Source organism: Coenobita brevimanus, chromosome 47 (genome assembly GCF_032717465.1).
Source record: "Coenobita brevimanus isolate Jiangsu-jjx chromosome 47, ASM3271746v2, whole genome shotgun sequence".
Taxonomy (NCBI): Eukaryota; Metazoa; Arthropoda; class Malacostraca; order Decapoda; family Coenobitidae; genus Coenobita; species Coenobita brevimanus.
Window position 1 is genome coordinate 1468499 of NC_137000.1, and position 54002 is coordinate 1522500.

The following is a 54002-nucleotide window of genomic DNA, read 5'->3' on the forward strand; positions in this document are numbered from 1 at the left end:
TGTGATTCATGAAAGATGTGGAGTGAGGAAGTCTGTGGACACCAGAATCAAAGAGAGTGTACTGAGATGGTATGGTCATGTGGAGAGAATGGATAACAATCGAGTGGTGAAAAAGAGCGAATCTGAATAAGGGAGAAGGCAAGGTAGGCCAAGGAGAAGGTGGAGAGATATGGTGGATGAATGTGTAGGGAAGAGAGGTTTGGAAGTCAGTGAGGCTAGGGAACTGACAAGAAATCAAGCTGGCTGGATGAATGTTGTGAGAAGAAGTGCATGATCAGGGACTTGGCACTCCTTTTTAACGTGGCAGCGTTTGGACTGACTCAATCGGATAGGTTTATGTGAAGCTACAGATCGTGATGAATGTTTTTGGCGTATCTGATAGAGCAAGGATTCTGGGGGCTTGAATGATGAGTGAGTGGAAGCATGGCCCATTGGATTCGACAAATTTGGGCTGTCTGGACATTGCTACTCCCCACCCTGCCCTAGGGTGGGAAAGGAGGTTTAGATGATGATGATGATGATGATGATGATGATCATGATGATGGTGATGGTGATGATGATGATAATTGTAGACAGTTGCAGGAAGATTTAGATCAACTACATACAGTAAATGGAGCCAGTTAGGGAAAACTGATTTTAACAATGGTAAGTGTAAAGTAATCAAGATGGGCACACACAACAGAAGACCAAATTGGAACCGAAAAATGGGAAATGAAGACATCAACAGAGCTACTCAGGAGAAAGAGGGTATAATAATGCAAATAAGGAAATAAAGGAGCACTGTGGTCTTCATGTGGATGTGATTGAAAGTGTTAAAGAAATACTTTGAGATGGTCTGGCCATATGGAGAGGATGGAAAATGAAAGACTGATAACAAGAGTGTATGTGAGACGGAAAGGAGCAAAGGAGAGGGAAACCAAGGACGAGATGGTGGAATGAAGTGAAAAGATATATGAGAGAAGAAGGTGTGTGTTTGAGGAAGAGCAGCCAAATGGCAGAGGACAGAGCAACATGGAGGCAAGTTGCTGGTGGCCAACCCTGAGAGGCATTTGATAAATGACAGACAGACAAATTAATATATGAAGAAGGTTGAAGTGTCATGGGAGAATATGTCATTACTACCGAAAGACAAGACATGCCAAAGGAGCACTTGCTCAAAACCACAGGACTGACAGAAAAAATAAAAATTATAGCTGACAGTATAAATAATTTCCATAACTGCAAATTCTTCATAAAGAAAATGCATCCCTACTGTACAGTACATAGCTACCTATTAGTTTGCCACCACAGTAAAGGCTTCATGTTCTATCACTGGGGTATAAATTACTGAGTTTGTGTTTTGTTGGCACTCTCCTCCACATACAACTGCATCCGGCACAACTCTGTTCTTAAGGTCTTCAGTGGAACGATGTGGGGTGACTCCACCTCCACTTGTTCTCTCTCTGCCTCCACCCATGCAAAGTCCTGAGAAAGAAAAATTTATAAGGATAATTCAGACTACCATGCATGAAAAGAAAAATGGTTGTCAGTTAATTCTACTCAAGTAACACACAGCTGTCAAATTATTTACATACTGGCCCTCTCCACTATAGCAAACACACATGGCTAACACAGTAAATTTGCTGAGGGCCCAGAATCAAACCCTTCTACTTACGAATTTCTTTTTTTCTTCCTGATGGTCTTATGGCTATATCACTCCACAAAGATAGGCTTGCACTGGATTGATCTCCAAGATACAAATGGAACCTTTTCTGTACGTAATGCCATCAGAGGAAGTAGATCTGTTACTACTATTAATGTACTGGACTAGAGTACCCTACCCTCAGCCCCCTATGCCTCAAAGAGATTAGTTTTATATATATATGCACCTTCCGGTGGTGAGGTGTATCACCCAGCTCAGACACGGGACCCAACTGGTGCTCAGGCAGACCCTGCAATGCGTCAGCCAATCACAATGCATTGCAAAAGCAACCCACCCAATGTGCCAAGCCTGCCATTGCTCTCTCTATCTCTCCTGTGGATGCCATATAACTAGGAAGAATTCTGACAGCCTCACATGTTGCAGGTTTTCTCACTGGCTGGCGCACTGCAGGGTTTTCCAGGACGCCAGCTGGCTACTGAGTACAGTAAAGCCCCAAATTCCGTGAAAAGTACCACAAACCACGAAACCACTAAAGTTGAAGCATTGATCCTATGGGAAATAGGCTAATTGCTTCTGGGACCCATGCCAACTCCCCCTAAAACCCATTTATAAAATAGAAAATTTACTGATCACACCTGAAAAGAAACTAGTATCAATACAAAGTACATAATAGGCAAGGAAACTACTTGGAAGGCTGGAGTGAGGTGCTTAATGGAAGTGATGGGGATGTAATTTCTGAGGTAAGTGAAGAGGCTACTGTGCCCCGCCACCTCTGGCACCTCCACCCTCCACTGCCTCTGCACCTTTCTGTGCAACACATACATGCTGTGCTACATCTCTTCTGTCTGCTGCTCCTGCACAAATGCACAAAGCTCCTCATCCTCGAGCAGGTTTTATGTTTTTCTTGGCATGAATAAGGGGGTTTTCGCATGAAAACCGGTGTTTAGGAATATTTGCAGGCCACCGCTAACCGTGATACCACGAACAAAGATGTCGCTAAACTTGGTGCTCCACTGTACAAGCTGGCTGATATGCCTCACATCCTGATAGTCCTGTTTCAGTGCCAGATGTTGCATATTTTTGCTGGATATTGCTTTAAGAGCCTAACCAACAGTGCCGGATATTGCGACACTGGATAAGTGAGAGTTTAACTACAGCTTCTCACTACATCAAAAAGTAGCTCCGTTTTGTTGCATCACTATCTGTGGTGCCACTATTCCCAACACTGTGCATACCTGGGAACCCCTGGACAACTGATGGCCATGACAGGATGAGCTGGACACACACAACAAATTTATACAGGTCAGAGAAGAATCTCCCACACTCAGGGAGATATGAATGACTGCCTTTAAGTTTATCACTATTATAGGTCTCCTTTAAGCTAAATAAGACTGTCTCACAGGACAAGATGAAAATAAGACACATAATCAAGTCCACAGGATTAACCCCCTTGAATGGACAACATACTGTATATATACTGTATTTTAGTAATTCTTGCTATCTTCAGATAACTTTATTTTATTTTAAACATATGATAACAAAGAGTTATTGAGGGTTATACAAAAACTAATCCCAGCATTCTAAAAAGGTAAAAAGTGGTAACTACAAAACCCATTTTATCTCTTTCCAGGTGTAGGCATCCATGGCTAATCAACATTTAAGGGCATATTTAAGGGTTTATGATCAGCCTACTTCTTTTGATGGCATCATGTATTAAAAATAAATAATAAATAAATAAGTAAATAAAATCCAGTAACCCCATGGGGATCAAACCAGTGCAGCGTCATAACTACACCTTTGGCATTTTACTGGTAGAATGAATACTACCAGTATATTCTATCATCCAATCCTACGTTGCCCCATGAGGAGTGTAGAAGGCCGGGCCTAGGCAGTTGGTCCTGACATTTAAGATGAGAGTGAACTCCAGTATATAATACAAAATATGTCATGGCTGGAGGGATTAACTGACCTTATGCTGTGGTCCAGCACTAAGTGTGGGTGGAACATGCTCAGGAACATGGATCTGGACGGCAAATGAGCAGCCTGGTGGAAGAGGCTGCAGGAGGGAATCACTGATGCTGAGCTTAAGACAAAAGGCTCTCAGGGCTTCCTCTAATCGTGACAACTGGGGGTCTTGCCTGTTACACAATTTACAAATGCAGTTAATATCACCTTATTCTTTAACTCCTGCAATCAGATGTATTTTTCTTTCTATGTACATTTCTTTCTATACTTATTATATACAGAGAATGAATGTACAGTAACCTTTCACAAGTTGAACTACTGTATATGGGGCTCTAGGATAGTCTGACTTACCAAATTTTCCAACTATCTAGAAATAACGGGAAAAAAAAAATTATATTACACCCCCAAACAGTCACAAATTATTGTAAAAGCTCGATTAACTGGACTGCATGGGGATTCTTCTATTCCGGATATGGAATTTTCTGGATGACTGCATGTTAAGCTTAGAAATTATCTGGGAGGTCAAACAAATGAAATAGGACCAAACTTGGGGCTGAACACAAACCAGCAAACATTACCAAAAATTATCTTTTTAAAATTTAGCATATGTTACAGGCCAAAATAATTTTGAAAACCTAGCTGCATACACTACTTTATCCTGTACTGTACAGAACTAATCAAGAATTATAGGGGGATCAACAGGATCATGAGATGAGGACACAGACAGTGGAGATGGAGAAGTGGAAGGAACAAGGTCAGGAGTCGAAGAAGTGGAAGGAAGGACGATCTGAATCGGTGACGACTGGTATCTGGAATATTTTCGACCTGGTGCCGGATCGAATTTGCGTTCTGGTTATACCGATGTGCCGATGCATCGAATGCCGGTTAATTGAACTTTTCGACCCCATGCCGGATCAAATTTGCGTTCTGGTTATACCGATGTGCCGATGCATCGAATGCCGGAGAAGCGTGTACCTGGCAGCAAGCTCTCCAAGCAACGGATATCTGCTTTGTGTTGTGCCAATGCTAACGGCATGCACCGGCTTAAGCCCGTTATTGTTGGCTGTGCAAAGCAGCCTCGGTGTCTTCGTGGGATGATGGATGTCCTTCTTGTCATCCGGTACCATTCTTTGAAGGCATGGTTTACAGCCCAGATCTTCAAAGACTGGTTCCACCGCCACTTCGTCAAGGAGGTCATACATTATGAGACGAAAACACTGGGAATCCCACGCGACCAGGTAAAGGCCCTCCTTCTCCTCGACAATGCACCTGCCCACTCGTGCGACAAGGACTTGGCGGCTGAGAATGGCCACATTAGGTGCACGTTTCTGCCACCTAATACTACTGCTCTCATCCAACCAATGGACCAAGGAGTGATCATGGCAACGAAGCACCTATACCGCCGGAAGTTCCTGGACGAGGTGATGGTTGTTCTCGAGGACAAGGACGAGAGCAGGAAGGGATGGGACACGCAAGGGCAGCGGACTTTGGAAAACCTTCGCCGCTACAACATCAAGTCTGCAATCTACAATTGGGCCAGTGCATCGAAGGAAATCCCTGTCAAGACTCTAGAAAATGGTTGGTCTCGTCTGCTTCTCGGAACGGATGCGGTGTACGATTTCCTAGGTTTTGAAGTGGATGACTTCCATGCACATCTACGTACACACGGCGACGATGTTGATGTGGACGACGTGCGTGAGTGGTTGGATGACGACGATCCTGGGTATCAGACCCTGTCTGATATCGAGATTGCATCTTCAGTTGCAGGTGTCAGTACCCAGCTTGAAGATTCCGACGAGGACGGCAACGATGATGCGGACTCCTCTCAGCATGACACAACTCCAGCCATCCCAAAACTGAGCGCACTCCCGGAACACCTAGGGTTCGTTCTGGACTACCTGGAACACCCGGACAGCGACAGGGAGATGGGGCCCTTGGGACTTGTGGAGGAAGTGCGTGCTTTCAGGCAGCGCATCATAAATCGTCAGAATCATCTTTCCTTGCGTCAATCAACGATTGACAGCTTTTTCAGGCCCGTGACCCCTGCTGTGCTCAGCCCTGGCTCCACTCCGTTGCCTCCCAAGACAGGCCCTCATGCTCCGAGCCACAGCCCAGCACATCAGCCATGGTGGAGTCACCGCTCGATGTGAGTTTGCGTCCGTCTTCAGAGTCGTCTGCAGTAGCTAAGCCATCACCACGACCCAGCGACGCACCCCTATGTCACCTCCCTGTGCTACTCTCAGATTCTGACAGTGATTAGACGCCAAGAACTTCTCCACTAGACTACACGGGAATTTACAGTGTTGTGCAATGAAAAAAAAAACAGTGCATTGTGTTAAGGATTTACAGTTGTGAGTGAAAAGACAAAAATTTAATGGACTGTAACTAACATAAATTAACTTGAGTGTTTTTGGTCTAGAAAATGGTTTTAAGAGTGGAAGGACTTAAAGTGCAGAGTGCAACACTTATTTCATTAAGGCACAATGAAGCGCAAGTAAGACAAGGGTGCGCACTGTGAAGAGAATGGACTTCTGAGTGCGAATGACTAAGTTCAGTGCAAGACTTCACAAACAGTGTACTGCAAGTGCTTCAGGAAATCCTTCTTACTGTCAGAGTCTGAGAGGAGGCGGTTATTCATCGAGATGGCCATGGACTTGCTGTAAGTAGGCAGAATGTTTCAAACTGTACTCTACTGTATTTTCCATACTATACTTACCTCCAACACCTCATTTCACTCTTTTATGTCCCTTATTGGTGTGAATACGCTGTGTCTTAGGCGCTATGCATGTGCAGTAGGGAGGTGTTTTTCTGAGTTAGGCTAGGTTAGGGTCCATAACTACCAGTCCAGGAGCCAGGGACTTGTAAGTACCCAGAATGTTTAATATTGTATGAACCTACCTCAAAAACCTCATTTTATGCTTCTTTTGCATTTATTTCAGTCTTTTATGTCCCTTATTGGTGTGATTTGGGTCTTAAATAGGTGCTATGCATGTCCAGAGGGAGTTGTATAGGTGTTTTTCTGAGTTAGGGTCCATAAGTACAAGTCCAGAAGCTAGGGCCAAATATCCGGACAGGACCACTATCCGGACCTGCCTATGGCTCTATTACGTCGGATATTGGAGGGATTACTGTATATGGATGGAGTTATAAAAGAGATACAAGGTAGGGCAGTTGATGTGGGAGTGGCTCTGGTGAGAGAGGGCATTGTTTGGAAACTCCCTGTACTGTTTTTTGCAGATGATGCTGTGTTGTTAAGTGAAGATGAAGGGGAGCTGCAAGGCATGGTGAATGAGTTTGGGAAAGCGTCTAAGAAACAAAATCTAAAGGTGAATGTAGGGAAGAGTAAAGTTATGGTCTTCGAGAAAAGTGAAGTCAGTGAATGTACAGTGAGGTTAGATGAGGAGGAAATGGAAAAAGTGCGTTCAAGTACTTGGGTAGTGTGATGAGTAAGGATGGAAGTTTTGAGGGTGAAGTGCTTTAAATGGTACAACAAGGAAGAAAATGTAAGTGTGTTCAAGTACTTGGGTAGTGTGATGAGTAAGGATGGAATTTAGAGGGTGAAGTGCTTGAGTGGGTACAGCGAGAAAGAAAGGTTACTGGTTCCTTGAAAGCAGTGATAAGAAACAGGGAAGTGAGCATGGAAGTGAAAAAGTTACTACATGACAGTATTGTGATACCAACTCTAACGTATGGAAGTGAAGCTTGGACGTTGTTGGAAGGACACAAGTCAAGAGTGAGAGCAGTGGAAATGAGTTATTTAAGAGCAGCCTGTGGAGTCACATGGAGAGACAGGCTGACGAATGAGGATGTAAAGGAGCATTGTGGCGTGGATGTGGATGTGATAGGAAGAGTTATGAGGAACACATTGAGGTGGTTTGGCCATGTGGAGAGGATGGAGGGTGAAAGACTGACGAAGAGAGTGTATGTGAGTGAGGCAGAGGGGGGAAGAGGGAGGGGGAGGCTGAGGATGAGATGGAGGGATGGGGTGGAGAGGTATATGAGAGAGGGGGGTGTGAGTTGGGAGCAGGGCAGTGAAATGGCGGGGGACAGGGCGACGTGGAGGCGATTTGTTTGTGGCCACCCCAAACAGGATTGAGGCGTCTGGCAATAGACAGATAAATAGAAAATTGAGGAGTTTGGTAATGTGGCTGTTGCGATCTGGCAACTCTGTTTCCCTGTCACCAACAGTTACTGCCTAACCTCGACCGCGAGTAAATGCTTATCGTAGTGGATGCCACACGTGCTCGTTTTTTGTGAATAAACAGTGAATAAACTGTAATACCTCGCCATTAGACCACATGGGAATTTACGTTGTTGTGCAGTGTTAAGAAATTAGAATTTAGAGTGCAAAGGATTAACTGTGGAGTGCAAACTGGCGGTTGAAACTGGCATGGTGCAGTTAAGAACAATGTGCATTGATAAACAATTATAACTCACCGTGCAAAGAATTAAGTGCAAACCAACACTGGATTACTGTACGTGCTTCAAGAGCATTTTCACCACGGCCAAAGCCTTGGAGAATGTGGCCACAGACGAGCCGTAAGTACCCTAGATGAGGTACAGTCACTTTTAATTCCTCATTTTTTGGTTCCTTTTCATTTATTTCATGCTTTATGTCCATTAATGGTGTGAAAAGGGTCTTAAATAGGTTTAAATAGGTGCTATGCATGTCCAGTAGGGAGCTGTATAGGTGTTATTCTAAGTCAGGCTGGGTTAGGGTCCATAAGTACAAATCCAAGATGCTGGGGCCCACTTTCCAGATGGGACCACTTTCCAGACATGCCTTTGGCTCTATTACATCGGATAGTGGAGGGATTACTGTACGTGAATCGCATAGTACACGAGGACCTATTTTTTATAGAATTTTAGAGTATTTTTTTAATAGTATGCAAACTGAACTCGTAATAGGCGAGATGGCAGTGAAGAGTGGCCCAAATCCGGGGTTATCCCAAGATGCACCAATGGTTGCCTACGTTCCTCCCACCTTGTGACGTCAATGATGTGCACTCGTGACGTGACGCTCAATGTGCCGCTTGGAGGGTGGAGAGAGAAGCCCAGCAAAGGAAACGCACACGCATAGTGGGTACACTCGCTGTTCCAGCTACGTTCTCGTCTACTCTGAGGCTATTATTTTGTGTACTACAATCTGTTCCGGTGATTGTCGTACTACGCCATGATGTCTGCTGCATCATCCAGAAGGAAGAAATGCATCAGACATGCCCTGAAGATGGAAGTCATCAAAAAAAAGGAGCAGGGCAAGGGTAACACTGCCACTGGAAAGGAACTCGGCTTGGCGGAATCGACGATACAGACAGAATGGACGAACAGGCAGGCCATAAAGAAGACTGTTAAGACATATGGGACAGCAGCAATTGACGGAAGAAGCAGGCCGACCAACTGGGCAATAATTTTCATGGAGTGGTACCTGCCAACATACATCCTGAGGAAACAGAAGGAGGGCGTGCCACTGAACAGGTGCTACATCAGCGACCAGGCACAGCTATTCTACATGGCTGCAGCTCAGAAGCTTGGTGTCGAGAAACCATTCCAAGCCTCCATGGGATGGCTAGGCCGGTTTCTGAAGAGGAAAGAGCTACATCACGTTTGCCTCAGCGGCGAGTGTGCATCAGCGGATGAAATGGCAGCCAAGGACTACCCAGCCATCCTAAAGCAGATAATCAATGAGGGTGGCTACAGCAGGGACCAAATCTACAATACTGATGAAACAGCCCTAATCAACAAGGCTATGCCAAAGTCCAAATACAGTATATCAGTAAACATCAGATGCAGGCCCAGGGGAGAAAAATGGACAAGAGCAGGAAAACGGTCATGTTCGCCGTAAACTTATCAGGCTCACACAAGATGTGGCCTGTTGTGGTTCATACCACAGCACACCACAGATGTTACAAGAATTGTCGATGCATGGATGATAGAGGGGTGTACTGGTACAGCAACTCCAACGGTTGGATGACGAGAAGCATCATGTCGGAGTGGCTGCTAATGCACTTCATCCATGATGCCAAGGCGAAGTCCCGGGAACTTGGCATCCCCTTCAAGCTGCTCCTCATCCTCCACAATGCCCTAAGTCATCCAACCTGCCTAGCAGACCTCAGTAGGGACTGCAAGATCGTTTTTTTGCCACCCAGAACAACCTCTCTCATCCAACCACTAGACCAGGAGTTGATTGCAAGAGTGAAGCAGCTATACCACCATCGCCTCCACGACCATCTCCACAGAAAGACCGACAATCCAGAGGAACTGCAGGCAATCCTTACCTTGGACACCGCTGGGAGTGACATCATGGACGCCAAGGATGGTTGGGACTTGCCACCCGTTCCGCCTGCTCCACACACAGCACCCTCACTACTGACCGCTTCAACTCCTGAGAAGAGTGTAATGGCTTTTTGGTGGTCATTCAACCTCAAGGATGCCATCAACTTCCTGTTGTCATCTTGGGCAGATATCACCGATGCAACAGTCAACCATGCCTGGCGCCTTCTCGTCCCACACCTGTGCGACATCACACTGGCTGCCTCGGAAGCTTTCAGTCTCTGGCTGCAACTGAGGCAGCCACTCTCACAACTGCACAAGCTATGCCTGGGTTTCAGGCCATCGTGCTGGAGGAGATCAGGGACATACTTTTGACAGCAGTGGACCAGGATCCCCAGGAAGTCGTGCAACAAGTGGACAAGGCCAAAGCAGAGCAGGAGACCGCAGCAGAAGAGCCAGCAGCACCAGTGATGGAGAGTGGAGACTTGTCGATGATGGGGATCAGCCAGGTACTGTGTGCCCTGGATATATTCAAAAAAGAATTCAAGGACACTGAATACTGTCAGTTGCGAGTGGAAGAAGTGATGACTTCACTGGACAGAAACTTCCCCCACTACACAGACAGACACGACCAGGAGGTTAACAGAAGGAAGCAAACCCTCATCATCCGTTACCTACGGCCTCAAAAAAGCGAGGAATCACTCCTTTCAACATCAGAAGAGCCATTTCCTGGGGAGGATCAAGAGGATGATGCAATGTCTGAGGTGTCAGAAATACACTTTGAAGGGTTTATGAATAAAGTGAGTGCTTTAGCTAGTGAAAGTGTCGAACGTGCTGGTGACAAGAGTGGTGAGGAAGGTGATGTGTCGGGTGGTGTGGCGGGTGGTGTAGGAGGTGTGCGCTAGGTGCCTCACCCCGCCTCGGATCCCCTTCTTACGTCCATCAAGCCTGTTGTCCCCTTGGTTAAGGTGAGCAGCCATATTCTTGTTGGTTTAGTTAAGCCATATCCTTGTTGATTTAGTAAAGTCATAATCTTGTTGGTTTACAATATCATAGGTAATATGTCTTAGACAGTTTCCCTGTACAGTACAATACTTAGGTCTGAAAGGGTTACAGATGAAGAGGGGTGCCGCCCATATGTAATTTTTCCCATATCATCCACCCACACCCACACACTAAATACAGTGGGACTTGGAGAAAGGCTGGGACAACAGCAAAGTTTATTCAGTTTTGACATAAAGATATTAATGATGTCTGGAACAACTGTCTGCAAAATGGAGACTGCCTAGACTGGTAACCAGGTACAGAAGTCAAAGCATAAATTATTGGCATGACACATCCAGCAAGTATGGGAGGATGTTGAAGAGGGCTGGGGAAGCCCTCAGCATCAAATCTAATCTCACCAATTCACACAAACCACATACTTCTCTCAGCATCCTTGGTTTGACTGAGTTAGTATGCTGTGTGAAAGACAATAAAAATTACTTGACTTACTTTATGTTCTGGGGTTTGGCTGGGTGCTGAGTGATCTCAAAAACAAACTTCTCAACTGGAGTACCCTCAGAGTTAAGCACAACCACTACCACTTGTTCTACCTCTCCCTTCTCTAGCACAGGACGCAGTGACCCCACACACTCACTGATGTAGGACCGAAGCCCCGGGTGGACACACATCTATATAAACAGGGAAAATCATTGGGTGGTAATATGCATACAATTGTGGAAATGGTGTCACTCCAATAACTACACTGAGGAACAATACCAGAGGAGGTAAGAAGAAATAAAACCTTAATGGTTGGGAAACTGGATAAACTGGACAGGGAGTCTGCAGAATTAGGCTAGTCTAAGTGAAAATTACAATAATTCAGGTCTGTTTTTAATCAAGAATCCATATTCAATTCTCCTCCTTTGATGCATTGTAATTCAAGTCATTTTCATCAGGAGTCCATAATGGATTCTCCTTAGAAACAAAGTGACTTGTGAAGGTAATTTGTGCATAAAGCATTTTGCTGCATGAGACATACCTGGCATATATCGGCCAGCAATGTTCACTGCCAAATCACTTGTATCAAGCATGCCTACGGAGAGGCTCATACTAAATATCAGGACAAATGAAAGCTCTTACACATTATATGGCAAACATATCTCACTTTAAATGGTCTGCTAAACCAATAGCTATAAAACTAAAAATATGTCAGAGGATTACGAAAGACATGACTGAAAAGAAGTCTATCTTTAAAAATTAATCCATTCATTCCAGTGATGCAACTTTTTTTTTATTCTGGCTAACTCAAAATGGCAGTTGCAAATCAGAGGAGGAGGGAAAATGGGGATATCACAGAAAAGAAGTGTGTGAAGAATGCTGAAGGAAAAGTAGTGGTGAACAGTGAGGGTAATATGGATGCCTGGAGAGAACATTATACTGTAACCAGTTGCTGAATGAGGAGTTTGACTGGAACAGGGAAGCTTTGGAGTCAGCAGATCCAGTGTTTGGCCCTTGGCCTTTGACTGATGCTGCTACTACGAGCAGGACAATTGGTAGGATGCAGATGGCGAAGGCATCAGGTACGTCTGGGTTGACTGCTGAAATGCTGAAGGCCTAAAGAGATCTTGGAGTGGAGTTGGTAACTGATTTGATAAATACGATTATATATGAGTGTGTTGTCCCAGATAACTGGATGAAATGAGATTATAACTGTGTACAAGGGGAAGTGTGATGCCCTGGAAAGAGGAAATCATAGAGGCATAAGACTTTTGGACCAGATAATGAAAATAATGGAGAGAGGTCTAGAAGGTATGAGTAGATAAAGAATGAATACTGATGAGATGTAGTTTGGGTATATGCCAGGCAGAGGGACCATTGATACCAAATTCACTGTTTTACGTCTTTAGGAAAACTATACAGTATTGTATATGAAAAAAAAGGAACCTGTATTTTGTTTTTGCTGATTTGGAAAAAGCATTTGACAGAGTCCCTAGGGAAGTGGTGAAGTGGGCAATGAGAAAGCTTGGGATGAATGAGTGGCTGGTTAGACTGGTTATGGCTATGTTTGTGCATGCTTGCACCAAGATGAGGAGTAGACTGTAGCACCAGTCGAGCAGGGCAGTACTTCCGAGGTGGATGGAAAGCTGACAACAGGGAGAGCTGGAGCTCCCATTTCATCAGCCCTCAGGATTAGTTCCTGACCATCCCCCTTTGCTGAACTTTTTCAGTGTCTTAGTAACACAGAGTAGGACAGCATGCTCTCCAATACGAGCTTCTCTATCAACATCATATTACATGCACAATACACACTACACTTCCTTTTCCAAAATTCAAAAATAAATCATGGCATCAGAACACACAGCCTCGGATTCCTGAGGGGGGGGGACCATAAATTCTTCCGCCCCTCTCCCAGTGATGACCCGAGCTGCCTGGAACCACTGTCTGACTCACTTCATTTCTGCAACATCCGCGGTGCGGCCTTTCCTCTAACTTTCACTCTGTTCAACACCACCTCTCCTCCTCCAAACCTCACCTTCTTTTCCTAAGTGAGATTCAGCTGCCTGAGGCAACTGACAGCAAACGTTTTTCTGTATCCTCCTATTTTCTCTATACTCATTTCAGAGCTACAGGTGGCTGTTGTGTATATATACACAATGACTTATCTTGCTCTCATGTTCCTGAACTCGATTCTTCTGAATTCTCTACACTCTGGCTTCAGCTTTCCTGTCATTCTCTGACTAAATATATCTGTGCTGTTTACTTATCCCCTGATTCTGCTGACTATCAAAAATTCTTAGACTATCTTATGTCTACGATGGAACACATTCTATCCATTTCTCCTTTCTCTGAAATCTCCATTCTAGGAGATTTCAATGTTCATCACCACCTTTGGTTCTCCTCTCCTTTCACTGATCCACCTGATGAACAAGCCTACATCTTTTCCATCCTTAATGACCTAGAGCAGCTTGTATAGCACCCTACCCATATCCCTGACCGCCTTGGAGAGATCTCCAATATACTTGACCTCTTCCTTACAACTAATCCTTCTGCTTACACTGTTAATCTTTTCTCTCCACTGGGATCCTCCGATCACAACCTTGTTACCTTAACCTGTCCTATCACTCCGGTAAGGCCTGTGGACCCTCCAAAAGAAACGTCGTCTGTGGCACTTTGGAGCTGCATTTTGGGAGGCCCTCAGGCAGTACTTCTTTGATTTTCCCTGGAATGAGTATTGTTTCCATGGCCAGGAGCCATCCAAGTGTGCTTTGTGCATTACGGAGGTTATTCTCTCGGGCATGGAAGCATACATTACTTTCTCATATCCTTTGACTAATGTGAGAAAGCCTTGGTTTAATTACGCTTGTTCTAATGCTGTCCCTAACAAAGAGAGGGCCTATAAAAGGTACCAGAACCAACCCACCCCTGAATCACATCTTTTTTACGTTTCTGCCCAGAATCGTGCTAAGTCTGTTCTTCGCTCTGCTAAAAATAATTTCATCTGTACTAAATGCTCTCAACTCTCCAACTCGAATTCTTCCCGCTTCTTCTGGCACCTTGCCAAAAACCTTTCTAACAACTTTACCTCATCACCTTTCCCTCCTCTTTTCTGCTGTACCCCTGTGCAAAAATAAAGGTGAACGAAGTGAGTGCAAGAATTATCGTGGCATAAGTTCATTAAGTGTGGTAGGGAAAGTATATGGAAGAATTATTATAGAGAAAGTAAGAGAGATATCAGAATTCCTAGTAAGTGATAAACAGGGTGGCTTTAGCAATGGCAGACAATGTATGGATCAAATATTTGCAGTGAGACAGTTAACAAAGAATGCTTAAGAGAAGGACCATCAGGTGTTCATGACATTCATGGATCTGGAAAAAGCATACGACAAAGTGGATAGAGAAGGACTGTGGAAAGTTTTGCGCATGTACAGTGTAGATGGTAAGCTGCTAGGTGTTGTCAAGAGTTTTTATGATGGTAGTGAAGCATGTGTAAGGGTTAATGGGCATCTAAGTGAATGGTTCACGATTGGTGTGGGTGTTCGACAGGGTTGTGTGATGTCCCCTTGGTTGTTCAATATATATATATATATATATATATATATATATATATATATATATATATATATATATATATATATATATATATATATATATATATATATATATATATATATATATATATATATATATATATATATATATATATATATATATATATATATATATATATATATATATATATATATATATATATATATATATATATATATATATATATATATATATATATATATATATATATATATATATATATATATATATATATATATATATATATATATATATATATATATATATATATATATATATATATGTATATATATATATTATCATGGCCCTCGCCTCATTCACCACTTCTCGGGAAATCATCGACGATCGAGGCTCCAACACAGTCGAACACAGGTGCCAATGCTCCGAGCCTCCCTTTCTGACTGAGTTAGACGAGGTGTTGTGGGACCTTCTCATTCACTCTAGAGTCAGTCTCAACCAAGCAGCCAAGGCTCAACACTCTCCTGAGGGACTCTGGGTGCAAGGTCTCGTGAGTACTTAGAACTATCAACGAGGGAGTGAACACAATATTAAACCACCTTTTTCACCTACACCTACCTATACATTTAAAGTTTACACTTTCTTTTTTTTGTTGTGACTGATACTCGCTGGTTATTATTGGTGTCATTTACGCTATTTACAAGTGGGTTCACTGACGGAAGTGTTTAATCAATGCTCACTTCGGGTGACTGGAAAGCTACTTTGTTTTTTTTATACATTAATTTGTGTTAACGGTTTGTCCTCTGGGTGGTCGACCTTGTTTATCAAAGACGACCTCCCTGGGCGAACCGTGTTAACTAGTGTTAAGTTTTTGTGTAAATATGTGTTAAGTTATTAATAAGACCTAAAGTTTCTTAGAGTTTTCTATCATCCTGTGTAGTGATCGGGTAGTCCACCTAATATCTCTTGCCCTTAGACCTTTCACTATCCGGCTCATTACATAATTGGGGGCCTGTCCGGGATCAATTATTTACACAGCCAGTTATCTTGTCGCACGCACTCATTACACACACGTTACATATACAGGGATTTTATTTTTTTTTCTCTCCCACTCGTTGAGTGTTCTAGTCCTCGCTTGAACTCTGCTGGATGAATGTGCAGGTGACTAGCCTTTAAAACTCCTACACGAAGGCCTGGTGTAGAGGCATACGGTTATTTTGTGTTCTTCCAGTCAGTTAGAGCGTTGTTACTGAGCGGAATTATTCCCTAGTGATTTGCGCCTTCTCCCCTCATTCTAGCTGTACAGAGACTCGTCTTTACTCATCAGAACCAGTGATGTTCTAAGTCAATTCTTAAAGTCGCTCGAGGGTAACTTGACCAGTCTAAACTCAAAAGAGTGCTTTCATGTCGGCTCCTGTTTGTTTAACGGGGGGTGAAACATTCGCTGGCATCTCGTGGCTCGTTACCTTCTCTGAAGAGATTACTCATCAGGGGTCGCTCCCCTCACTCACCAGGACTTCATAATCCTCTTATCTTATGTCGGTACTTAATCTCTAGTAAAAGTCAGGAGATAACTTGCGGTTATGTGTTGTCATCTTCTCTCACATTTTTCCTTAATTAGTTTAACGTAAATTTTACAATGGCTGCAGAATTCGATCCGACAGAGTTTGTCAGCAATCCCTCGGTAGAGGAGCTTAAGACCTCTAGAGCAACTAAAGACCAACTTAAGTACATAGCTAAAGAATTTGGACTCTCATTCGCTAGCGATATCCTTAAGGAAGAGCTTATGGCACTGATTCTAGTCCATCTTCGGGATTTACCTCGCAGTGATACTAGTGAAGAAAACAAAGGCCAGGATCCAATGCTTCTTTTAGAAATAGAAAAAGTTAAATTGGAGGCTTTGCAGATAAAACTAGCATACGAAAAAGAAAGGGATGAGAAAGAAAAAGAAAGAGAAAGAGCATACGAAAAAGAAAGGGAAGAGAAAGAAAGAGAAGAAAAAGAAAGGGAACGAAAACTCCAATTAGCAATGCTACAGAGACAGTCTACTAATCCACCCCAAAACAAGGTCGGACTCACTAAATACTTGTCTTTCTTGCCTCAGTTCTCTGACAAAGACCCAGAAACTTTTTTTCAAGGAATTCGAGTCCTCTGCTGAGCACTTTGAAGTTGCTAAAGAGTATTGGACATGGCTCTTAAAGCCAAAACTATCTGAAAAGGCCTTAACTATCCTAGCGGGACTAGAGAACACAGATTATGATTCGGTAAAAAAGGGGATTCTAGCCGCATAGTGCATCACTACTGAAGGGTACAGACAGACTTTTCGGAACTTAAACAAGTCTCTGCACCAGACTTATCTGGAGTTCCCATCAGACAAGCTTAGATCGCTGAAAAAGTGGCTCGGATCAGCCGCAGTTACTACCTTTGATCAACTTGTGAACTTAATAGCTTTAGAGGAGTTTAAAAGTAAAGTTCCCTATTCTGTAGTCTTGCACATCACCAGCAGAGACGAAACTGACTTGCTTAAAGCTGCTCAGATTGCAGATGTATTTTCACTAGTGCACCGTCAGGGTCCTTCAGGGGACCGGAAACTAGAGAACAATGTGAAATCCGGTGCAGGTGAAAAAGGGTATGGTAAGCCAGTTGATAGTGATGCCAAGTCAACTCTGTTCTGTTCTTTTTGTAAAAAGCCTGGCCATCTCATAAGGAATTGTACAAATCCCAAATGCAAGGTAGCAAAGGCCTTCTCAAAACCTGTAGCTTCCTTTAACACTGTAAAAGAATCTACCTCCACTGACCTTTTTACACCTTTTATGTCCCAAGGGTCAGTTTCATTTGCTACAAGGAGGCATCCTGTTAGAATTATAAGAGACACTGCCGGAGGACAATCCCTAATCTTAAAATCAGCAGTCCCCGGTATTGAGCAATGCTACACAGGTGAAAAGGTTTACTTGAAAGATTTTCATGATCCCTTCCCTATTCCTCTTACTCGGGTATACCTTGATAGTCCTCTTGTTAAGGGACAGGTACTTGTAGGTGTTAGTAGTGATCAGTCCTTACCAGTGCCTGATGCTGAGTTTTTGTTGGCTAATGATTTGGCAGGTGGTTCGGTGTTCCCTCCACTCATAATTAGTGACTCCCCTTTGCAGTAAAATCCCACGGGAGACCTTGAAAGGGAGCAACCTAATCTCTTCCCTGTTTGTGCTGTAACACGCGCTCGAGCCAAACTAAATAAACAGTCCCCTCCTCAACCACTGCCACCTAATAATAGTACACACTCTTCAGGGAATCTCGGTCCACTATTCACAAATAAAGTTCTCTTTGAAGCTCGGAAAGATGACTCTACCATATCAAAACTTCACTCTAGAGTCATTCCAAAAGACCAGATCACTCACTACCCTTCATATTACCTTCAAGATCAAATTCTTATGAGAGTATTTAAACCATCCAAATTACCAGACGAAGCGACTTGGGCTGAAGTTCACCAAATAGTTTTGCCCATTATATTAAGAAGGCCAGTAATGGAGATCGCTCATGAAAGTTTTGCCGGACATTTGGGTATCACTAAGACCTGTGAGAGAATTTTGTCTGAGTTTTATTGGCCAGGAATGAGGAAAGATGTTGCCTCTTATGTTAACACTTGTCATACTTGTCAGGTTGTGGGGAAACCAAACCAAGCCATCCCACCTTACCCATTACAACCTATTCAAGTACCCTTCCAGAAAATTGTAATCGATGTTGTAGGACCACTACCAAGAACAAAGAAGGGAAATCGGTACATCTTGACAATCCTTGATCCAACTACCAGGTACCCTTAGGCCTTTCCTCTTAAGAATATCACTTCGAAAACCATTGTGTCTAAACTCGCCCACTTATTTACCACCTTTGGAATACCGCAGGAAATTCGGAGTGATAGAGGCACAAATTTCACTAGTGATCTCTTTAAAACTGTGCTATCAGAACTCTGTATCACTCAGACTCTATCAACTGCTTACCACCCACAATCACAAGGAGCTTTAGAAAGATATCAAACTCTTAAATCACTCTTACGTAAGTTTTGCTATGAAAAGGACCAGGAATGGGATGAGGCCTTACCATTTATGTTGTTTGTGATCAGAGAAACGCCCAATGAGTCCCTAGGTATTTCTCCCTTTGAGCTCTTGTTTGGGAGGAAAGTGAGAGGACCTCTAAGAGTAGTCAAGGACAAACTACATAATTCTACCTCCCATAAGCTTGTCTCGGTTACTAGATACCTTGATGACCTGAAAGCAACCCTCACAAAAGTCCGTACCTTTGCCCAGAACAATCTTAAGCAAACTCAACAGGTCATGAAGACAAACTTTGATAAAAAGGGTCAAGTAAGAGCATTTCGGGAAGGTGATCAGGTCCTAGCCTTCATTCCCATACCTGGTTCACCATTGCAAGCGAAGTACCATGGTCCTTATACCATCTTAAAGAAAGTGAGTGATACAAATTACATCATAGACACCCCTGATCGTCGCAAGTCCACTCAGTCGATTCATGTTAACTTACTAAAGTCTTATAAAAGAAAAGCTCCTGCACCAGATTATAAGGATAACGATGTAACTTCTTGCTGTATGTTCACTACTACAGACCCTACAGACTTAAATATCTCTACAGACCTTACAGACTTAAACATTCAACCTACAGACAAAGGAAATAACTCCTACATCCTAAAACACCTGGATGAGTACTTGTCACACCTCTCCCCCTCACAAGCCCATGACATCACCTCAATCATTCAACGAGATTTGGAGGTTTTTGGTGACCATCCTCAGCAGTGCACCCTTTTATCTCATGACGTAGAGTTACTCCCAGGAACTTCTCCTCTACGCCAGGCTCCTTACCGTCTCCATCCGCAGAAACGTGAGCAGATGAGGAAGGAGGTAGATTATCTACTCGAACAGGGGTTGGCCGTTCCCAGCTGCTCCCCGTGGGCGTCACCATGTCTACTTGTTCCCAAAGAGGGTGGACAACTACGCTTCTGCACCGACTATCGCAGAGTGAATGCTGTGACAGTGCCGGATGCCTACCCCTTGCCACGAGTGGATGATCTCATCGATGAGCTGGGAGCAACACCTCCACCAGATTAAGGAACTGCTCCACAGACTGCGGGAGGCGAGACTTACAGTTAAGCTGGAGAAGTCTACGTTTGGTGGTGCTACAGTGACCTACTTGGGACACCAGGTGGGCCATGGTTGCGTACGACCGAAAACCGCCAATGTAGCAGCAGTCCTGCAGTACCCACGGCCCACTAACAAAAGGGAGATACGGCGCTTCCTTGGAATGGCGGGCTTCTACAGACGTTTATGCCCCAACTTTGCGAGGACTGCTGCCCCATTAACGAGACTTGCTGCTGGGAGCGTGAAGTATGAATGGACGCAGGACTGCCAAAGCTCCTTTGACCAACTCTAGAATCTGCTGGCCCAGGGTCCGGTCTTACGAGCCCCAGACTTCTCAAAGCCATTCGCCTTGCAAACTGATGCCAGTGACATCGCATCAGGTGCAGTCTTGCTGCAGGAAAACGACGGCATTCTACATCCGGTGGCCTACCATTCTGTAAAGTTCGACAAACATCAAAAGAACTACAGCACCAAAGAAAAGGAGCTATATGCCATCGTAAACGCCATCAGGAAGTTTGAGTGTTACCTGCAGGCCGGACACCAACCACTGCAGGTATATACGGACCATAATCCTTTGGCGTTCCTACAACGCAACAAGTTCACAAACCAGAGACTTCTTAGATGGTCCCTATTTCTACAGCCTTATAATGTGACCATTACACACATCAAAGGATCCCATAACTGCATTGCTGACGTCCTCTCTCGCATCTGACTGTCGGAATCTTCAACGAGGGCCTCATCTTCTCTCAGACTCCACCCAGTTACGTCGTCTTAAGGAGGGAGGTATCATGGCCCTCGCCTCATTCACCACTTCTCGGGAAATCATCGACGATCGAGGCTCCAACACAGTCGAACACAGGTGCCAATGCTCCGAGCCTCCCTTTCTGACTTAGACGAGGTGTTGTGGGACCTTCTCATTCACTCTAGTCAGTCTCGACCAAGCAGCCAAGGCTCAACACTCTCCTGAGGGACTCTGGGTGCAAGGTCTCGTGAGTACTTGGAACTATCAACGAGGGAGTGAACACAATATTAAACCACCTTTTTCACCTACACCTACCTATACATTTAAAGTTTAAACTTTCTTTTTTTTGTTGTGACTGATACTCGCTGGTTATTTTATTGGTGTCATTTACGCTATTTACAAGTGGGTTCACTGACGGAATTGTTTAATCAATGCTCACTTCGGGTGATTGGAAAGCTACTTTGTTTTTTTTATACATTAATTTGTGTTAACGGTTTGTCCTCTGGGTGGTCGACCTTGTTTATCAAAGACGACCTCCCTGGGCGAACCGTGTTAACTAGTGTTAAGTTTTTTTGTAAATGTGTTAAGTTATTAATAAGACCTAAAGTTTCTTAGAGTTTTCTATCATCCTGTGTAGTGATCGGGTAGTCCACCTAATATCTCTTGCCCTTACACCTTTCACTATCCGGCTCATTGCATAATATATATATATATATGTATAGGGATGGGGTGATGAGAGAAGTAAAAACACGTGTAATGGAGAGAGGGATGGCATTGGTAATGAATGGTGATGGATGAAATATCTCAAATTTGTATGCTCATAATGCAGTACTGCTTGCAAGTACCAGACAAGAACTTGGTAGGCTAGTGCAGAGTTTTGTTGAGGTCGGTGAGTGTTGTGCCTTGAGAGTTAATGTAGAAAAGAGTAAAGTGATGGTTACTGAGAGAGAAGGTGACTCCCAGTGGAGTTAGTGAATGGAGAGAGAGTGGAATTGGTGAGAGAGTTCAAATACCCGGGTACAGTGATAGAAAATAGAGGAAAATATGCAAAAGAAGTTGAAAGTAGAGTGGCACAAGGAAGAAAAGTAGGTGGTGCAATGAAGGCCTTGATAAGAAACAGAGGCTTGAGTGTTGCAGCTGCACAAGGCTTACATGAAGGAGTGTTAGTACCAACTTTAACATATGGATGTGAGACTATGGTGTGGCATGAAAATGAAAAGCCAAGAGTAAGAGCAGTGGAGATGAGACCGCTGAGGAATGTATGTGGAGTACAGAGGGTGGATAGCATACAAAATAATGTGATCTGTGAAAGATGTGGAGTGAGGAAGTCGGTGGACACCAGAATCAAAGACTGTGTATTGAGATAGTATGGCCATGTGGAGAGAATGAATAACAATACAGTGATGAAAAAGGTATGTCTGAGCGAATTTGAAGGAGGGAGCAGGCGAGGCAGGCCAAGGAGAAGATGGAGAGATATGGTGGATGTGTGTGTGAGGAAGGGAGGTCTGGAAGTCGGTGAGGCTAAGGAACTGACGAGATCGAGCTGACTGGATGAATATTGTGAGAAGTGCATGATCAGGGACTTGGCACCCCTTTTTAACATGGCAGCATCCAGATTGACTCAACCGGATATGTTTATGTAAAGCTACAGAACGTGGTGAATGTTTTTGGTGTATCCGACAGAGCCAGAATTCCGGGGGCTTGAAAAATAAGTGAATGGAAGCATGGCCCATCGGATTGTTGCAAATTTGGGCTGTCTAGACATTGCTACTCCTCACTCTGCCCTACGGTGGGAAAGGAGGTCCAGATGATGATGATGATGATGGATTGGTGTACCAGGGTGATGAGTCCACCACCAGAGCTGTTGGCCTGGTCTTGTCTGATGGTGGTGAAATGATTAAATGTAGATTTTTTGTGTGTCCTGCATAGTTTTGTTTCTTGTAAGATGGCAGTGTGTATGTTCTGTTGTTTGATGAATTGTGTGACTTGTTTTTTGGTGTTTATGGCATCTACGTTTATTTGAAGGATGTTAATGTTGTGTGTATGATATGTGTTGGGTGCTGCAGCACAGGGGGGGAGGTTGGGGTGTGGGTGGAGGGGAATGGATAGGAGAAGGTTGTGACAGAGATAAGGGGTGGGGTGGATTAGATTAGGGTGGAATAGGGGGGGGGGATTTGATAGTGTGGGAAGGATTGGTAGGTTATGCCGAGAAGGTGTGGAGGAAGTAGGAGAGGAGCTGGTGGGGTGGTTAGAGCGTAGCGGGAAGGAACATAAGAAGCAGGTCCAGGTGTTTGTGTAATGTTCTCTGGATGCAAGTGTTGTGCAGGTGAAATGGTTCTAGTTCTTGCAAAAACTGGACTGAATTGAACCCTTCGTCTGCTGACTCGAAGTGACGGGTTTTGAACATGTTGGACATATGTATTTGTTAATGGGTCTCAAATAAGAGCGTTCACGAGGCGTGGAAAATCTGCCAGAAGCCACCAGAAACTGTCTCGTTTTCATTTCTATGGGCTAAGGGGGTCTTGGTTAAACTTCAGTGTAATATTTCTGATCAATAATTACAAAACTGGTTAAGCAAATACCGTAGCTTTAATAAATTTAAATCACTCTTACTTATGCCATTTCACCCAAAATACTGCAAAAAAAAAAAAAAAAAGATATATATTCTTCCCTAAGAAGGTTAGGAAAATATCTGCCAATAAGACTGTTTTTGGACCGTAAGAAGTAAAAAAGGCGTATGAATATTGACACATTGTATATAATCTGACTTATACAAAAAATGGCACATATGGTCTTTCCATGGCCTAGTGCTGCCAGATGTACGATGCAAGCATACACAGATCAGCTGATGGAGATCAGTGCGAGTGAAGACAGACAGCTGTTTTGGTTTGCTCGGAAAACTTGTTTTACCACACGCAGTATCTAAATTTGGACAAGCTTTCTTGAAGTGAATTAAGTTTTGTTTGTTTTTACAAGAAGTTTAACTTGTTAGTATAAATTATAAGTAACTTCCGTTACTGGTTAAAGATATACATAAATATTTCTACACATGCATAAACTAAGCTGCAACTGCTGTGGAGTATTTTTTTTTTTTTTTTTTTTTTCAAGCTGCAGTGACACAATACTGTTTTAAAGAGAAGGAATAGAATATTTACATATTTTTACAATTAGTAAGATGCATGAAAATGGACATTCAATTACTGCCTGACATGTGATTTTTCTTTTCCATCTGAAAAATAAAATACTGGTGACATATGGCTGACGAAGAGAGTGTATGCGAGTGAGGTGGAGGGGGGGAAGAGGGAGGGGGAGGCCGAGGGGGTGGAGAGAGATATGAGAGGGGGGGGTGAGTTGGGAGCAGGGCAGTGAAATGGCGGGGGACAGGGCGACTTGGAGGCGATTTGTTTGTGGCCACCCCAAACGGGATTGAGGCGTCTGGCAATAGATAGATAGATAGATAGACATCTGGCATTTCTCCAGGCACGCAAACGCTCCTATTGCTCTCAATATCCCATATTGTTTCTCATGGTGCTTGAAGTGCTTTCACATGACTTCAGATATGGACTCCCGTGGGGGATGTTTTATGCCAATGATTTGATGTTCACTGCAGACAATGAAAGGGATGTGGAGAAAGATTTAGGAAGTGGAGAGATGGCATGGCATAGAAGGACTTGAGAGTAAATGCAAAAAAACAAAAGTTATGATATCTTGGGCTGGTGGCAGTACAGTGACAGCTGAGGGATAGCAGTCATGTGCAGTTTGCCACAAGGGCGTGGAAAGTAATTCCATCTTGTGCACTGTTTGTGAGAAGTAGGTGCATAAGAGATGTAGTGGTATTTGAGGTGCACTTCAAGATAATACTCATTTCATATGGGTGGTGTGTCAAGGAAAGCTGGAGATTGTCAGGCATGAAAGGACTGATCTCTCAAGAGAGAGCGAGACTGGTAAGTCTCTCAAGTGTGTGAATAAGTTTCGTTACTTGGGAGACATGTCCTGGAGGTGGGGCTAGAGTAAGGAATGGTTGGAAGACACTCGGGGAGCTGCTGCCTGTTCTGACATTGAGAGGGCACTCCCTCTGTGCTAAGGGATCTTTGTATGTGGCATGTGTTAGAAGTGTAATGCTTTATGGTAGCGAGACCTGGGCAATAATGGAAGATGATATTCACAGACTCAAATGTACAGAAATGACAATGATTAGGTGGATGTGCATTGTGTCATTGGATGCGAGGCCTGGGGAGGGACTAGGTTTATGATGGATGAGTTAAGAGGAAGAATGGGATCGGAATGTATTGGTGCTGTGGTGAGGAGAGGTACACTGAGATGGCTTGGGCATATGGAGAGGATGGGGGATGACAATTTCGTGCAGAAAGTGAAAGGTGTTAACGTTGGAAATAGGGTTGCGAGAGGCAGACCAAAAAAGATATGGGACGAGATCATAGAGTGTGACCTCAGGGATAAGGGACTTAACCTGCCGCGTTCCAGCAGATTTTTCACCAGTGACCCTCCCCAATCCCGGCAGATTATTATTATTATTTTTTTTTGGCTGAAGCCTCCGCTTTTTATGAGAAACATCAAAAATTCAGAGAGAAAGTGCTCAGTTGAGTTTAGAAATATGGTAGAAGTAAGAGTACCTTTACCATGTTACCGTACCGTGTTCTCTCAGGCCAGTTTCGAGAAAACGTTTTCTATGGGAGAGGTAGCTATTTCAAACCATTTGTAACTGGTCTGATATTTATTTATTTGGTACGAATTTATAAGTAGTATAAGAGTATATTGGTTTTCAGACAATAATATAGGCGATATAAGCATTGTTCACTCACCAAAAACATCAACATATGGCACCTTCTTTTACGATGTTACCGTCTCATCACTTCTGCTTGTTTCTTCCTCTGGCTTATTTCTTCCTTTGTCCTCCACCTCAGGAATCACTTTTGCCTTGAATTTCGTCATTGGAGAGACCGTGGTGCGACATGTCTTTACTGGCCAAGTCACTGCTAACAAGTGAGTTGCCGAGAAAATGGCATGCAGGGGGGGGAGGGGGGTCAGGTGGGGCCAGGCATTATCCCCGCCTGGCATTGGGTAGAGGAAGGTCTCCCACATATGCCTACCAAAAATCACCCGTGAAATTTGAAAAATGTGCAAATGATGGACCTCGCAATTGTAAAACGTATGGATATGTCGTCGGGTGTCACCGTGACAAAACGTGGTGATGTATCCATATGTCGTCGGGACACCTCGGGTTAATAGGCAGGCTGCCAGAGACTGACCAGCATGGAGAGCCGCCATCAGATGACCAAGGCCGACCCATACAAGCATGGTGGAGTCTTTGTAAACAAAACAAAACTCAAATTGGTTTTATTCAGGTTGAAAAAGACCTCTCTTGTTCCAGAGATTAATAAAAGTTGTAGCTAAACCCTACAGCTCGAAATGACTCTCCTAAAGTAAATATCATAAAATGCGCACAGGTAGCACGAATGTAGTTTTTAAAAAATACATTGACAGATTGGTGGGGTTAAACAGGAAACAGGCTTAAGCAAGACACAGCAGAGAGGTTGTCAATGGGCAAGAAGACAACAAAAGCATGTTTCTCAAAACTCACAACTTTCAAGCACACTAGAAATACCACATGTCAATGGGCAAGAACAAGTGCGTTTCTCAAAACTCACAACTTTCAAGCACACTACAAATACCACATGCCCAAAAAACAGGTGTCTGAAGCCAACATTAGGGAATGACACTATTTAGGCTGTAGGATACTATAACTGTAAAGTTATCCAACAGGAGTGTACCACATATCTACTACTCATGACAGCTATTTGTTTCTTGTGCCAGTCTGAACAAACTCCTATAGCTTACTTGGACGGGGATATTGTACTTCTTCCTACGCTGAAATGCAGCTGGGGGGTATATTTCCCGAGTGTATAGAATAAGGTTGATTGCCACTTCTAGCAGCTCCAGTACAATATCACAGGACACTGCAGGAAAAATGAAACTTAGCAAACACAACTCAAGAGATGACAACTTTAGGCAATACACAAACTATGTGTATCTAGTTCAGCTACGTATGAAAATGCAAAGGGCCTGCCTTCAGGAGGATCTTGTCACACACACACACACACACACACACACACACACACACACACACACTGTGCAGCTTAGGAATTTTAGATCTATGGGAACAGAGATTATGTACAAAAATTCAAGTGAGCATTAAAACAACACTGAATGGGGGCAGATCCACCATCTACCTCACAGCCCAAACTATCCCAGATATTTGGAGAATACCAGTATTTTTCCTTATTGATGCATTTCACATTACCTGCTAGGCAGAAACAACTCATTAACTGTATATAAAATGGGGTGACATAATTCAACCAATCAACTGTCTCCCCTGTCAGCTCCCTAACCTCAACAACTTCCACACCCCACTTTCTTATGTAATAATTGTACCAAATCTATTCCATTTCTTTTTTGGCTTACCATACCCCTTCCAACCTTCAAACTCACATAGCATATACCCCTTAATGTCCAAACATTTCATATATCATGTAAGCACTCTCTCTTCAACCTATCATCATCAGATTTATGTATTGCACACCTTCCATGAACCACAGTCTTTCTTATCCTATCCACTCATGCACTCCAAGCACATTTCTCAATAATTCGATTCCCAATAATCATACTTTTGACACTGTTTTTATGCCATATCAAAGCTTCACATTTATACACTGAATATTACTCTCTACAGTACACATAAAAAGTCTTACCTGAAAAATCCATGATTACTTTTCTCAAACTATAACAGTGATGGAGGCAGTTGACCTACTCATATCCACAGAACTCCCCTCAGGTAAAAATGACTCCATCCATCCATCTGCAGAACAAAAAAGGAAAAACTATTAGGCCATTCAGACTGAGAATGTAACAGATACCAGACAATTTCATTCAACTTGCATGAGCACCATAATAAAGATTACACTTAACCCCTTAACCGCGGGGCATCACTTTTGTGTCACTTGGGAGCAAGGGATCATACCGCGGGGCATCACTTTTGTGATTCTGTGTTATTTTGAATTCGCCCGGGCTTTCAAGTGGTGGCTTGTATCATCTATCAGTACTGCCAATGTCCAACACTAGTCAGCACTCCTAATCTCATCTGTACTCCCATCCATTGTTGACAATTTTGCCATTTTTCCACATTCTTGACTCCCCTTCCTACCTCCCCTCCATTACCCTCTCCTCTCGCCTGCCCGGCTGTGCTACGCTAAGTAAATCTTCCCTGGAATTTTCCACTGATTTCATCCTTTGAAATAAGCCCTATGCCCTATTCTTATACCAAATAATATATACAAAAAAGAAATAAGGTAAGTGATAGTGCCATACACCTGGAATTGGCTAATTATCACCTGACAACACCTCACGTGCACTCATTTGCTAATTATTGCTGTTTATTTCCCATTGAAATATGCCATACAATCTATTCTCGTAATAAAAATATATATAAGAAAGGAAGGGAGAAGCCTAAGTGATATTTACATTCACCTGGAACTACCTAATTTACTATGTATTGTCTAGATTTCCTGCCAATCAGTTCATAGCGTATATATTAGCAGCTGTCACCACGCTGACATTGGCAGCATTGCACTCCCCCTAGGCGGCTATGCCACCACACTGTATTCAGTTTATTGTCGTCTTTCAAGGTGAAACCACGTAGAATTCGCGCCTGTCCAATTCCGACGCTTTTTAGCCCCATGCAAAGGGCCCTGTGACCTCTACCCCCTACTAAACCTCGTGTGGAAAAGGGTAAAGGGCTAAGTGACTGCTGTGGAACGTCAACTGGCTAATTTGTCAATGAAAATGATAGAGTGCCTATGATCTTTCTGGTGAGTAAAACAGTGCAAGTGGAAATGTAAATAATGTGTAAACAGCAAGTGAGAGCAATAAATGTAAATATATGTGAACAGTGGAAAATAGTTTTATAAGTTACTGCAAGTGACAGTGCATAACACAGTGTAAATAAAACAGAAATGTAAATAAAATAGAGAATGTATATAAACAGAAATGTAAATGAGTAGTAATATAAGAATAAGAGTATATATATACTAGTAGTAATGAAAGTGAAAGTTTCACTCTAGCATGTATGATTATTATGAGTTATGAAAGTGGAAGTGAAAGTGACAGATTCACTCTCAACGCTAGTATACAGGACGAGAAAGTGAATGCTACATATTTTACTGAAAGAGAAATTGAATGCCTACAGTGACAATAAACTACTATTACTGAAGGAAACTTATGGATAAAGACTGTAGATATATATAAATGTTATATAGTAATAGAAATATAAAGTGTGAGTGTTTTTATGAATAATAAATGACAGAAACACCAGCGGCCAACCAGCGCAAGTGGGAAGGTCATACGCGCTCGTAATTTTCATTGCTTTCAGTGTTTTTTTGGGGGGGAGAATGGATTCCAAACTAGTATAGTGCTTCTAGTGATAATATCAGGTTGTGGTAATCATATTACGGGTTGTCGGGAAGTGTAAAGTGGAGACTTCATTACCCAACTTCAGAGGTCTCCACAAGTCCTACGGTACTCGACGAAGGCTCAACAAACATCCCAGGAGAAAGCTGAAGGCATGTGCCATACGCATATGTAATTTTAATATTCTAGGACTAATAACTGATTTTTGGCAAATATTTTTAAAGAGTCTGTCGGAGTGCGAATATGCCCGTGAGACACGCAAGTCAAGCAAAAACAACCCCGCGGTTTAGGGGTTAACACAACCAACTCAAAAAGACACATCTAAATTGAGTAATACTGTCTGGAAACATATATATATCTATTGCCGGACACGTTCATCCCATTAGGGGTGGCCACAAACAAATCGACTTCTTGTTGCCCTGTCTCCTGCCATTTCGTTGCCCTCCCTCCAGCTCACACACCTCCCCTCCCATATACCTTCCCACTCCATCTCTCCATCTCAATTTTGGTCTCCCCCTCTTTCCCCCCTTTCACCTCACTCACTCATATACATTCTCCTCATTGGTCTCTCACTCTCCACATGGCCAAACCACCACAATGTATTTCTCCCAAACCACAACACTCCTTCACTTCCTCATTTGTCAGTTTGTCTCTCCATGTAACTCCACATACTCTTCTCAACACATTTCCACTTCTCTCACTCATGACTTGCGTCCTTCCAACACCATATATTAGTGCTGGTATCACAACACACAGATTGTCCCCCCCCCCCGCCCCGTGGCAGGGGGGCACAATCTGGCCACAATATAGGGTGGTACTACTACTCTGCAGCCAGGTTGTGTTAGGACGAATTCTGCCACTGTATTCCCAGCGTGTCATAAAAGGCAACTAAAAGGGAATGGGTGAGGAGACTAGGGACCCCCTCCTCTGTTTTTTTAGTTCCTCCAATTAGAGCGGGAATAGAAAGGGATGGGGGATTGAGTTATCTCCGTACCCCTGAAGACTGGGTCTATGAATGTGCGTGGATGTAGTACGACTGAGGTTAAAAGAGAGGAGATTGGGAGAATGTTTGTGAGAAGAAAGTTGGATGCATTAGCTCTGAGTGAAACAAAGATGAAGGGGAAAGGTGAGTCTAAGTTTGGAAGTATGAATGGCAGATTGTCAGGTGTTGACTGAGGAACGGTGAGAGAATGTGTGGCCTTATTAGCGAGCCAGGAAGTGCGCAGTGTGTGCCTGAATAGAAGGAGGTGTCATCGAGACTGACGTGGGCGAAAGTAAAATTTGAACGCAAGTTGTGGGTATTTGTGATTGCATATAAGCCTGGTAGCTAAAGGGATGCAGACGAGAGGGAGTCTTTCTGGAGTGATGCCAATGAGTGTACAGAGTTTTCGAGTGAATGTGAATGTGGAGGGCCACCTGTTATATATATATATATATATATAAACAGGTGGCCCTCCACATTTGCAGGGGATAGGGGACACCCCCCCCCCTGCGAATGTGGAATTTCCGCAAATATTTGATGCGCCCTCGCGTAAATGCCTCTAAGGCCACAAATCACCCCCTGCGAGCAAGTGTGCACATCCTGTATATACCTAATAAACCATGTCTGGGACCTGAAAACAGCATTAAATATCACAAGTAGTTGCAGACCAACTGTACAAAAATGTTTAATAATAAATAAGTTCTGACTTGGTATAGCTGTACAAAGTTGGGGTAAACATGCACATGGAGACTTCCACAGACTCCCGCAACTGAGTGCGTCTTGTGCACATCCATGTGAGTGTGAGCAAGTCATCAGCTACATATTTACCCCAACTTCTTACAACCATACTCATTAAATTCATATTTAACTCACCACTGTCCCTGAACTTTTGGCTGACAAAATCTGACGACTTGTGATGATGATGATCATTATGAAGATGAACATGACACAGATGGGACAAAGTTATCACAAGTAAATCGCACAATCGGGCACTAATTCACTCACCTAACAGCACAGCAATGCACTTGTTATGTGTTACTTGAACACATAAGCACAATTATTGGGCACAAAAACAAAATTACGGGTGTTTGGCATGGCAGCGTAGAGGCAGCGAAACGACTGCGAAAAGCTTATAAGAAAAGCTTGGGTAAATCATCTAGAAGAACACAGTATGATAACAGAAAGACAGTTTGGTTTCAGAAAAGGAAAATCATGTGTTACTAATCTGTTGAGCTACTATGACAGAGTAACAAACACAATACAGGAAAGGGAAGGATGGGCGGACTATCTATTTAGATTTCAAGAAAGCTTTTGACACAGTACCACACCAAAGACTTTTATGGAAACTGTACCATCAAGGAGGAATTCGAGGCAAATTGTTTTGTTGGATGCAAGACTTTCTCATAAAAAGAGAAATGAGAACAGTACTAAGAGGAAACTACTCATCATGGAAAGAAGTGAGTAGTGGAGTACCACAGGGTTCAGTGCTGGCACCAATCATGTTTTTAGTGTATATAAATGATATAAACAGTAACACTGGAAATGACAGCTATCTGAATATGTTTGCAGATGATGCAAAAATACAAAGGAGAATTACTAACACAGACTCTTGTAAAGAGCTACAAGAAGAATTACTCTTCAAGAATGGAGTAGTACATGGCAAATGGAATTCAATGTGGACAAGTGTCATGTAATCAAGTTTGGTAAAAGTGGAAAAAGACCTGATTGGGATTATAAGTTAGGAAATAAAACCCTATACACATCAGAAAGAGAGAAAGACCTAGGTGTGATTATCAATAACAGACTATCTCCGGCTGACCACATCAGCGAGAAGGTACGGAACACGTATACACTGCTTGCAAACATGAGAATAGCATTCACATACATAAATGAAGACATGCTAAGAAGGATAATAACATCATTCATTAAACCAACCCTGGAATATGCATCAGTAGTCTGGAGTCCTCATCTCAAAAAGCACATAGACAAGATTGAAAAAGTTCAAAGGGCCGCTACAAGATGGATACCAAGCTTAAGGGACCTAAGCTACGAAGAAAGACTAAATAAACTGAATCTACCAACACTACAGAAGAGAAGGAAAAGAGGTGACATGATAATGCTATATAAGTGCATATCAGGGAAGGAGAAAATAGACATAAATGATTACTTAACATATGGAGAGGCATCAGCAAGAGGACACTGCAAAAAACTGCATAAGAAGAGAGGTGATAAAGACGTAAGGAAATTCAGTTTCCCAAACAGAGCAATTGATCAATGGAATGCACTACTGAATGAAATAATGTGCCAAAACAATTCACAAATTTAAGGATATGTATGATAAATATGGTTTAAGACACGGGACAGTACGAGCTTGACTCATTCCTGTAAAGATACAATTAGGTAAGTACAGACTGCAGCAGAGACAGAGAAGTGCTGGAGCATGGTGGTTTGGTGCAGGCCTGGTTTGGTGTGAAATGACCCATAAGCATCCGCACCACTGCACTTTGCAACTGCGAACGTTATCTTGGTTCCACCAAGGGGCAATCCGCAAATCTGACCCACGAAATTTGAATCCGCGAATGTGGAGGGCCGCCTGTACTGTACAGCAATTCAAATCTAACCAGGCTTTATAAAAGTGTGGGGGATGGGGAGAGTGAATGACAAGCCATTTTATGAATTGCCATATATGACCCCAATTTACCTGACCTTGAGGTGAGCAATTCAAGCCTAAACCAATTCAAACTCTGCTATTTCAAGAACATCCCCAAAAAATGATAGCAGGAATGGGAAAGCACTTACATATTATTTTACAAGTTGCCAATATGTGGTTCAGGGATATTACCACCATAAACGCTTAGTATGATACCTAACTCTAAGTATTCCACTACAGCTGGTTAGGTCCAGAAGAATATAGCCTACGGCAAAACCTGGGGAGGGGGTGTATTGGCAACTTGTAAAACTTTACAAGCACCTGTTCAAAGTAGCACCAATGGCTGACTGAAAATCAGACCAGAACAATGCCAGGTTCATCCCCGACAGTAAATGATACGGGTGAATCTCCTGAGCTAAAAAGACTAACGATCCATATAGCTCTCCATGGCAAGGACAGATCCCTGGATAGACTGCTGCATCTCATCAGAAATACACTACCAGCACCCTGGTGCGGGCTCAAACTGCCAACCCTACAACTGTGAAGCACAAGCCCTACTACTCAACTATTCTGGCATTATCAGTAAATGTGCTGAGGTCTACCGACAGGCTACACTTAAAAATGTCATAAAATGGCACCACTATCAACAAAGCTGGGCCGCTGATGAAATTGTTATTATAAAAACTAGGCCTTACTCCATTATTACTGATTTCCAATGGATGTGTCATTGAACAAAATGTGTTTACCCGGTAATCATTCAGTGTTTTACCACACAGGCACAGGGATTCCACATATCCTTTTGGAATTGGCCTTTCTCAAGATCTTTGTTTCATAAATTACCACAGATACTGGGCATTTTTAAAATTTTACCTGGGAACTGTGCGAAGACTTGTTATCTCACACAAACAAAATCCCAACAAAGTTACCACCAACAGTTAACCTTGTCGCCGAACTCTCCTAAAACATGTCTTACTATTGGTGCAATAATATGTTGAGCTTGGATAATTTCAGTTAATTAGGTTATGTTAGGACAAGATGGGTTAGATTTAAAGCCTGATAGGGGGCTTTGAAGCTTAAGTGGCTATTCCAGGTAGGTAAAGTCAGTGGAGTCTGGGAGGCAAAGCTTCCCAGTTAGGTTAGATGGATCGATTGGTTTCTTGTAGGCAGCGTCACACTGGGACAAAAGGTTTTCACATACGTGCCGAATGCTGAGAGGAGATTTACTAAAGCCGCCTTTTGGCGGCCCAAGCTACAGCTTCGGATTCGAAGTTCGTCTAGGGGCGCTTGGTTTCTGTCCGCCAAAACAGAAAGCCGAAAAATTACACTTGCCGATTGCAGCGTAAACACACCACAATCTCTTCTTAACATGAACTGGTCATTTTCCATAGAGCACAGGACAAGTATTTTACCATCATAAATGTGCATTTAGACCAAAAAACCTATGATAAAAACCCCGCTCACTTAAAAACTTATAAAAGGGTGGGAAAAAAAGTACACAACTGTGTTGAACTTAACAATTACCTGTTGCATTACAATTTTTTTTTCTCCTTAATATAAGCAACGGCCACACCACGTTGAGTACACCTTTTCCCGTCCGATCAGCGAAGTTAAGCAACGTTGGGTCTGGTTAGTACTTGGATGGGTGACCGCCTGGGAACATCAGATGCTGTTGGCATCCCTACGTCAAGTGGGGTTGGTGGAGGATTAGTGCCCCTCCCTGTAAAACAATTAACTCTAAGTCCTTGGCCACCCTGTCTGGGATACATGGCGTCTGGCGATGAATGAATGGATGAACTTATTTAAGCATGGATCTTCAACACAGGACAAGTATTTTACCACCATAAATGGGAATCTTTACTTTCAACCAGCCGGCCTTCTAGGTTTTTCCACGCTACTTTTTGGCCTAAGCTACCAAAATTGGGGGTGGGGGGGGTTCTCTATAACATTTCTTTTGCAAATTTTTTTTACTGAACTTCTCCAGGTTAGGTTAAGATTGGTTGGTTGTTTTCAAGAGTAAAATAAAAATAATTTGCAACGGAAATGCCAGAGAAGAAAAGTGCCTTAGAATGGTCGGAAATAGTGGAAAATGATAGTTAAAAGTTGTAAAATAGGGATGGTTGAAACTATGAATTTACCCATAAATGTCCATTTGCAACCAAACTGTTATGCTGAGTGTTTTTTGGCCGACTCCTCGTACTAAAAACACTAGCTACTGAGCGGGGTCCTCTTTCCGGACCGGAAGTAATGCACTAACAAAGGAACAGGACATAAAAACTAGGCAGTCCACCTTTAACACATCTATTACCTTAACTCTAACACCTTGACAATATTACATAGAATGATATTATGGGCAGAGGATACAGATATACAAAGTTACGTTAGTACAGCACGGGATGTTCACACACACTATAATTATACTTTACAATAGGTTAAGAGTCCATAAGTGAATGAGACTAACTTGCATTAAAGTCCAAAAGGTCTTGGTGTGCTGGGGCAATCGAGATGTCTGGGCTTGATGAGCCGGGGAGGGATTATTACTATAAAAGAACAAGGGGAGTAGAGCACTATAATTCACTGGTTGGGCTCGGCGCGGCAACTCTCGCCCGCGCGTACTCTGACAAAGGGGGGGGGGGGAATACTCTAGACTGGACTTGGGAATAGCACTAGTTGTACGAGCCCAGAACTTATAGTCTTTTCCAGGGGAAGGTATTTACGGACACTTTTTGGTGTAATCCCGCTGGTTCACTCTGTCACTGGATCACTATCTCTGTCTCACCACAGGAAAGGAAAAGTCACTATTCTTGCCCGAGTTTCTGGGGCGATATCACTTTGTCACTATAAGGTGTAGGTCCTCACTCTGGTCACGGTGCAGGGAGGCCCTCTTGCCTGGGGTCTCGACCTGTTGTAGGCCCTCCTCTGGTCACGGTGCAGGGAGACCCTCTTGCCTGGGGTCTCGACCTGTTGTAGGCCCTCCTCTGGTCACGGTGCAGGGAGACCCTCTTGCCTGGGGTCTCGACCTGTTATAGGCCCTCCTCTGGTCACGGTGAAGGGAGGCCTGTCTATGCTGGCCCTAGGGACTGGGGCCAAACAGGTGTAGCAGACGGGCCTGACGTCGTAGGGTCTGCGGCAGGGGGAGGTCGGCGTCGACGGGTTGCTGGGCTCGCCTGGGGGTCCGAGGGCTGCGAAGGTCTGCTGGGGGACGCGCCGTCAGGTGTGGGCTGCGGCCTCGTCTCCTGCTGGTACCTGGGGAAGACAAGAGTTTCCCGGGGGTGGGAGGTAGGTCCCGACTGGGACCGGGCCTCTGTTCAGGTGACACTTTTGGGGCAACTCTCCCGGGTGGTGTCCAGCAACTCCTGCAGGAGTTAGCTGACTTTAGAGGACACACGGAGGCCGTGGTCTCTCTTGCACTTATGGAGGGTAGCACAGAGGCGACTCTCTCTCTTGTCTTCACAACTGCCGTGGCACCAGGTTGATCGGTCCTGGGACCCACTTGTGGCTTTGTGTGAGGGTCTCTTGCCCTTGGAGTGGCTAGGGGTGAGCCCCATACAATCCACTATTGGGGCCTCCTGCCCTATTTGTTATAGAGAGTTCTCCTCCCTCGTCAAAGGACCTCCTGTCCTGGTTGTGGCAGAGGGTATTACGCCCTCGTGGCTCACGGTGGCAGAGGATACAAGCCCCTCGTGGCTCACCAGGATTGTTGCGGCAGAGGATGGTACTTCCCCGTGGCTCGCGGTGGCAGTAGGTGTAAACACCTCGTAGCTCACCCAGGGACCTCCTGTCCCGTTGGGGTGAAGCTGTGGTCGTCACCACAAAACTACGAGGGACTGATGTTGTATCAGTCCCACCCCACTGCTGTCGAGGGTTAACCCGCCGTGTAACTTGTTGCGGGTCTAGGCTCACCTGGTGTTGAGGTAGTTGCGGGAAGAAGGGGCACAGGTCAGTGGTGGTTGGATGACCCTCTTGTCCCGGGTCACTAACCTGACCGTTATCTCCTCCTCGGGTGGTGGGGTGGTGGTGGCCCGGTGGTGGTGTGGGGGGTGGCGGGGCGGAAGGTCCGGTCGCGGGCATTTTACCACCGTCGCTCGTGAAAAAGTCACGACCCCGTGACTGCAGGTGGTAGGTGATGGTGGCTGGTGTCATGTTGACTGGGGTGAGGTGCTGCAGGAGGTTGATCCAGTGGTTGGTCATTCTGGTCGGTTCGTGGGCTGGGTTGATGAACAGCCGGATGGAGGATGGGTGGTTTGTGCGGCGTAGGCGGCGAAGAAGCTGGGGCGTCTGTCGGATTCTGATGGGCGGCTGGCCGTGAGATAGCCACTGGACGCGGGTGATTTTCATGCTGGTGGTTGGTGCTTGGCGGGGCGGCTGTAGCTGAATGCTGGCTCTTGGTTGGCGGGTCGGTGCTTTTATGGGGGATGGGTCGGTGGGTAGGGGATTTGGCTTTGGGGAATTGGGACTTGGGGTTTTTCCATCGTGCTTGGTGGAGAGGGAGAGTGATGGGGGAGGTGTTTGGGGTAGGGGGTCTTTGTGGTGGTGTATGGTGGGTTGGCTGGTTACCGTGGGGTGGTGTAGGTGTATATCTGGGTGGTGGGCGTGAAAGGCGGCCTGATCTAGTAGTGGTGGTGGTAAGGGTGGGTGTGGGTGGTGAGGGTGGCTGAGCACGTGGTGGTAGTGAGGGTGTACGGGTGTTGGGAGGTGAGGTGGGTGGCCTGGTTGTGTGGCGGGTATAGTGAGCATGGTCGCTGGGTAGGGCGGGCGCGTTTGCTTGGGTGGTTCTGGGCGTGGTGCGGGCGCAGGTGGGCGAAGGTGGAGGAGTATGATTTGAGGAGGTAATGGTTTGGGTTGGTGGAGAGGCAGGGGATGGAGGGGGTGTGGTGTGAGGGGTGTTGCGGGAATGGGTGGTGGAGTGTGGTGTGGGCGTTGTTGAGTATGTGGTGGTGCCTGGGGGTGGTGGTGGTGTAGGCGGCGGTTGAGGTGAGTCAGGATCCGGGGTGGTGAGGGGTGGTGTGGTTGTAGGTGAGGTGCTGGGTGGGGGTGGTGGTGAGGGCGGTGGTTGAGGTGGGTCAAGGTCTGGGGTGGTGTGGGGTGGTGAGGTGGTAGGTGAGGTGCTGGGTGGGGGTGAGAAGTAGTAGGCATGTGAGTGTGGGGGGTTATTCCCGGAAGCGTCGTCATGGCCAGGTGGTCGGGCAGAGGTGCTGGGCGTGTGGTTATTGTTGGGTGAGTGAAAGGGTCGCACGTGGCGGTTGCGATACGTGCGCTGCTGCCCGTGTTGATTGATGATGACTTGATACGGGTTGGGGACTTGAGTTATGGTGAAGGGTCCGATGAATCGTGGTGCAATTTTGTTAGGGGTAGGGAGTTGGGCGACGACGACGGATTGGCCTGTTTTGTAGGGGTTGGTGTGGTTGGTATCGGGTGTAAGGTCTTGTTGTGCTTGTAGGTGGTGGAGGCGGCGTTTGAGATGGTGGAGAGGGTCGGTGGGGCAGGGTGGGGAGGGTGGCTGGAGGCGGTGGTGGAGCGGGAGGAGGAGCGGGGTTTCCCCGAATATTCGCTCGTGTGGTGTTATGCCGTCTTCTCGCGGGCATGTGTTCAAGCCCCATTGAACTATTTTGACGTGGGCAGGCCAGTCTTCATTTCCTGTTTGTGTGATGCGAGTGCGGACTTGATTGAGGAGGGAGCGATGGCTTCTTTCACAGATGCTGTTGCCTTGTGGCCAGTAGGGGGATGAGTGGGAGATGTGGAATCCGAATATTTTAGCTAATTCCTGCCAAACCTTTCCGGTGAATTCAGGTGCATTGTCGGAGTGCAATGCCTGGGGAATTCCGGCAGAAGTAACTAAAACTCCATTAGTATATTTCTTTACAACGAAGCATCTTTAGGCTGGTTGAGAAGGTTGCAGAGAACCTTCAAGACACAGGAGGTTCACCTGAAAGGATAAATACCATTCAGGCAGATATAAGGACAAGACTCAATTTTTTTCGCTACGACAAGAGTACAAGCCTTCAAGCTGGTTGAGAAGGTAGCAGAGAACCTTCCAAATAGAGGAGGTTCAAGTCCAAGGATGATGGTGGAAGAGGTGAGACTTGGCGACGGAGGTAAGACTGAGGGAGACGGTGGCGGTGACGGGGGTCTACAGGCAGGCCAGTGGAGCGCCGACCCCGAGACTGGGCTGGTGACACTGACGGAGGCGGCTCTGGCCAGGCTAATCGGCGCTGACCCCATTGACAAGTGGTCTCAACTCGACCCACAGCCAATTGCAAGGTAGTGTGCTTTGAAATTGTCGATGATAGTATGATGATGGTGATGATGATGATGATGATGATGATATAATGATGATGTGGACCTATAGCAATGTGGTATTAAGTCGACCCATAGCTAGTTGCAAGGTATTTGGCCATAGCACTTTAATCTGGTCGTGTGTATGATGATGATAATGACTAATGATTTTATTCTGCACAGCCATGACCAAGAGTTCATCGGAATTTCTCAGCCAGCATTGCGTCGTATCTTGCGTATTTCTCTTTCCTCCCCAGAGACAGGGAATATCCTTCCTTCCCATACTCTTTTCTTGTGTACTTCATATTGCTATCACATAGAAATAGTTCATGTAACAGCCCACATTGCCACAATGTGGGCAAACTTTGGCTGTCCCGTACCACACCACTCTGAGATTTTAACCTTCCTGTATTGCAACGTAGTATATTGATGATGTGAGCTTAAAGCAAGGTACTGTGTTAGTACTGTCCTTGGGTGATGATGGGAACGGTGAGACTTGCACGGAACCACTTTGATTTTGCTAGTACTGGTCAGAAATACTGATGACAAGGGTTCGTTATTGCTTGTGTTAGTTCTTGGTGATGACGGCAACCTGTTGCAAAGGCAAAAAAGTCAACTTTTCTCCTCGGTCTGTAACTTTAAAAGGTAGTAAAGGAGAGATGACTGAGATAGCGTGATCGAGTTATAGTGTCCAGTCACTAGGCGTACAACGTATCCGAGAGGGCAAGGGTAAATTTGTGGCCCTTATTTTCTGCAGCATTTGTCTTTGTTTTGGCAGATATCTGGTACCACTGGAAAACAGCTTTCACCACAGTTTAAGAAAGCCACGACATGCCATGACCGGCACAACAGCTGAGCAGAGAAAAGATAATGATGCTCTGTTCTTGTCTAGCGGAAAAGTTTTGGGTGTTTCTCGGCTATACTTGGCTCTATCGGAAAAGAGAGAGAGAGAGAGAGAGAGAGAGAGTTCAATAGCTGGAAAGGAGACTATGCTTTGATGTTCCTCAAAGCAGGGCAATTTTACAAGCCATACTAGGCAAGAGTTTTACTTATTGATACCAAATTTTAGCTGAAGTATTGTGTTCTCACTCGATTCGCCCACTTAAGAAAAGTATCCTATCCTTGTGTGTGTGTGTGTGTGTGTGTGTGTGTGTGTGTGTGTGTGTGTGAGAGAGAGAGAGAGAGAGAGAGAGAGAGAGAGAGTACGAGGATGCAGACAGAAATAGGAACAAAACACATCCAGTCACTTAAACCTCAGACAGAGTACCAAGTGGAAGGGACTCAAGTTTTAGGCCACATTACAAAACACAGACCAAAGCAATGTACAGGAAAAAGCACCACTGGGCCAGAAAAACAATATACGAAAAACAATGGGGCCTTAAAATCAAAAGACAACAAGGAGGGCAGGAGATCAGGCTGTGTTGATTGCCTTGATGGTCTCCTCTATCTGACAGAGCGTTGGACACTACGGGAGTCATTTCTGGACAGGAGGCAGGAAGGAGGGCGGGAGGGAGGGCTGTTATGTACTGCCTCTTCCATTCAGCACAACACTAGCAGTTGGACCTAATTATCTACAGGAGGATTCTCTCTCTCTCTCTCTCTCTCTCTCTCTCTCTCTCTCTCGTTTGTTGTCTGTACTACATTAGAAGGACGCATCGTGCCTATTGTGTACCCAATTTTTTAACACGAGAGAGAGAGAGAGAGAGAGAGAGAGAGAGAGAGAGAGAGAGAGAGAGAGAGAAAGTGTAAATTTTTCCCTGTAGTACACATCTCAGACACTCCAAAATAAACACACACACAAACACACAAACTTATGTAGACAGAACAGGCGAAACTTGGAATGTGACATCCGTAGACTTTCGGACAGCAAAATTTCTTGGCGAATTTATAGCCGATCGAAAGTTAGGTTAGGTCACTTTGGGCAGGGTTTGGTCTGATTAGGTAATTTTTGGTTGGGTTGGGTTCAGTTCGACTAGATATAGACGGATTAGGTTAGATTGCTTTTGAATACGTCGGTTTTCATAGGTTTTGGGTTGGGTTTTATTTGGTTGGGTTAGGCTGGGTTAGGTTCGGTTGGATTAGGTCATTTTAGGCTTGACTGGTTGGGTTAAGTCTGGTATGGTATGGTTAAGTGAGACTGGGTAGGATTAGGTAGGGTTAGATGCGGTTAGGCTGCGTCAGAATTGGTTAGGTTAGGTATTGGGAGGTTACGTGAGATTGTGAGGTTAAATACAATTAGACTGGGTTAGGTGAGGTTAAGTTAGATTAGGTTGGGTTAACTTGGGTTGGATTAGGTCATTCGAGGTTAGGTAGGGTTCAGTTCGAGCAAATATTGATAGGTTATTGGAGACTGGGCTAAAATAAATTGGTTTATGCATTCCGGTCTTTTGTTGGTCGGTCCTTCCAAAGTCAAACATCACAGGAGGTGGGCGTGGTTTTGTGTGTGTGTGTGTGTGTGTGTGTGTGTGTGTGTGTGTGTGTGTGTGTGTGTGTGTGTGTGTGTGTGTGTGTGTAATTCACCGGGTCGGTCAGGATCACTTGATGGTCGTGATCGTCAGCTTTTACCCTCCCGGAAGGGAGCTGAGAGCTCATATAGTCCGATCTAAGGGCAAGGCTGTGACCTTCACACACGCACACACCCCTGTGTGTGTGTGTGTGTGTGTGTGTGTGTGTGTGTGTGTGTGTGTGTGTGTGTGTGTGTGTGTGTGTGTGTGTGCTCGCTTCGTGTTTCGTCTATTTTATATATTTTGTGTGTGCCTTGTGTGACTGAAACTTTGTGTTTGTATGTTTCACTTCTCGTGTGACTGAGGGTGGACTGCTTAAGAATAGCACCCTTTATAGTTACGATTGCCTCTTCCTCAGTATAGCATATGTTTTTTGTTTATTTAGCTCTCTCTGGACGATTGTATAAGAGCTTCGTGGAAAATACTAGAACTAGAAAGATGGCAGTAGATACAGCCTTGTGTACCAGATATCCTGCCCAAGTTTCATTAGCAGATATCTTGCCCAAGTTGAATAAAGTCGTCTGAAGTAAGAATAAGCTTGAAGAGACGTTGCTGTACTGAAAGTCGTTGGATATGCCTTGTTTTACGTCTTTTCGTATGTGGCTGCGAGATAACAGACTCAGGTTCAGTCTTTTATGGGAAGCGTTAATAGATATCTCAGTGCTTTGCTTAATATGAAGGTTAATATGTCACTGGAATGTTTCTAAAGTTTTCCACCTCCTCTCAAGTAAGGGTGTTTACTGTCTATTACGCTCGTCCAGTTGGTGACATCACTGGTATATGTTTACAGCTCCCCACCTCTCAGGCATCGATGTTTATTCGTGTGTTTTACATCGGTGTTTATTAAACTCGCCCTATTGGTACGTAATCTGTCAATGGTATGTTTTTCAAGCCTCCTACCTCCCTCTCGTGCAAGGGTGTTTATTATCTATTACACTCCTCCTATTGGTAATTGGTCAATAGCACGTTTGTAGCTTCCGACCTCCCTCGTGCAAGGCTTTTTTCTGCTGATTACACACACCATATTGGGAGTTGAACACGTCCTGTCTGCTTATACAATGACAACTCTCTCAAATCATTCATGGTCTTCTCATAGCCTTCATCAGCCTCTGAACCAAGTAGTCTCGTCTGCTTATACTTGCACTCCTCATAGTGCTCATCAGCCTACGAACTACCTATCCAAGCCGTATATAAAGCCAATCAGTCCCACACAGTCCTGCACATCCACCTTAGATATAACCATATCTCCATACACACACACACACACACACACACACACACACACACACACACACACACACACACAAAATACTCTCTAACGGATCATGCTGGTGAGGAAATGTCTTTATGTAAATGTGGTGGTGTGGGAGGTTGCCATGGTAACATAGTCACCTACCACCAGTCAAGTAAGGATCTTCTTATCGATATCTTTTGGATAAGGCTCTTTAATATCCCTTTGAACGCTCACACACACACACACACAGAAACACACACACACACACACACACACACACACACACACACACACACACACACACACATGTAATCAAGTTTGGTAAAAGTGGAAAAAGACCTGATTGGGAATATAAGTTAGGAAATAAAATCCTATACACATCAAAAAGAGAGAAAGACCTAGGTGTGATTATCAATAACAGACTATCTCCGGCTGACCACATCAGCGAGAAGGTACGGAACATGTATACACTGCTTGCAAATATGAGAATAGCATTCACATACATAAATGAAGACATGCTCAGAAGGATAATAACATCATTCATTAGACCAACCCTGGAATATGCATCAGTAGTCTGGAGTCCTCATCTCAAAAAGCACATAGACAAGATTGAAAAAGTTCAAAGGGCCGCTACAAGATGGATACCAAGCTTAAGGGACCTAAGCTACGAAGAAAGACTAAATAAACTGAATCTACCAACACTACAGGAGAGAAGGAAAAGAGGTGACATGATAATGCTATATAAGTGCATATCAGGGAAGGAGAAAATAGACATAAATGATTACTTAACATATGGAGAAGCATCAGCCAGAGGACACTGCAAAAAACTGCATAAGAAGAGAGGTGATAAAGACATAAGGAAATTCAGTTTCCCAAACAGAGCAATTGATTAATGGAATTCACTACCGAATGAAATAGTGTGTGCCAAAACACTTCACAAATTTAAGGATATGTACGATAAATATGGTCTAAGACACGGGACAGTACGAGCTTGACTCATTCCTGTAAAGATACAATTAGGTAAGAACAATTAGGTAAGAACAAGTTGTACGTGTACACAGAACAGGCGAAAATTGGAATGTGACATCCGTAGACTTTTAGGCAGCAGAATTTCTTTGCGAATTATGGCCGATCGAAAGTTAGGTTAGGTCACTTTGGGCAGGGTTTGGTCTGATCAGGTAATTTTTTATTGGGTTGGGTTCAGTTCGACTAGATATAGACGGATTAGGTTAGATTGCTTTAGAATACGTCGGTTTCGATAGGTTTTGGGTTGGGTTTTATTTGGTTGGGTTAGGCTGGGTTAGGTTCGGTTGGATTAGGTCATTTTAGGCTTGACTGGGTTGAGTTAGGTCGGGTATGGTATGGTTAAGTGAGGCTGGGTAGGATAAGGTAGGGTTAGATGTGTCTCAACGGTGCACATCACGGGACGGGACACAGCCGCCGATGCATAGGAGATATTAGGCTTGGGAGTTGCATGCAACTCCTTCACCTTCTTCCTTGCATCGTAAAAGGAAATGCCCTCAGTCGCTTTCTCAGTGCAGACCTCTTTCTCCTCCTTCCACTTGGGACAAACCCTCGAGGAAGTGGAGTGAGCATCCTGGCAGTGAAAGCAGCACTCAGTCTCGGATGTACAGTTGTCAGCAGAGTGACTTACAGCCGCACACTTGCCACACACGATGTTGGAAGCCCGGCAAGCCTTTTCATGATGTCCATAGAGCTGACATTTTGAACAACGAAGGGGATTCGGGATGTACGGTCTTACATTTACAATTTCATATCCTACTTTGACATTTGTAGGTCGAAAAACTTTGCCAAAAGTGAGGACAACAGTGGCTGTCTTCGTCCTTACGCCTTCCTGATAACGAGTGATGAATCTGGCATCAATTACATCCTGCTGAGCAAGTTCCTGTATGATCTCTTCCTCACTCATCACCATGAGATCCCTGCAAGTGATAACACCCTTGCAGGAATTCATGGATGTTGGGATCTTGGCCTCGATATCATGACAGTGAAACTTGCGCAGCTTTAGCAAGTCTTTAACCTGAGCTGAGTTGAATGTCTTTACTAGGAGGTCCCCATTTCCAAGTTTTTTTACTTGTTCCACCTCTCCCGCACAGTGATCAATCACCTTCTTGACAATGAAGGGATTGAGTCTGGACAGGGGAGTGGAACCTAGTGCATGAAGCGTTACGAAGGTCGCGTTATTTACAGGTATGTCAAGCGGGGAACGAGTCTGGCGTCCGTCAGTCTGGGGCCGGTCAGTCACGGTAGGGATGTCGTCAGGACTACCTCCCCCCCTGAAGGGGGGGAAGGCAGTAGGGGGGTCCGTCATAGCTACCACTTCCCCCGTGAAGGGGAAGTGGGAAGAGAGAAAAACGACCAAGGGGCAAAGTACCTGGGGAACACCCACCTAGGCTGAGATTACCCTCTCAAACCACTCCCGGGAGGACGCGCCTGTGTGTGACTCACACCCCAGAGCGATCAGTGGAGGGTACACTCCAGAGGTGAGTAAGCAAAGGCAATCTCAGTAATTAGATATAGACACCTGCTATATCTACTAAGGCTAGGGAGGAAAATGAGGTCTAGCTAACCTAACTTTATTGAAAAACGCCCTAGTGGCGAAAAAAAAAAAAAAAAAAAAAAGCTAACGCCGGTGAGGCAACCCTGCAGCTAGAGGAGAGCTCAGAAACACGTCTTCCTTCTCCACGACCATTCATCAAAATCCAGGAAGCAGCAAAGACAGCAACAATATTAATACTCGAAGGAAGGCCAAAAGCAGAGTACAGGAACCAGTTTATGTCAACGTTTCGCCCACAAAGCTTCTTCAGGAACATCATTACTGGACAACACTCCACTCCTTAAACAGACCCAAGCCTGACTGGCAGTGCAGGATTGTGTACTTGTGTTCTGGTCACCATTCAGGCTTAGGTCAATTTAAATAGTGAAGCACTGTCTACTGGTGTTGTTCCTGAAGAAGTCTTGGGGCAGAATGTTGCAAGTGGGATTCTGTACTCTGCTTTTGGTCTTTTTCTATATACAGCAGCGAATACACCATAATTTTACTGTTTATCTTCCTTATGAAAGCTTACCCAGAATCCAGCTAAATGAAACGAGTATTTCCCCATCCAATTTTTATCCCATACTTCACACTCGGGACGATTTGCATCAGTATATGACTGATTCCCGCCTCAGTGTTACGAGTCCTTTGACGGAAGGTAATCGAATATTGTTTTTGCTGGGTTTTATGGGCCGGCTAAATGCCTCACACATAGTAAAGCCTCTAGTCATACAAGCCTCCGCACGCAACATACTGGTGAAGCACAAATGGTGATGGATGTCTGTAGTGAGAGTGATACGTAAATGTGTAATAATGATTCATCCCGCCAGTCTGCATTATGAACCGACAAGGTGATCACATATGCAAGTATGTCCGTGAGCAAAAAGCCTCCAACACCTATCTGCCAGTCGAGGGAATGGAAGGGTGCCACATGAACTAGTTTCTTGTGATAGCAATATGAAACACACAAGAGAAAGGTATCAGAAGGAGCGATACTCTCATTTGGCAAGAGTGAGAAATACGGAAAGTAGGACGCAAGGCTGGCAGAGAATTTTGACTCCACATGAAAATACTTAATATCAGGATTCTCTTTAAATGGCCGCCTTGGTTTGAGTTACCCTAAAAACAGATCACGAGACAAAAACGCTTTCCCTGAGCGACCGTGGATCTCCAGCTGAAAGTATATTGATGGTTAAATAGTAGTGATATGTACGTTGGTCTGCTGTAACATCACATATTAGTTCTGTAGTGTGTTTTTATGAGCAAAGTGCAAACACCAGCAGATTACATGACCTCCCCCCCTTTCCTTGCGCGCGCACCCCCCCCCCTACACACATCTTCACGCAAGCTAATCTGTTTCCACATCTTAAAGTTGTACAAACCTACCTACGTGCAAGATATACAAGGAAAGTTATTACGAAAATGGTTATGGTCATCATCTTGCTCGTTCATTGGCGAGTTTCCTTAATTGGCCTCTGTGTGTGGTTTATGGCTTCTCTCTAGTCTTGAAGGACTTGTATCTCAGTACTTGAAGCTCATTGATTCCTTGTTTTTTATACTTTGATAATTATAGGTCTTTCACAATAACCTGGCCCATTATTTTCGTCCCTCATACATATATCTCCTGGTCCATTTTCTCGTCCTTCATACATACATCTGGCACCCATTTCTGTATTACCTTCACCTTCACTTGGTAGATTTTTGTCCTGTATACCTACTTCTTCCCTTGGGGCTAAGATGCGAATGAATGTGTTTGAATGGATGAGTAAATGGGGAGTGTGTCGTCCTGTCTCGGCTACCTCCCTTTCCTTGGGGGAAGCAGCCTAGGTATATAGATAGATAGATACCTACTTCGACCATCCATTTCTACTGTACACTCACTTTAAGCTGGTCCAAATTTACGTCTTCCATACAAACTTCACTTATCAATCAATCAGTCAGTCAATCAATCTAACTGTCTACCTGTCTGTCACCAGATGCCTTAATCCCGTCAGGGGTGACCACAAATGAATCACCTCCATGTCACCCTTTCCTCCTCCACATGGCGACCTTCTCTGCAACTCACGCCCCCTTTTCTCACCTCAACCCTTCCTCTCTAACTTCACTCCCCTCCACAGTTTCTCGTATTGAAATAGATAATTTTCTGACCTGAAGTTTCCTTGTCTTGCTTCACTCCTATCCAAAGGCCTCTCGTATTGAAATAGGAATCCTCTCATCTCAAGCCCTCTCCTACTTCTCTCGTCTCCAAAGTCTCTCATATTAAAGGCGATACACTTTCTTAGTATTCTGGTCCACCTCGGTCTCTTAAATTGGTCTCGGGTCCTCAAGGCACAATCAAAAGCTGTAGGTGTTTCGTCTGGGCAATAAAACGATTTCTTTGAGACTTCCCTTCCAGTTTATTGGCTGTAAAATCTACCGTTCTTGAATTTTCGGTGATACAATACATTTTGTGTTCTGGCATGACATGTAAGTTAATTGTGCATCTTTTTTTTTTTCTTTTGAGAGAGAGAGAGTGAGTGAGTGTGTGCGTGCGTGCGTCCTTTACCGCAGCATTTTGTAAGTAGAAAATGGAAAACTTTGACCAGTTCCCTTTCGCTACCTCAGTCCATGTAATAAGGTGCTGGAATTTCCTATCGGCAAAAGGCATGGTATCACTTTCCTCTCGTGTCATCTCAGTTTATATTTTTATTTTTATATTTTCCTTTTCCCTACTTTCATTTATTCTTTCCCCCATTTATATCCTCCACACTCCTACCTTCATTAATTCTTTTCCTCATTGTAATTTCCCTTATCAGGCAAATCGCTTAGGATCCTCGCAAGCCTGTACTTAGAGCCGGTAGCATCAGTGGTTATAATCATTCCAAGCAGGAAAATTGTACACTTGAAATACACAGCCTCCTCATTATAAAGGGTGAGGCATAAGTCTGTAGGCATATGGAAAGGACACATTTGAGGTTATCCTGTGTGTGTGTGTGTGTGTGTGTGTGTGTGTGTGTGTGTGTGTGTGTGTGTGTGTTCGTCGTCGTGTTCGTGTTCTTGAGGCAGTTCTGCTTCATCACCAAACTAGCTCCCGTAACATCACTAACCAACACCGATGACTGGCACCTCAAATCATTAGCTCTCTCGACCAGTGCCCAGTTATCAAGCCTCTTCCCCTGTATGTTGCTGAGAGGAGAATTGGGTGATATTATTATAGCCTCGTGACTGACTTGAGATGGCACAGTACTCTTTACCAACAGTGTATCAGGCGCCTTGGTCATAATTCTTAGTCCTTTCGAAGAGATTACAGTTAAACGATTCAGTTTAGGTTTAGGATGGACTAACTTGCCTACCTGCTTACCTGCCTGTGTGCCTGCCTGTCTGCCTACTTAATTACCTACCCACTTACCTGTGTGTCCCTGCGTGCCTGCCTGTCTTCCTACCTACCAACCTACCTACCTGTCTACACACACACACACACACACACACACACACACACACACACACACACACACAAAGGCTAGGGAGACATGTTTAAGGCTATTTAGTGATGAGATGAACCCCGTGATAAAACTAGCAAGGTTTTGTTTGGTGTGTCCTGCCCTCTGTTTCTCCAACCCACAAACCTGTTTATTTATTTCCATATTAAGACAAACCCCCCATTTACCATATAATTATCGAAGTTCCTATTTATTCTCTTAGTTATTATTTATATTCTATCTTAATTATCCATAGACTACCCCAAAACTGTCTCATTATTACCATACTAATCAGATCCACCTCTTTCTCAGACACTCTTTCTCAGTGTAATTATTTATCCCAAAACCAATTTATTGTCAAGCTCAGCTAAACCCACCTTTATGTGTTAGTTTTATGTTTTTCCTTTTTAATATTAACTTGCCTTATTGTGAAACGTTTGGTGGTTATATAAGTGAAGACAAAGGATTAAGTAAGCAGTCCTAAACTCTGGTTGAGACAGAGAACGTTGATAAGGCAAAAGAAAGATTATAAATGTATGTCGACCCAGCATCCTAGCCGTCAATTCTCCAAGTCTAGAGAGAGGGCCGAGGGAGCGCAGTGGTGAATGGAGTCAGTGTGGACCGCGAGTGAGCTAAGAGAGGACGGACGCCCCTGTCACTCCCTCCAGGGACAGAGTGTCGCGGCTGTGTTAGTGGTTCGGTTCCTTACTCTCCTGCAGAAGTCTCACCTCGAAGCCTCCTTCCCCTCGTTCACAAGTCTCAAAAGCCTCACTGAGCACCTACAGAAGTATTTTTCCCCTCCTGCAAAAGTCTCAAAAGCTTCCTTGAGCACCTACAAGTCTCATTCAGTGGCCTACTCCTCCTCCAGAAGTCTCACAAACCTCCTTCACCCTCCTGAAGAAGTCTCACCCAGTCCCCTTCCCTCCTGCAGAGGTCCCAGCTCAAAGCCTTATGGTTTACATGCAGTGTATTTTTCTGGAATAGAACAGTGAATTTACCTAACATTTTCTGAGTGTCGATGATCCTGTTAGCTCCGTGATAATGTGGGACGGCATCAGTGCTTAGGACGATTGTGTGATACCATTCCGGCAGAAGTAACTAAAACTCCATTAGTATATTTCTTTACAACGAAGCATCTTTAGGCTGGTTGAGAAGGTTGCAGAGAACCTTCAAGACACAGGAGGTTCACCTGAAAGGATAAATACCATTCAGGCAGATATAAGGACAAGACTCAATTTTTTTCGCTACGACAAGAGTACAAGCCTTCAAGCTGGTTGAGAAGGTAGCAGAGAACCTTCCAAATAGAGGAGGTTCAAGTCCAAGGATGATGGTGGAAGAGGTGAGACTTGGCGACGGAGGTAAGACTGAGGGAGACGGTGGCGGTGACGGGGGTCTACAGGCAGGCCAGTGGAGCTCCGACCCCGAGACTGGGCTGGTGACACTGACGGAGGCGGCTCTGGCCAGGCTAATCGGCGCTGACCCCATTGACAAGTGGTCTCAACTCGACCCACAGCCAATTGCAAGGTAGTGTGCTTTGAAATTGTCGATGATAGTATGATGATGGTGATGATGATGATGATGATGATGATATAATGATGATGTGGACCTATAGCAATGTGGTATTAAGTCGACCCATAGCTAGTTGCAAGGTATTTGGCCATAGCACTTTAATCTGGTCGTGTGTATGATGATGATAATGACTGATGATTTTATTCTGTACAGCCATGACCAAGAGTTCATCGGAATTTCTCAGCCAGCATTGCGTCGTATCTTGCGTATTTCTCTTTCCTCCCCAGAGACAGGGAATATCCTTCCTTCCCCTACTCTTTTCTTGTGTACTTCATATTGCTATCACATAGAAATAGTTCATGTAACAGCCCACATTGCCACAATGTGGGCAAACTTTGGCTGTCCCGTACCACACCACTCTGAGATGTTAACCTTCCTGTATTGCAACGTAGTATATTGATGATGTGAGCTTAAAGCAAGGTACTGTGTTAGTACTGTCCTTGGGTGATGATGGGAACGGTGAGACTTGCACGGAACCACTTTGATTTTGCTAGTACTGGTCAGAAATACTGATGACAAGGGTTCGTTATTGCTTGTGTTAGTTCTTGGTGATGACGGCAACCTGTTGCAAAGGCAAAAAAGTCAACTTTTCTCCTCGGTCTGTAACTTTAAAAGGTAGTAAAGGAGAGATGACTGAGATAGCGTGATCGAGTTATAGTGTCCAGTCACTAGGCGTACAACGTATCCGAGAGGGCAAGGGTAAATTTGTGGCCCTTATTTTCTGCAGCATTTGTCTTTGTTTTGGCAGATATCTGGTACCACTGGAAAACAGCTTTCACCACAGTTTAAGAAAGCCACGACATGCCATGACCGGCACAACAGCTGAGCAGAGAAAAGATAATGATGCTCTGTTCTTGTCTAGCGGAAAAGTTTTGGGTGTTTCTCGGCTATACTTGGCTCTATCGGAAAAGAGAGAGAGAGAGAGAGAGAGAGAGAGAGAGAGAGAGTTCAATAGCTGGAAAGGAGACTATGCTTTGATGTTCCTCAAAGCAGGGCAATTTTACAAGCCATACTAGGCAAGAGTTTTACTTATTGATACCAAATTTTAGCTGAAGTATTGTGTTCTCACTCGATTCGCCCACTTAAGAAAAGTATCCTATCCTTGTGTGTGTGTGTGTGTGTGTGTGTGTGTGTGTGTGTGAGAGAGAGAGAGAGAGAGAGAGAGAGAGAGAGAGTACGAGGATGCAGACAGAAATAGGAACAAAACACATCCAGTCACTTAAACCTCAGACAGAGTACCAAGTGGAAGGGACTCAAGTTTTAGGCCACATTACAAAACACAGACCAAAGCAATGTACAGGAAAAAGCACCACTGGGCCAGAAAAACAATATACGAAAAACAATGGGGCCTTAAAATCAAAAGACAACAAGGAGGGCAGGAGATCAGGCTGTGTTGATTGCCTTGATGGTCTCCTCTATCTGACAGAGCGTTGGACACTACGGGAGTCATTTCTGGACAGGAGGCAGGAAGGAGGGCGGGAGGGAGGGCTGTTATGTACTGCCTCTTCCATTCAGCACAACACTAGCAGTTGGACCTAATTATCTACGGGAGGATTCTCTCTCTCTCTCTCTCTCTCTCTCTCTCTCTCTCTCTCTCTCTCTCTCTCTCTCTCTCTCGTTTGTTGTCTGTACTACATTAGAAGGACGCATCGTGCCTATTGTGTACCCAATTTTTTAACACGAGAGAGAGAGAAAGAGAGAGAGAGAGAGAAAAAGTGTAAATTTTTCCCTGTAGTACACATCTCAGACACTCCAAAATAAACACACACACAAACACACAAACTTATGTAGACAGAACAGGCGAAACTTGGAATGTGACATCCGTAGACTTTCGGACAGCAAAATTTCTTGGCGAATTTATAGCCGATCGAAAGTTAGGTTAGGTCACTTTGGGCAGGGTTTGGTCTGATTAGGTAATTTTTGGTTGGGTTGGGTTCAGTTCGACTAGATATAGACGGATTAGGTTAGATTGCTTTAGAATACGTCGGTTTTCATAGGTTTTGGGTTGGGTTTTACTTGGTTGGGTTAGGCTGGGTTAGGTTCGGTTGGATTAGGTCATTTTAGGCTTGACTGGTTGGGTTAAGTCGGGTATGGTATGGTTAAGTGAGACTGGGTAGGATTAGGTAGGGTTAGATGCGGTTAGGCTGCGTCAGAATTGGTTAGGTTAGGTATTGGGAGTTTACGTGAGATTGTTAGGTTAAATACAATTAGACAGGGTTAGGTGAGGTTAAGTTAGATTAGGTTGGGTTAACTTGGGTTGGATTAGGCCATTCGAGGTTAGGTAGGGTTCAGTTCGAGCAAATATTGATAGGTTATTGGAGACTGGGCTAAAATAAATTGGTTTATGCATTAGGTCTTTTGTTGGTCGGTCCTTCCAAAGTCAAACATCACAGGAGGTGGGCGTGGTTTTGTGTGTGTGTGTGTGTGTGTGTGTGTGTGTGTGTGTGTGTGTGTGTGTGTGTGTGTGTGTGTGTGTGTGTGTGTGTAATTCACCGGGTCGGTCAGGATCACTTGATGGTCGTGATCGTCAGCTTTTACCCTCCCGGAAGGGAGCTGAGAGCTCATATAGTCCGATCTAAGGGCAAGGCTGTGACCTTCACACACGCACACACCCCTGTGTGTGTGTGTGTGTGTGTGTGTGTGTGTGTGTGTGTGTGTGTGTGCTCGCTTCGTGTTTCGTCTATTTTATATATTTTGTGTGTGCCTTGTGTAACTAAAACTTTGTTTTTACGTTTGGCTTCTCGTGTGACTGAGGGTGGACTGCTTAAGAACAGCGTCCTTTATAGTTACGATTCCCTCTTCCTCAGTGTAGCATATGTTTTTAGTTTAATTAGCTCTCTCTGGACGATTGTATATGAGCTTTGTGGAAAATACTAGAACTAGAACGATATCAGTAGATACAGCCTTGTGTACCACATATCCTGCCCAAGTTTCATTAGCAGATATCTTGCCCAAGTTGAATAAAGTCGTCTGAAGTAAGAATAAGCTTGAAGAGACGTTGCTGTACTGAAAGTCGTTGGATATGCCTTGTTTTACGTCTTTTCGTATGTGGCTGCGAGATAACAGACTCAGGTTCAGTCTTTTATGGGAAGCGTTAATAGATATCTCAGTGCTTTGCTTAATATGAAGGTTAATATGTCACTGGAATGTTTCTAAAGTTTTCCACCTCCTCTCAAGTAAGGGTGTTTACTGTCTATTACGCTCGTCCAGTTGGTGACATCACTGGTATATGTTTACAGCTCCCCACCTCTCAGGCATCGATGTTTATTCGTGTGTTTTACATCGGTGTTTATTAATCTCGTCCTGTTGGTAATCTGTCAATGGTATGTTTTTCAAGCCTCCTACCTCCCTCTCGTGCAAGGGTGTTTATTGTCTATTACACTCCTCCTATTGGTAATTGGTCAATAGCACGTTTGTAGCTTCCGACCTCCCTCGTGCAAGGCTTTTTTCTGCTGATTACACACACCATATTGGGAGTTGAACACGTCCTGTCTGCTTAT

The 54002-nt window shown here is 44.3% G+C and overlaps 1 protein-coding gene and 1 pseudogene across 1 annotated transcript; one reads left to right on the plus strand and one right to left on the minus strand.

Moving 5' to 3' along the window:
* Positions 1-447: 447 nt before the first annotated feature.
* Positions 448-34202, minus strand: PolZ2 (DNA polymerase zeta subunit 2). Its single transcript, XM_080271769.1, has 6 exons — positions 34106-34202; positions 27562-27668; positions 26651-26769; positions 11372-11550; positions 3612-3780; positions 448-1464 (listed from the first exon to the last, which is right to left on the minus strand). Exons 2-6 carry the CDS (start codon positions 27572-27574, stop codon positions 1324-1326), a joined length of 621 nt encoding a protein of 206 aa, XP_080127895.1. The 5' UTR covers positions 27575-27668; positions 34106-34202; the 3' UTR covers positions 448-1323.
* Positions 34203-34463: 261 nt separating this feature from the next.
* Positions 34464-34582, plus strand: LOC145399168 (5S ribosomal RNA; annotated as a pseudogene).
* The last annotated feature ends 19420 nt before the right edge of the window (positions 34583-54002 follow it).

Coding starts and splice junctions, on each gene's coding strand:
- PolZ2 (XM_080271769.1), bottom strand. Junction 11,551..26,650: donor AGTACAATATCCCCGTCCAA/GTAAGCTATAGG, acceptor CTGTTTATATAG/ATGTGTGTCCACCCGGGGCT. Junction 3,781..11,371: donor GCCAAACCCCAGAACATAAA/GTAAGTCAAGTA, acceptor ATTGTGTAACAG/GCAAGACCCCCAGTTGTCAC.